We start from the raw sequence: 59,680 nt of genomic DNA, 5'->3' as shown, positions 1-59,680 counted from the left end.
GCGACGCCGAGGACGAGCGTGGGCATCCTCAGGGCCTTCGCGGGAAAGAGCGGCCGGGGTCCCGCACACGTGCCGGAGACCAGTAGCCCATCCTGGGCTGGTCCACGCGAGACCATCCTCATTTCCCAATCGGGGAGACAGAGGCTGATATCACCCAGGGACAGGGAGCAGAGTGAAGATCCAAATCTAGGTCGGCCCTACTTCACAGCTCCAACAAGGACACCTTTCTCCGCGACACTGTGAGGACAGGTGATGGGCTTCCTAAACGTGGCATAGGTTAGAATAAGCTCTCCAACCGAGAGGAGTCTAGAATCCCCTAAATGACGCCGCTGAGGATTTAAGGGCACCCAGAGAAACTAAGAATCTACAGCCTTCTCCTGGTTTCCACTGATCTCCCAAGGAAAGGGGAAACAGTTTAAAATCGAAGTCAGGTTCTAGAACCTTGTGAAGGCGGAAAAGGAAACAGCTGGGAAGGGCAGGCAGGAGCAGTCCCAGGTTCCCTGCACCCAAGAGCTGAGGGGGGACCAGATGCCTCCCACTTATGCTCCTAGAAAACATGATTTAGCTCTTAGGGAAGAAGGCAACCCAGGATGCCACTTGTGGTGCATACCAAGTCTGGCCAGGCCTGAATCTGTCTCCTCCTCCACATTTCAGTGAGCTCAAGAGCTCAAGGAAGGGGTTCAGAAGATTTCCCACTGGCAGCCGGAAAGGAAGGTTGGCATCCTCTCCTGGTCTTGGTATTTCTCTCAGTTCTCTAGGCTGGGGAGTCCAAAAGCAAGGCATGGCAAAGTCCTGCGCTGGGGAGGGCCACTTCCTGGCTCCATAGAGGCAGCTTCTTGTGGCATCCTCGCCTGGTGGAATAGGCAGAGGAGCTCTCTGGGGCCCCTTTTATAAGCAGACTGCACTAACCCCACTCATAAAGGTGGAGCCCCTGTGACCTGTTAGTCAGCTTTGCATTGCTGTGACCAAAATACCTGACAAGAACAACTCAGAGGAGGGTAAGTTTATTTTGGCTCTCATTTTCGGGGATTTGGTAGGCTGACTCCAATTGCTCTGGCCCAGGGGTGAGGCAGAACATCATGGCGAAAGGGTGGGAAACAGGAAAAGCTGCCCCACTCATGGTGACCAGAAAGCAGAGAGAGAAAGGGGAGGGGACCATAGGGAAATGAACCTTTCCAGGGCACACCCCCAGTGATCCATCTCCTCCAGCCATGACCCCCGTGCCCTGAGTTAACACCCAGTCCATTCAAACTAGGATGGACTGATCAGGTCATAGCTCTTGTGATCCGATCATTTCCCCTCTGAATAGTCCTGAATGAACATAGGGACTTTGCGGACCATAGCACTAATCATCTCCCAGAAGCCCAACCTCCTAATACCATCATGTTGAGGATTTGATTTTCAACATATGGAATGGTGGTAGGGGTGGAGACCACAAACATTCAGCCCATAGCCTGTCCTTGGGAACCAATCAGAACCTCACTGGTACAGGCTGGCCACCGGAGCCTTGGCTACCCAGGAAATCTGCTGAGCTTCTCCTTCCTGTCCCTGTTCGGGGAAGCAGAGCAGAGCTTGTGTTCCCTTGTCTTGCATTCCTGAAGAGAGTCCTGGTCAGAACACTGCTTCTCTCTGTCCAGACGGAGAGAAGGGGACAGTGATGGCCCCATCCAAGGCAGCCTGTGGAGATTGTGGTTTTCAGCCTCCTTCTCCCATGTGTATGCCATCCATGCCAAAAGCCCAGCATCCCCCTCCCTGGCAGTACTCTCCCTCTGTGAATGAAAGGTTCCATTCTGGTCAGTGTGGCTGTTTGTGTTTTACCCCATCTTGTATTTACATGGAAAGCTCCACTGGAAGGTCCAGCGCTGTCCCCTGGGAGCCAGACATTGGTGGAGATAATTCTCCTTTTCTCTTCTCCTGCCTTTTCTACAGTCATGAAGTTGGAGGAGACTCTTGGCTTCCTGCATCAGAGCGAACTGATGCAGGCCATGATCGAGTGATGTCCCAAGGTATGCAAATTTGGCCCCTCCCAGAATGCTGCTCCTACAGGAGACCTTAGCCCTCTTTCACTATTGGGGTACAGTAATATTACTTATATCAAATCTGTGATTATAGGATTTCAGGAATTTTATATTTTAAATTTCAAATGTTTCTAAGTTTCAACAGGGATTTGTTGTTCTTACTTACTAACTTCATGTGTTACCCTATGACTGCGTTCTGTTTAGTGCTTTGCTGTCTGGGCTGGCATAAGGTCTGATGTCTCTTTTGTCTCTGTCCTCGACCACCCTGGATCTGCAGAGACTGAGGCAGGCTCTCCACAGTTGAAATTTGGCCAGCTGTCTAAAAGTAGACGGTCTATGAATATAAGCTAATTGGATGGACCTATCAACTGTTCTGTTCCTTCTATTTCCTATGTAACTTTCAGAAGAATATTCTGGAATGCTGGAGGATTGTTTTTGGAGGTGGTGGGAGGGGGATCAGCACAAAGAAAATAGTTCCAAAGGTTTTTTGGCAGGACCCCTTGCTGTGTCCTGGGAGGAGCTCTCCGATTCACTCATATTCTCCGGGTAGCTCAGGAATGGGAAGCAACAGGGGAAGATTTGTAGAAATCTGGGCTTAAGCCTGGACCAGAGGTGGCATCGGGGGGGGGGGGAACCAGGGACTCCGGAGGGGTCCCGCAGGATGCTCTGGGTCCCTCTTGGCGGCCCTGCTAATGCTGTCCACCCTTTTGGGGTTCAGGGACTTCTTACTGGTTTGCCTCCCTATGGCTGAATCTTGTTTGCAGATCTTCTCCTCTTACCTCCTCTATCCCACTTGTATCTGTGGCTGTAAATGTCATCAGCCCCCAAACACCCACAAGGGGCCCCAGGAACAAAGCCCAGCATGTTAGGCTAACCCAGGGTAACAGACGACAGCGGGAGGGGGTGGGAGGGATCATTCAGCAGGAGAGCAGTGACTTCATCCCATTCATTCATTACACAAATATTTACTGAGTGCCCACTCGAGGCATGGCCTTGTGCCAGGCTCGGCCCTGTGCCAGGCGCTACATTATGCTCTCGAATTGTATCTGGAGCTCTAGCCAACGAGACCTTGCAGTCCCGCGGCAAACACTGAAGAGACTGTCTGCTTGTGCATGATGTCAGGACAGCCAGAAGAAACCTCCCGAGAAAACCCTCCCAGTTCAGAAGATAAAGCCTGGAGAAAGACAGATTTCACTGTGCCATAATTAAAGACCAAACATCAGTTAATATCTGTCAAAAGGAGGACAGCTTTGAAAATCCACAAACGTCATTGTGCATAGAAGTTCAAATGCCTCAGGAAGGGACAGATGGTGGAAGTAGGCGAGAACACAATCCTTGAAGTCAGACCTGGCTGGGCGAGCCTCGCTCCCTCCATGCTGCCAGCGTGGACCTGCAACTCTCAGCTTCCTCATCTAGGTAATGGAATAAAAAAATGCTTATCAGCGGGCACGGTGATGCACGCCTGTAATCCCAGTGGCTCAGGAGGCTGAGGCAGGAGGATCGAGTTCAAAGCCAGCCTCAGCAACTTAGTGACACCCTGTCTCTAAATAAAATATAAATATATTTTTCTTTCTGGGGATGTGGTTCAGTGGTTACATGCCCTGGTTCAATCCCCAGTACCAAAAAGAAAAAAAGAAAAAAAAAAGTCATTATGAGATTTCAAAATAATCAAGTGCCTAATAAGCCTCAGCACACAGTAGGCACACAGGTAAGGGGCCATTGCCAACACTGACTCTGATGGTCTTTCATGCAGGTATAACATAAGAAGGGAACACACATTCCCAAGCGCCCATTCCATGCCAATCCCTGTGCTAAGCACTTCACAAGTTTCCACGTGGTCTTCATGGCAACCTGGTGAATTGGGTCCCCTTATTCCCACTCTACAGATGGGCAAGCTGAGGCTTAGAGTACTTCAGGGAGTTTCCCAATATCAAGCTGAAGTTTGAACGAATGCTGAACAGAGGGGTCCTAGATAAAGGTGGAAGAACACAGGAGCTGGGGATGTGGCTCAAGCTGTAGCATGCTCGCCTGGCATGCGTGCCACCCAGGTTTGATCCTCAGCACCACATACAAACAAAGATGTTGTGTCTGCCAAAAACTAAAAAGGAAATAAATATTAAAAAATTCTCTCTCTCTGTTTTTTTTTAAAAAAGGTGGAAGAACACTGTCTAATGTGAAACTTTTTTGTAAGTCTAAAATCATCACTAAGTAATGTGTGTGTATAATTGGATATTTTCTTTCATCCTGTCATGATAAATTGTTTCATCTCAGTTATGACAAATTATTATTTTTTCAATATATTTTTATTTATTTTATAGACTTATTTTTTTAATGTGGTGCTGAGGATCGAACCCAGTACCTCACACATGCTAGGCAAGCACTCTACCATTGAGTCACAACCCCAGCCCCCAAATTGTTATTTTTAAGGAATTTTCTCATTTTATCTAATTTTTCAAGCTTATTGGCATAAAGTAGTAGTATTTTCTTATTATCTTTTTACTGTCTGTTGGGTCTGTAGTTATAGCCCCAATTTCATTCCTGATATTAATGATTTATGTGGTCTCTTAATGATTATAGCTAGTCTTTAATCAATGGTGTTTATCTTTTCAAAGAGTTAACTTTTGAGGTTGTTCACTTTCTCCATTGTCTGTTTTCAATTTCATTGGTTTCTGCCCCTTATCTTTGAATGGGACCTGGGATTTAACAGTTACAGTAACACATAGACATGAAAACAATTGTTATGGAGGAAGGAATGTTTATTCCCACGTGGGAGGAATGGCACATGATGCAGGGCCACAAGGGGAAGTGCTCAAGACAGAGGGGCAGACGGAGAGAACTGTGGGCCAGAAACTTTACAGTGACTTCTGCAGAAATGGGCCCAGCAAGGTAAGCAAGCTAAGCAGGCTGATGGGATGGTCGGAGTAGCGTGGTGGGGTTTGGGCTTCAGGGAATTCCCTAGTTGTCTACTTCCTATGGTGATTTGGGCAGGATAGTGTCCTCAATTAAAGGAGGCAGGAGTTCCATAAAAGGAGGTAGGTGGGAGAGTGGGTTCAGGATTGATTGTTTGCATATCAAAGGGGTGCTCCAACAAGCAAGTCCTCCACTGTATCTAGGAATTAGCGAACTGGGTTCCTTGAAATTCCATATAAATTTTAGAATTGGTTTCTCAGTTTCTACAAAAGTCAGCTGAGATTCTGTTGGGGTCTTCTTATATCTATAGGTCAATCTGGGGGCTATTACCCTATTAATAATGGTAGGTCATCTTACCATAAGCATTTTTTTTAGTTCATTTATATCTTTTCAATTTCTTTCAAAAATGTTTTGTAGTTTTCAATTTCTTTCAAAAATGTTTTGTAGTTTTCAATTTCTTTCAAAAATGTTTTGTACAGTTTTGCACTACTTTTGTCAGATTCATTCCTAAGTATTTTATTCCTTTAAAGGAACCTTTTTTTGTGTGCTGCTGGGGAAAGAACCCAGGGCTTCACACGACTTGACATGCTCTCTACCACTGAGCTATATTTCAGCTCTGTATTGTCTTCTTTTGATGCAACTGTAAGTGGATGTTTTTAACCTTTCATTTTTGAATTATTAACTGTAAATATATGAATATAATATTGATGTTTGTACATTGATCTGACATCCTGCACCTTCCCTGAATTCATTATTGTTCTAATAGTTTTTTAGTAGATTCCTTGTCGTTTTCTATATACAAGATAATGTAATCTGCAAATAGAGATACTTTCTCCATTCTAATTTCAATAACTTTTCTTCCTTTTTCTTATCTGGTTGTCCTGACAAGGAGCTCCAGTGCAGTGTTGAATAGATGTGAGAGTGGACATCCTCTTTTGTGCCAGAGCTGAGGGGGTGTCTGAGTCCACTCAGGCTGCTGTAACAAAATATCTTGGACTTGGTATATCAATAACAGACATTTACTGTTCACAGTTCCAGAGACTGGGAATCCCATGATCAAGGTGCCAGCAGATTCAGTCTCTGGTGAGGCTCAAACTCTGCCTCCAGGATGGTACCTGCTTGCTGTGTCCTCCCCGGTGGAAGAGGTGCCTCTTTTCAAGGGCATTAATCCCATTCATGAGGCTCCATCCTCAGGATCTAATTACCTGTAAAGGCCTCACTTCCTGATACTGCTACACTGGGGATGAGATTTCATCTTAGTATTGCAGACACAAACATTCAGACCTCAGCAGAGGGAGAGCGCCAGTCTTTTTTCTTTGAGTATCATGTTAACTATGTAGTTTTTTTTTTTTTTTTTTTTTTTGTAGATGCCTTTTATCATGCTAAGGAAATTCCCTTCTTGCTGGTTTGTTGAGTTTTTTATTTGGCGTTCAATTTTGGTAAATGTTTTTCCTGTATCTACCGATAACTGCATCAGGTGTATAAATCTTTTTATGTGTTGCTGTATATATGTCGCTGATATTTGTTTCCATGTAATTAATGCAAGACACTGGTCTGCAGTTTTTATTTCCCCCTCTTGTGTTGCCGTTGGTTAGTTTTGGCATCAGAGTGATACTGACCTCATAGAATAAGTTGGAAAGTGTTCCCTCTTCTGTTTTTCGGAAGAGTTTTTGAATAATTAATAATAATTTCCTTTACATGTCTGTAGAGTTCAGTGGTAAAGCCATCTGGGCCTGGACTTCGGTGAAGTCATAAAAACAATTCCTAATTGAATCTCATGGGTCTATTGAGACTGTTTATTCTTGAGTCAGTTCCAGTAATTTGTGTCTTCTAGAAATTTGTCTATTTCACCCAAGTTGTTCAATTCATTGACAATGTTCTGTTAGTTATATTCCAATATTCGTTTTTGAAGATTTTGTTTTCTGAAACCATTCTGGTCCTGAGCACATTATTATTCTTCAAGGCTGCTACTGAGCTCCAGACTCAAGACATATTAAAACACCACAGTGTTTGCTCTTCTTACTGAGGTTCAGCTATTTTTCTTGAGTAAATGCTCCTCAGATTGCTATTAGTTAATTTCTAAAGTTTTGAAAAAGTTGATTCTGAGAGTTATTTTTTTGGTACGGGGGATGATTGAATCCAGGAGTACTTAACCACCGAGCCACATCCCCAAGCCTTTTAAAAATATTTTGAGACAAGGTCTCACAGAGTCCCTTATGGCTTCGGCTGAGGTTGGCTTTGAACTCACAATCCTCCTGCCTCAGCCTCCCAAGCTGCTGGGATTATGGACATACGCCACCTCACCCAGCTGCCAGTTCTTATTTTTATTAAATTTTGAGACAGGGTCTCAGTGAGCATTTTTTTTTTTTCCCTAATGAAGGGGCAAACTTTCAGGTCTTTATTCTGCCATTTTCTCTGATGTCATCCTCACATTCTTGTTTAGTAGGCAATTTACTTGGTTGGAATCAAGGTCTAGTTTTGTTTCCTGTGGTGTGAACAGATCTCCAGGTTCCACTTGTCAGCCGGAGATGGATGCAGTCATCCCCATACACACACAGCTGAGGGAGAGCCCGTGACGCAGCCGAGGGAAGATTTTAGATCCAGAATTTGGTGCTTACCTGCTTTGGCTCTGGTTAGACCAGTGTATACTGCTATAACAAGGAGGGGGGTCTTCACAACAAGCGTGTGTTTCTTACAGCTCTGGAGGCCAGGAGGCTTGATCCAGGTGCTGTCTGGGAGGGCCTGCTTTCTCTTCTCAGGCAGCTCTTTTCTCCATGTGTCCTCACATGGCAGAAGGAACAGGGAGTTCAGGGGCATCGCTCATAAGGGCACTAATCTACTCCTGAGGGCCCCACCCTCATCAGCTGATCACCTTCCCCAGGCCTCCCATCCCAATGCCACCATCCCCTGGGGACATGGCTAGCATTCTTCTTCAGCAATTCCTCTTGTACTTCCCAGCCCCTGTGCTGCTCCTGAGCTCTTCCAGTTCTTCAAACCAGTGAACCCGGTTTTAAGTCTGGCTTTCATTTCCCTGTGAACTGGAGCCTGCAGTTTCCTTCACGGAAGCCTTGACTTCCCTCTGGTGCCCTGGGCCTCCTCAGTCCAGTTGTCTCCAGGTAGCCGTGACTCTAATTGTCTAGAGCAGTCTGTGGGAAGGGCAGGTCCCACAGAGGCACTCCTCCATTATCAGAAGGGGAAATCTGCAACTGCCTTTTATAAGGATATTGTTTCCAAGTGTACAGGCAGTGGAAAAGGCAACCTGTTCTTTCCTTCTTGCTATAAATATCTAAAATAATTTCTTGGATGCGATGCATCTATGCCCAGACTTTATTTTTTTTAAAAAAGAAAAATACCAAAATTCATGGAATTGGATATTTTATTTTCAGTAGGGACAATGTAAGACAGACACTGCCGCTAACCCTCTGGGCTCCACTCTACCCCAAGGAGGTCCCTACTGATGGACTCAAAGCAGAGCACCAGCATTAAGAGCTGAATTTGGAGGCTAGAATGACAATGAGGTCACAGGAAATGAGGCAGCAAGGGTGACCAGCACACAAAGCGCGCCTCAGTCCTGTGGGTGCAGTGCCACCTCTCTGGCTGCTTGTAAGTTTCTTTCTTAGGATGGTGGGGTTTGAAGCAGGCCCTTGCACAGGCCAGGCAAGAGCTCCACCACAGAGCTACACCCCCAGACCCTACGCACATGTTTAGTTTATAACATTTCAAAAGTTATGTTTTTTAATATTATTGTTTGTAAATGTCATTGTACGTACAACCTCACTGAGCCTATTTTTTGTATTTATTTTTTAGTTATAGGTGGACACAATATCTTTTATTTTATTTTTATGTGGTGCTGAGGATTGCACCCAATGCCTCATGCTAGGCAAGCTCTCTACCTCTGAACCACAACCCCAATCCCTAAAAGTTATGTTTTTAAGGTTTATTTTCTTTACTCCCCAAATCTGTTTAATGGCATTTTAGAAGAAAAAGTCTATTTGTATTTATTTTTTTAAAGGCAAGATTTAAGGACAAAGAGTCGAGATTAGGAATTCTAGGAGACATGACTTTGGCACCCTCTGCTGGATGGCTTTTGAATTTTTTCCTGTATATAAACTGCAGTTTCTTATTCTTCAAAAATAATTTTAAGGAAATGCTACCCAAGTTATTCTCATCTGAGTTATCACGCCAGCCTACGTCACACAGCCCAGGTGTTCGGCTGTAAGCCCAGGTCACTCATGGGGAACCTCTGGGCAACTTACTCTTAAGGTGATGTACCTGAACTTCAGAGGGTTTCCCGTGCACCTTCCACCTTGATGTCAGCTGGCTGAGGAGGGCAGTGCCCCAGGTTCCTCAGACACGTTATCAACCCTCCAATAAGCAAACATGGACGTGGTAAATGGAGCCTCCACTCCCCTCAGGACTTGAGGACAATCCTTCAAGGAGGACTCCTGCTAATACTAGGCCAGTCTGATCACTTTCCTGGGTGGGTTACCTAAGGCAGGCTACTTAGCCTCTCCTGTGGGGTCAATGGCTAAGCCTGGTGCCCTGTGAATGGCCCCAAGTCATCACATGCCCCTGCCCTCCTCCAGGCTCCCGTCCTGGCCCCCAACATCAGGCTGGGAGAAGGTCCCTGAAGAAATGTCCCCATGTTGCACCACATGTCCCAGCAAGGTGGGGCTCTCAGGGATCCAGCTGTGACCTGAAGCCACACAGCCTTTCCCATGCAGCCTAGGCAAAGCTCACACCTTAGCTTTAGAAAGTTAGGTAATGCGAAGGCAGGAGAAGCTCCTAGGCCTGCTGCCGTCCACTGCTCCACAAGGCAGGAGGCCAGGGGTCCCCCTCTCAGGAAGGAGGCAGCCGGGCTGCTGGCACTACCCTGCCTGCTGGCAGTCTGGTGTGACCACAGGACCAGGTTTTGCCAAGGGACTGCTCAGAAGCAATGCTCGCCACTTCCTGCTCCAGTCCCAGAACCTTCTGAGCGGTTCCTCCTCCTTCCACTGGCTGGGTGTCAATGGTGGCCTCGGATGGAAATAAACTGGGGGTCCTGAGGGACCACCTGGAAGGCCAGCCTCCCCACCTCTGTGCCCATCTGGGCTGGGACAAGAGTCGCCCTCTTTTCATCTCAGTCTTCTGAAGGGTTGGTGCTGAGGGCCATTGCCAAGTAGAAATGACGCATCGAAATTTCCTTGCCAGCGTACCCCATGTTGCTTAGAGGAAGGACTCGTGGAAATGGACTTGCCTTGGACATTCGCTGTGACATTGCATGTATGTTTGAGAAAGGTGACCCTGCTCAAGGACCAGGGTGGATCCAGGTTTAGGGTGTATCCTGCAGGTTTTAGGAAGTATCCCGCTCCTTGGGTTTAGGGCGTTCCCGGTTTAAGACAATCTGGGTTTAGGGCAGTTCCAGGTTTAAGGTTATTCCTGCTGGGAATAGGATAAAAAGCCTGGTGGAGTACGTGTATTGGGGCGGCAGAACTTGGATTTCCCCAGAACGTGTGTAGAGGCCGGTGTGAGTTCGGGAATAAAGAATTGCTGTTTCAATCTACAAAGCTGTGAGTGGCTCGTGATTCTGTGCCCAGCCAAGACTGTGGCAGGCTGGGATCACATGGGGACCACGTTGGGGTGGAACCCCAACAACACTGACCACAGTGCCACTTTGGTTCACTGCTATTCAATCCTTGATTTTGTTTTTATGTCAGTAACATGTATTCGTCTATTGTTATAAATTCTTTGTGATAACTTCATGACTGCACAGTGTCCCCAAAGTAGCCAGTTAAACCATAATGCAATAATTTTCCTATTGTTCACATTTAAACTTGCCTCTAGTTTCATCTTGAATACTACAATACACGCTTGTGTGGAAACTTTATTCTGTATTTTGAGCCGTCCTTTAAAATATCACCAAAATTGATACCATCCAAACTTCATGAACTTCTTCTCACAAAGACCATCATTAATGAGTCATTTCTCACCATCATTAATGAGTCTGCTCAGTTCACCAGACCTTGATAGCAAAGGGATTTTACAGATGTCTATAAAGAACGTAAATTTAGGTTAACCAGATTTTTAGAAATTTCCCCAACCTTTTGTTTTGCATTTCTGTATCACTACTGAGGTTGAACAGTTTCTTGTTTAATGGAATATCCCTCCTCTTTGAAGGATTTCAGTCCTGCCATCTACTGAAGTCTGTTTTTCCTATAGAGTCATGCAGTCTGTCATTCAAATATTATCAATCATCAATCATCTAAACTTTCAGAAAGCATTTTATTAAAAGAACCAATTTTAAGGCACAAAAATACATTAATATTTCAAACAAAAATCCTTCAAATAGTCATGTCCTATATTCAAAGAAATTTCTTTCAAGTTATAGAATAATTTAAGTTTTTTAAATAAAAAATACAATTTTTAAGCCCCCAAACTTTCTCCCCAAATATATGAATAAAACACTTTCCTAGTTCTAAAGAAGATTCTTAACCCAGCCATGAGTTCTTGTGGCATAACATACACTTCCTTAAAAATCGACTTCTGTCACTTACATACATACAGCTGATATGTTCAAAACGTGCCCGTGTCAAGCTTCTGTCGTGCAGGGTGGTGCTGGGCAGGGCTGTCTCCTGCTGCTGCCACGAAAGACAAGGACTAGGAGCAGAGACCTCCCTAGCGTGACGGCCAGGGAGGCTCCCCAGACCGCTTTCAAAAGGAAGATATAGAATCAAACTTATCTATACACTTTTATACTTTGAGTCGACGTTATAGTAGTGCAAATCTAATGTTCTGTAATACAGAGGGGAAGGGATATGAAAGATTAGAAAAAATATTTCCTTTACAAGAAAGTAAGGGAATATTACCTCTAGGCATAAAATAATCAGCTATTTTTCCTTAGTTTTTGCAATAAAGTGACTACATTTTAAAGGAGATATTTAATCTACTTCAAATCATGAAAATTTCCTCTTAGGCAAATTTCACACTTCATACCAAAGTGGGCCCTTCCCTTAGGCCTCGCCAAGGCTTCCTAAAGTAATCCCTAGAGCAGGCCCCAGGCCTGGAGGCCCCTGAGGAAGGAGTTGTGCGCCCTGGGGACATTCTGCCATCCTCCCTGGGCCTGGAAGCCAAGTGCCAGGGCGGCCCCTCCTGCTCCCCAGAAATACAGATGACACCACCACCAGGAAGGATAGACATTGCACATGCCCTTCAGCAGCAGCGGAAGGAGGGAACCTGCCTCCTGAGGGCGGAGAGCAGCTGCTCCCTTCAGTCCCTGTTGAGCTACATGGTGGGAGAAAGAACTGTCCCTATGAACAGCAGCAAGGCCTGTGGGGGCTGGTTCCCCTTAGTGTGACACCTGCCATCGGCCCCCACTCCCACCCACCATGCTCACGTGCCTCCTGGCTGCAGGCCCAGGACTCGGCCTCTGAGGTCAACCCCAGCTGTGTGCCGAGTCAGGGGTCAACCCACTGCAAACCGTGGGGTAGGAGGTCAGCAGACACCTCCAGTCCTGAACCAGCTGGGCAAAGGCAGAGCACCCAAACCAGGTGCTGGGAAACTCGGTGGGCGGCCATCACCCTGGCAGAAACTTGAGCGAAGGATGGAACCAGAACCCTTCAACTAGCCCCTCTCCTCCCAGGAAGGGTGTCCAGAGCGAGCACCACTTGGCAAACCTGCCTGTCTCCAGAGGGGCAAGCAGCGCTGTCCTGCCAGGGCTCCCCGCTGAGCACCGCTGTGAGGCGAGGCCTCCCAGGAGAAGCTGCTGCCTGAAGGCAGTCTTCTTACTAACCTCCTTTCTGACCACAGGAGGCAGGTCAGAAAGGCTTTTGAGAGGAAAGAAAACCATTCTGAGGCTTCACAGTGAAAAACAAAGATTTGTGATGGTCAAGATTTTCCTGTCTTCTCAAATGCTCTGAAGTCACTCTCAGTTCACAGGCTGGACTCCTGCAGAGGACAGGCGAGATGCGCCCCTCATCACTGCCTCACAGGTTGCCAGCCCTCTATCTTTGGTCATGGAAGGAGTGGCACAATCACAGTTTCATCACACTATGTCCAACTGCATATGTCCACACTATTTTAAAGAAAGACACTAAAAAAAAAAAAAAAAAAAAAAAAACCCTGCCAACCCATATGTCACCAAGAAATGTGACAAATAAGCAGCAAAACATGGCTGAAGATTAACAAAGCAATTACCAGATCAGCAGTGATGTACTCTGCAGTTCAATGTGCCTTTATTATAAGACGAAGATGCCAAGATTGTGCACAAGACACAGATCTAGTTTCCACCAGGCTCAGCAGTAATGGGCCTCCCAACCTGCCAGGCAGGAGGTGCTGTGGGGCACCACGTGGCCAGCTGTCCACCACCTGCCCAGCAGATTCAGCAGTAGCTCGAGTACCCGTGGCCCGAGGAGGGGCAGTGGCAGAGCAAATCTGTGGAAGGAACCCTTAAGACTTTTCTCTTTGTGCACATGTGTTCCCCTGAGCTCAGAGAAGACCTAACTCCATGATCTGGTGCTCATGGTGGTATTCACAAAAAATGGCATTGTGCAGACCAAAAAAAAAAGCAAAATGAGACATATCAACATGCCCACATTCCAATGTTAAGTCATCAGTATAAAAGTAAAACAAAAAATCATTACTGCTTCTAGTAATCATAAATCCCAAAGATGGGGACACGGACACGCTATACTTCAGAAGAATCACATTATCTATCTCAAAGTGAATAGAAAGAACAGCAGGAGACTTTATATAATTTAAAGAAACCTGGAATGATCCTTTTTTCCAGAGAAAAGAGAGAACCCCAATCCGATGCTGGCACGTCACCAGCAGGCGTCTGTGCACACGGCTTCCTCCTCGTGCTCTTCTCAGATGACTTCCAAGTCCAGCCACTCACTCCGGCAGACACGGAGAAGTCAGCTGTCGAGGATGCACAGCCTCCTCCGAGTCCTTCCTTTACCACGTGATGTCCAGGGCAGCAGGGCCAGAGCTTGCTGGCTGCCCCTAACAAGCTCCCACCCATCACAGTCCGAGGCCGTGACCTTGGTTTTATTTATACTCATTCCGATCACATAATCTTTTCTGAAGAGAACATTTTTTCAGCTATTTCAGATCTGGTCATAATTTCCTGGAGGGAGAAGAAAAACTGTCAAAATGCTGCTTCCAAGACTGTGATGGAATTTTTTAATCTTTCAAAAATCACGATTTACGCTTTCCATGTTGGGAAAGTATCAGATATAGACAGTGAAAGTACAGTCCACACACACTCAGAATGCCCAGGGACCTGGCTGCCCAGAAAACACAAGCTCAGAGCCCCGGGAGCGGAGGCAGGAGCCGGCGGATCGCAGCACAGCCCACCGGGATCTGTCTGGATCTGCCTGGCCTCACGGAATCCAGGTCTTTTTGAGATCATGAATCAGTTGCCATCAAGTAAATAATTCAAACATCTTCTTAAAGTAATTCTAGGCGCGTCTTTCAGCAGAGTCCTAAGGCCTGAAGTTACAGCCTTCTCAAACTTTCCCCTGCTGCCAACCCCAATGACACTGATGCAAAGTTATTTCCTGCATCTCAGTGAACACAGAGCAGCAGCTCATCCCCCACAGCCACCTGAACTTGGCCTGCCCCCTCCAGCCTTCATTCTGGCACTTCAAACTTGAGGCAACCTTGAACATCCTGTGACCCCAACCCTCCCCCTGAACTTCCTAGGCCATACCCCTGACGCAGAGTTCCTGTTTGGTAAGTGAAGAACAAGGAGACCAAACAGAAACACTATTTACTACCCCAACAAAATATGCACAGCGTCAGAGGTTAAGCTGCCCCTTCAAATCCTGTCAACCCTACCTAGACATGGGTTTAGTGAATCATTCACTGAACGCCTCATAAAGTGAGACCCCCCCCTTTCCTACCAACAAGCATTAATCTTGCTTCTGGCTAAAGGAGGACCTCACCCAGAAGTCCTTTATGCCTCATCACAAGTCAATTCGTAATGTCCTTCCGTCTCTTCAACCCATACTCATTTTAAAAAGCGACTTTCAGAATCTCTTTCTGAAGTACATTTCTATTTTGTGACAATACCGGCTCTAAGGAAATAAGCAAAAACATATCTTACCTCATCCGAATCCACCAACACTGGAAGTGCTCTAAAAAAAAAAAAAAGTGACAGTGTTATTAAAAGTAGGCCAATGAATCTAGGAAAACGATATAGAAATAGCCTGTGGTCCACAATTCCCACTGCAGATGCTCAGCTGAGTCACGGAGACACCCAGGTTCTAGCAGACGAGGAGGAGGGTTTTCAAAGCAGCACTGTGCTCAACAGCCCTAAGCTAGAAACAGCCCAGCTGGAGAAACTGGCATGGTCAAACAGTGGAATACCATACAACCAAGAAGATGGACGAGCTACTGAGGGAGAAAATTTTTAAAATGAACAGGTTCTACAGTTCCAGATGTCGGGACGACAGAACCTATGGGAAGATGGCCCCCTATGTGGAAAGGAACATGGGCTTCTAGGGCTTAGTCATGTTCCACTTTTTGATCTGGATGCTGATTACTCAAATGTACTCATTTAAAAAATTTAGTGGGTTATACAGTTACTTAGGATATGAACACTTTTCGGAATGTGTGTTCCTTTAAAAACTGTTTTGTTGCCAGGCATAGTAGCACATGCCTATATGTGATCCCAGTGGCTCGGGAGGCTGAGGCAGGAGGATTTCGAGTTCAAAGCCAGCCTCAGCAAAAGCAAGGCGCTAAGCAACTCAGTGAGACACTGTCTCTAAATAAAATACAAAAGAAGGCTGGGGATGTGGCTCAGTGATTGAGTGCCCCTGAGTTCCAACCCCAGGACCAAAACAAAACAAAACAAAACAAAAAACTGTTTTGTCAAAAGTTTAACTGAAAAATTTGAATAATCTTAACTTCAGAAAGGAAGTGGACCACAGGCTATTTCTATATCAGAAAGGAAACTGTACAAGGCCCTGGGTTCAATATAAGATAAGCAATCCTAGAGCTTAATGCGGTGAAGAAATATCAATGACTAAAAATACACAAATAAGTAATTCCAAACATGACTGACATCCAAGTTCAGATTTATTTGTCACTTCCTTGCTATGTTTTTCTCTGAACAGCTGGGAAACTACCCGAATGGTGATCTGCCATCTAGTCAGAACACTCCTCTCACGTGTGTTAGTGCTCTCTTAGGGCAAAGGGTCAACACGTTGGGAAAGGTGCTGGAGAGAGTCTCCCATGCTGCCTGGACATGCTCAGGAAAGCTACAGACAGGCAGCAGTCGATACTCTCACACGACGCAGCAGACAGACCAAGCTAATCAGAAGACACAGTCACACCACGCTGGCAAAGGAAACACTTAACAAGAAAACACTTCGATGGTACGCATTTATGCCTCAAGATGGGTGCACCTCATCACATAAAACAGACACCACTCAAATTAAGGCTCAGTGAGACCCCGCATATATGATCCTGGGTGACTGCAGCACACCTCTCACTATCACACAGAGTCATCCAGACAGAAACTCAGTAAAATATTAGAAGTAAAATGGACTCCACAGACATCTATGGAATAGTTCATCTAACAAATACACTTTCTTTTCAGGGGTTCATGGAAAAGTCTCCAAAACAGATAATATTTTAGGCCATAGGCAACTAAGGAAATTAAAAAATAAAAACAAACAAAAAAAAAACCCTGATATAATTCCTTACATTTTATCTGATGATAATGGAAAGAAAATAGAAATCAACACCAAAAAAAACCATATAGAAACTACATGAACACACAGAGACTGAACAAAACACTTTTGAATGATGAATCAGTGATAGAAGAAATCAGGGGAAAAATTTAAAAATTTAAAAATCCTAGACTCCAATGAGAATCCAGATTCAACACACCAGAACCTCTGGGACACTCCAAAGGCAGTTGTAAGAGGCAGGTTTACAGCTATGAGCGCCATGTGAGAAAATCAAGGTCCTTGAGAAAAAGAAAAATAAACCCATTCCAAAACCAGTAGAGGAAAGAAAATAATTAAGATCAGAGCTGAAATCGATGAAATTGAAAATTAAGAAAAATACAAGGATCAGTGAAACAAAGATAAAAAGATTGATAAAGCCTTAGCCAAATAACCAAAATCAAAACAAAAGACCGAAATTAATAAAATTAGAGATGAAAAGGAAGAAATCACTACAGACATCATAGAAATTCAGCAGATCATTAGAGATTCTTTTGAAAACTCCGATAAATTGGAAAACCTAGAAGAAATGAATACACTTCTAAACACATGCAACCTGCCAAAAGTGAATCAGGAGAACAGAGAAAACCCAAACAGACCCACAACTAGAAATAAGACAGAGAGTAATAAAAAGTCTTCCAACAAAGAAAAGCCAACAACCAGATGGATTCTCGGCTGAATTCTACCAGTACTTCAAGGAAGAACTAATGCCAATTCTCCTCACACTATTCCATAAACTAGAAAGGGATGGAACACAAAAATTCATTTCATGAAGCCAGGATCACGCGCATACCAAAACCAGATAAGGACACATCGAGGAAGGAAAACTCAGATCAACTTCCCTAATGAACTTAGATGCAAAAATCCTTTAAAAGTCTTAGCACATCATATTCAACAACATATTAAGAAGATTGCGTGTCATGCTCAAGTTTTTTCCCCCCAGGGATGCAAGAATGGTTTAAATACATGCAAATCAACAAATTAATTCACCACATAAATAGAAATAAGGACATAAAAAAAATCACAATCATCTCAAAAGATACAGAAAGAGCGACAAACTTATATTAGGGATAGAAGGAACTGACTTCAACATTACAGAGGCTATATACAAACCCCCTTAAAGCCAACCTCATAGTAAAAGGGGGAAAAAATCAAAGCATTTCCTTTAAAATATGACCAAGACAAGGATGTCCACTTTCATCACTCCTATTTAATATAGCACTAGAAATTCTAGTCAAAGCATTAGTCAAGGGAGGAGAATAAAAGGAATAAGAATTAGATAGGAAGAAGTAAAATTACCACTGTTTGCAGATGATAGGATTCTCTAGTAGAAGATCCAAAAGCCCCACCAAGAGACTTCTAGAGCTAACAAACAAATTCAGTAAAGTAGCAGGTATAAATTAACATACACAATCAACAGCTTTCCTAAACACCAATAATGAATCTGCTGAAAAAGAAATCAGGAAAAAAAAATACCTAGGAATAAATCTAAACATGGAGATGAAGGACTTCTACAATGAAAACTATCATTGAAGAAAGAAACTGAAGAAGTCCTTAGAAGATAGAAATACCTCCCATGTTCTTGGATAGGCAGAAATTAAGATTGTTAAAATGGACATATAACCAAAAATAATAAATCAATTCAATGCAATCCTCATTAAAATACCAGCTTTCTTCACAGAACTAGGAAAAAAGTGCTAAAATTAATTTGAAAGAATAAGAGACAGACTAGCCAAACAATTCTAAGCCACGCTAGAGGAATCAAAATAGCTGAATTCAACAGAGCTTCCGTGACAAAAACTGCATGGTCCTGGCATCCAAACAGCCACAGACCAATGGTACAGACTAGAAGTCAAATCCACACAGATAAAATCATCTGATTCCTGACAAACCATACACTGGAGAAAAGAACAAAGGGTGCTGAACACTGGTTATCCATATGTGGAAGAATGAGACTAGATCACCGGCACTCACCCTGCACTTAAGACAACACAAAGTGGATCAAGGACCTAGGACTGGACCAGAAACTATGCAACTCCTAGAAGAAAATGTAGGGTCAGCACTGATGTGTAGACACAGCCAATGACATTCTCAATAAGACCCCTAACCTCAGGAAATAGTGCCAAGTTAATAAAGGGATGGCATCAAATTAAAAAGTTTCTGCATGGCAAAGGAGAACCTACTGAATGGGAGAAAATCTTTGCTAGCTGCTCTTCTAATAGAAAATTAATATTCAGATGGTACAAAGAACTAAAATTTAACACCCCCAAAATAATCCAATTAATAAATGGGCAAAAGAACTAAAGAGACACTTCTCAAAAGAAACATAAATGGCCAACAAAAGTATGAAAAAATGTTCAACATCATTAGCAATTAGGGAAATACAATCAAACTACACTGCATTTCATCTCCCTCCACTTAGAATGGCAGCCATCAAGAATACAAACAATAAATGCTGGAAAGAATGTGGAGAAACAGGAGCTCATTATAGCTCACTATACCATTCCTCGTTTTTAATTCTTTAAAAAAATAACACACACACACACACACACACACACACACACAAATATTTCAGTTGAAATTGGATACAGTATCTTTATTTATTTTTATGTGGTGCTGAGGATCAAACCCAGGGCCTCACATATATGAGGCCGGCGCGCTACAGCCCCAGCCCCCTCGTTATTTATTCTGAAGAATTAAAGTGTTCATACTACAGTGATCTGTGCTTACCCATATTATAGTAGCACAACAGCTGAACTATGGAACCCGCCTAGGTGTTGCTCAATGGATGAACGGATAAAGAAAATGTAGTATAATGGAAGGAGACCCTCAGGGTTATACAAAATTACATACAAGAGGAAGTGAGGGGAAAGGGGAAAATAATACAAGGGGGAGAAATGAATTACAGTAGAGGGGGGTAGAGAGAGAAGAGGGGAGGGGAGGGGAGGGGGGATAGTAGAGGATAGGAAAGGCAGCAGAATACAACAGACACTAGTATGGCAATATGTAAAATAATGGAAGTGTAACTGATGTGATTCTGCAATCTGTATACGGGGTAAAAATGGGAGTTCATAACCCACTTGAATCAAAGTGTGAAATATGATATATCAAGAACTATGTAATGTTTTGAACAACCAACAATAAAAAAATGAATTAAAAAAAAGAAAATGTAGTATATATACATAATGGAGCTTTATTAAGCCATAAATAAAAATAAAATTATGTCATTTGCAGGAAAATGGAATGGAACTTGAGAAGATTATATTAAGCAACAAAAGACAAATCAGTCAAGGGTAGTGTGTTTTCTCTCATACAAGGAAACAAGAGAGGAAAAAAAAATTAAGGTGCAAGGGAGATCAGTAAAGAAAAGGGAGCAGGGGAAGAAAGAGAGGAAAGGGGACTTACTGAGAATAATACTGGCCAAATTATATTGTTATATTGTGTGCATGTATGAATATAGAACAGCGAATCCCACCATTACGTACAAGTATAATGTGCCGATAAAAAAATATGGAAAAATAGCTGGGTGTGGTGGCACACGTCTGTAATCCCAGCGGCTTGGGAGGCCGAGGCAGGAGGATTGCCGAGTTCAAAGCCTGCCTCAGTAAAAGCAAGGCACTAAGCAACTCAGTGAGACCCTGTCTCTACATAAAATACAAAATAAGACTGGGGATGTGGCTCAGTGTTCAGGTGCCCCTGAGTTCAATTTCTGGTACAAAAAAAAAAAAAAAAGGAAAAATAAAAGACCTATATCCTTTGCCTAGGAGAGACAGTATGTATAAAAAGAAAAGACACATGTATAAAAATGTTCAGCAAGCTCAACCAAGCCTTGATGTGTGGTAGAGCTTTAGGAACCTGAAGGAAGTCAATATGCTAAAGTTACAATGTGAAAGTCATGAAGGATATGAAGGTGCTCAAAAGTCAACAGAGATTTCTATATCCAGCAAAACCATCCTTTAACAAGGAAGGCAAAACAAATATTTTCATATAAATAAAACAGAATTCTTGCCAGCAAACCCATACTGTAAGGAATAATAGAGACCCATAGGAGAAGGCTCTTAGCTCATGTTTCATGTTAGGAAGAAGAAATACTAAAAATGTAAGTAAATATAAAAGAATATATATATATATATATATATATATATATATATATATATATATATATATACACATTTTCTTTTAAAAGAAAAAAATATAATAGTTGGTTGTAGTTCCTATTTTTCATAGACCTGATATGCATCAATTTCAATTACCAAAGTTTAAATAACATCAATCTCTCAAAGCAAAATGAAATGCTATTTCATAGCCACTGAAAGAGATAACATAAAAAATATGAACAATAACAAGTACTGGCAAGGACACAAACTGTTACCTTCATATATCCCTAATAGGAATGTAAAATAACACAGCAGCTTTCCATTTCTCAGAATGCTGAACACTACATTATCATGATCCATCAATTTCACTTCTAGGTATATAGCCAAGACAAATGAAATCTATGTGTACACATACACATACATACACAAACACACACACACACACACACACACACACACACAGTCACCATATTCTAAAAACACACTAAAGAGGAAGTCTAGGGCTGCCAAAAACAAAAACTAAAACCACCAAACAAAACCCATATAACATGAAGGAACAAGGAAAAAAACTAAAGTAGACTTTTTCTGAAACTCTGAAACCTAGAAGACATGCAAGTGACAACATTTGAAGTGATAAAAGAAAAACATTATTGACCAAGAATTCTATATCTAGAAAAATACTGTTTAAAAAAAAGAAATAAAGACTTATTCAGACAAACAAAAATTTGACAGATTCTCTTCCAGCACAGCTGCATTACAAGAAATAGGACACTCTTCAGGTAAAGGGAATATCAGACCAGACAGAACTGTTTGAGAGGGACAGATGGGAGCAGGGAGGACAGAACAGTATGAGGAAATGTCCCCATGCTTGGCTGTCCTGTCTTGACTGGGGAAACTGCTATGTGGAATTCTCGTGTTGAACAGGACAAAGATATAGAGGAATGTCAACAGCTCAAAATTCCCCAAAGGGATCCCTATGGATTACTTTTTCCACGGTCACATCATTCCTCCAAAAGCTTCCCCACAATACTCGGTGTTGTGAGTTATGTTCATAAAAAGTTTTTACATGAGTTTGAACTTTTCTATAACAAAAATTAAGTCAAAATAATGATACTGATAACTAGATCAGAAAAAGCGGGCCTTTGTCACAGGTCACTGGTATTAAACTTCCTGTTCAGTGAAAAAAGGAAAGAGAAACTAAGCCAGAACTTTGTTTTTGTTGATTTTTCTTAAGAAATAAACAGCCATGCCCAGGCGAGGAGCCCACAAAACCCATGGAGCGATGAGGTTTGAGAAGCACAAGACAGCAGAATGACCCATTAAACCACAGCCTACACTAAGACTGTAACAGAGGATACTTACACATCGGTGAATGAAGAGGGGATGTTTTCTTCCACCCACTTCAAATCTTCATCCTGTAGAAATAGATATTTATATTTAGCATTTGCTTAATATCACTTGAAAGAATATTTTAGAAGGATAAATGTGTAAATATTTAAGTTCAAATCCATGACATTCTTTTAGTTGCTATGTCCTAACAAGTTGGTACATATGCCACACAGAAGTTAAGACAGTGGTTTCTTAAACAGGCAAATAAAATGCTGATTTCAGGTTTTTTCACTTCTTGGTTTTAGTCAGATATATCCATGTTATTGTTTTGTCCTAAGAAACCACAATACAACAAAGTTGATATATATGATAGAAAACAGCAAAAGCATGATTTGCATTTTTTTTTCCTTCTCCACACTCTGATGCTTCCCTATTTGTTGTAGTTCTTATGAATTAGCTCTGTGCTATGCCACACAGCTACACTCCCAGCAACTTGGAGGCGGAGACAGAAAGATATCAAGTTTGAGGCCAGTCTCAGAAACTTAGTGAGACCCTGTCTCAAGTAATAAAAAGGGCTAGGGATGTAGCTCAGTGGTAAAGCACCTCTGGGTTAGAGCCCCAGTACTCCCCATCCCCCTGAAAGTTCTGATGAGCTAATAATTTTTCAACAGAAAAGGATGATGGGCCAAATAATCTACCTTAGCAACGACTAAGTGTCACTGTGCACATGCTCACATCCCTAGAGAGACCAGAAAAGCAGCAGGCCGGCTGGGGTAGCTACAATTTTTCCCAAATGGAAACTTGCTCATAATCATTTCAGAGAGAAGAGAAAATATAAGGAATACTGAATATTTTACTTTATAATGTAAAACAAATCAAAATTTTCTTCATTATCTACCTGGCTACATGAAATGCTTACCAACAGAGAGACAAAGCAATAGCCAGGATGAATAGGAACCCTGTTCTCTGAGTGGGTCTTAAGCAGAAATAGACCAGTGAGAGTAAGCCCACAATCTCTGATTGAGCCCCGATCGCACTTAACTTACAGAAATGAAAAACTATTTTCTTAACACATTTGCAAAAACTTTTCTTTCTTTCTTTGTGGTACTGGGGATTGAACCCAGGGGCACCCTACCACTGAACTAGCCCCATCCTTTTTCTTTAAAAAAAAAATTTATTTATTTTAGTTGTACACAATACCTTTGTTTTTATTTATTCATTTATATGTGGTGCTGAGGATCGAACCCAGGGCCTTGCATGCGCTAGGCGGGTGCTCTACCGCTGAGCCACAATCCCAGCCCTAGCCCCACCCTTTTTAATTTTTATTTTGAGACAGAATCTCACTAAGTTGCCCAAACTGGCCTCAAATGAGTCAGTGATCCTTTTGCCTCAGCCTCCCAACTTGCTGGGATTACAGGTGTGCACCATCAGGACTGGCTATGTTTGCAAATAATGAATTTAAAAATACACTGAGATACATAACTAAAATAGAAAAAACTAAGAAATCTGAAATTGTGATACAGGTTGAGTATCCTTATCCAAAATGGTTGAGACCAGAAGTGTTTCAGACTTCAGACTTTTCAGATTTTGTGATACTTGCATATGCATGATAAGACAGCTTAGAGATGGAACCAAGTCCCAACACCAAATTCATTTACAATTTGTATGCACTTTATACACACAGCCCTGAAGTAACTTCATACAATGTTTGTTAACAATTTTGAGCATGAAAAAAAGTGTGATGGTGTGGACTTTTCCATTTGTGTCACAGTTGCTTTGGAGTATTCTGGATTTTGAATGTTTGGCTTATTGATGTTCACTCTGTAGTTCTAACACCAGATAAAGAAAACTATAGTATATTTTGAATGTTTAGTTAAATTGCCATGAAACTACTCAAAGAACATATTTTAAAGGATTAAAAAATTAACCAAATATAAAAATCAGAGAATTTACCAAACCCAACAGGGAACATTTTCATACATCATCTGTCCTATTAGAATTTATATGCATATGCACTTTTTTACATAGTATTATCTGTAGCCAATATAATTCTAAGAGTGTAAACCTGCTTATCTTCAAAATCATTACTTTTATGCACAAAATATCCCTATTATATATCATATTATTTTATTCAAACTTCCATAGTTCATTTTAAAAAAAATCTATTGATTTTGCTAACTGCATATAACACACAATTCTTTTCCCAACAGATAACACATGCTATTAATATTAAGATGGATTCAAGAGGGTCTAGGATTGTGGCTCAGTGGTACAGCATGTACAAGGCCCTGAGTTCAATCCTCAGCACCACATAAAAAAATAAATAAACAAAATAAAGGTATTGTGTCCAACTACTTCTAAAAAATAAATGTTAAAAAAAAGATGGATTCAAGAATCACTTTAATACACTGAAAAGTCAACACAACCTATAATTATAAAAAGCTTCTCAATCTTTTTTTTTTTTTTTTTTTTTTTTTTAGTTTTCGGTGGACACAACATCTTTATTTTTATTTTTATGTGGTGCTGAGGATCGAACCCACCACTCCGCGCATGCCAGGCAAGCACACTGCTGACTGAGCCACATTTCCAGCCCCTACTTCTCAATTTTTAATGTAAAAAATCAGTCATGGAATCTTGTTAGAAAGCAGATTCAGCATTGCAGGTCTGGGGCAGGCCTGAGACTCTGAATTTCTAAAAGCTCCAGGTGATGCTCATTGCTGCTGGCCCCAGGAAAGCACTTTTGACAAGTATCAGAGTTATGGGCCTCAACTAGTATTGCCATATGGTAACAGTTACATCAAAAACCATGGCTGAAACTGTTCTGAGAATCAATGAATAGCACACTCACAGATTCTGAAGCATTAAAGACTGAGATTCTATTAAATACATACTATACTCACAAAATTATCAGAAGTAGCAGGTTTAGCTGCTCCATTGGAAACAGTTTTTGAGGCTCTTAATTTTATTCCTTCAGCTGTGAAGAGAAACATTATACATACATGTAAATTATAAAATAATATTTTCCTTTATTACTTCACATTTAATAACCCATTAAGAAAAAGGATTTTTTCCCCTAAAGGAAAGTTAACAGTGGAAACTCTGAGCAGAGTGCTAGCTTTACTATGCCATTTGAAGATATAGGAAAGAGGTATGGAAAAAGTTAATAGTTTTAAAAAATTGATATAAAGATAATGTATATTTATGGGTGGCTGGGACATTTCAATACACTTGTATAATTTGTGATCGGCTAGAGTGACAAGTACATCTGTGCTCTCAGACAGTCACTATTTCTTTGCTGGACACACTGGTATCCTCTCTTCTAGCCACTGTGAAACACGAAGTGACTGTGGCCAACTGCAGGCCCTCTGGAACTCCTTCCACCTGCCTGTAGTTTGCACCTGTTAACCAGCCGTCCACAGTCTCCCCTTCCCTCCAGCAACATCAGCCCACTCTCCACCCTTGCAGGACCAGCCTTTCTAGCTTTCTCCTATGAGTGAGGCCTCATGGTGTGACCTCTGCCCGGGCGGATTTCACTTCAAGGTGTCCTCCAGGCTGGGTTTTTGACAACTGTTCATCAGAACAACCAGTACAAGTTACTAGTCTGAAGCCTAGCTTTAGAGTGCAACGCGCACACGCTCGCATTATTTCCTGTAAATTCACTTCAGTTTCCGGACTTGGAAGTCTGTAGAATCTGCAGCATCATGTTCAAGAATAAAACACACATTTGGGTATTTTTACTTTGCTGATAAATAAGTTGTTGGAACATGCTTACGGTAGAAATAAGATGAGGAAGAAAAACATTTTGTTCATATATGACCTAGATTCTTCTTTATGTCAGCAGTTTCAGTGTGGCAAAGGTCAAGAGCTTGGATCTTGAACTAAACTGGCTCACTTATAATCTGGCTCTTCTTATGTAACCTTGGGTAAAGCGATGACTTGGTGTTTCCAACTCTAAAATGGAGATTACAATGTCTCTCTCTCATAGAATTCTGGGAGCATTACACAACTTAGCACATAAAAAGTACCTGACACACAAATACTTACTTATGCCCAGTAAGTATTCACATTTGTTATTACAGTAATTTACAAATATTGCTTCTCCATAATCTAGGACAATTGGTACATTATTGTGAGATCTATAGTGTAAGTTGGGGGAGTTGTAGCTCAGTGGTAGAGCACTTGCCTAGCATGTGTGAGGTACTAGGTTCGATTCTCAGTACCACATTAAAAAAAAAAAAAAGTCCATCGACAACTAAAAAATATATTAATAAAAAAACAGTGTAAGATGATATAATGAAATAAGATGAAGTTCTAGAATCTAAAAAATGTTTCCATGGGGCACTGTAAATTCTAGCATTTCTTTAAGAGGTACAATATGCTAATCCCTAAAAATTGAAGTACACTTATAATATAACAATACACAAATTTTAAGTGTACAGACTAAAGAGGTTTGACAAACACATACCTTTATGTAACTACCATCCCAATCAAGACATTGAATACATCACAAAAGGTTCTTTATGTTCCTTTCCAATCAATCCTAGCAATCCTGTTCTGAGACGATCACGTGGCTCCTTTTGCCTCTCCTATAATGTCATATACAGAACTATCATCTATGCTCTTTTGGATTTGGGTATTTTTGTGCAATGTAAAGTTCTTAGATTCACTCCTGTATAGAATGTTACTGGATAGTATTGAATTTCTTCTGTTACTGGATAGTATTGAATTGCTTTCTTTTTTTTTTAAAGAGAGAGAATTTTTTAATATTTATTTTTTAGTTTTCAGTGGACACAACATCTTTATTTTATTTTTATGTGGTGCTGAGGATCAAACCCAGCACCCCTCGCAGGCCAGGCGAGCGCATTACCGCTTGAGCCACATCCCCAGCCCAGTATCTTCATCCATTCACCTGTTGATAGAGGTCTGTTATTTCCAGCTTTGGATGATGAGGAATAATCAAGTGGCTGTAAACAGTCCTGTCCTTCTGTGGACACCTGGTTCATTTCCTCTTGGAGTGGAATGGCTGGACTGCCTGACAGCTCTAAGTTTGGGCTTTTAAGAAACCGTGGGGCTGCTTCTGGAGCACTCTTCGTGCCTTTCCTTCCTTTTAGTGGTGCAGGAGACACCCAGCTGCTGCTGGCCTTGTATTTTCAGCCCTCTAAGGGAGGTGTGGTGGCATCGTATTACAGCATGAGCTGTGTTTCCCTGGTGACAAGGACATGGAGTACCTGTACCTTAATGCTACTGCTGTCTTCTCTGGTGAAATGTCCATTCAAGTCTCCTGTCCCTGTTTACAACGTGGGTTTTCTTTGACTGATTTGCAGGAATTCTTACCTTATGACTTGGTGTCAGATACATCTATTGAGAATATTTTATCCCACACACTATAGGTAGTCTTTTCATTTTCTTAAGTTTCTACTGATGAACATAAAATTTTAATTTCAATGAAGCTTATTTTATTGATTTTTAAAAATTTTATGGTTACTGTCTTTTGTGTACTAAGAAATTACCACATCCAAGGTCATGAAGACAGCGTCTGTTTTTATCTGGAAGATTTATAATTTAATGATTTACTCTTAGGTCTGTGATCCACCTTGAACTAATTATGGTTAGATGCGTGCTAGCCATCCAGGTAACTTCTCCATATGTTCCAACAGTTGTTCCAGCACTTTCTGTGGAAAAGACTGCCTCTCCTTATAAAAGCCCCAATGCCTGGGCCAGTCAACTGACCCGTGGGTGGGCTCACTTCTGTCACTGGTCTCTTTCACTTAATGAGTTTTCAAGGTGTATCCACATCATGACTCAAGAAGGTTTAAGCTCCTTCAGGTCTTTTGCTTTTCCATATGCATTTTAAAATCAGCTTAACCCATTTTAATTTTTATAGTTGTAAATGGACAAATGCCTTTGTTTATTTTTACGTGGTGCTAGGATGGCACCCAGTGACTCACACATGCTAGGCAAGCGCTCTGCCACTGAGCCCCAGCCCCAGCCCTCAGCTTAACCTTTGTGTCTATTTTTTTGTCAGCTAGAATTATGACTCAGATTGCCCTGAATCTACTTATCAGTTTGGTGTACTGACAGTTTAATATCAAAAGTTCCAATTCATAGATGTGTTAGATCTCTGTATTTCTTTATCCTAAAATTTCTTTCTGCATTATTTTGTGGTCTTCAGTGCAGAGATTCTTTGCATTTTTTCAATAAACTTGTTCCTAAATATTTTATTTTTGAAGATTTAACTTTCCTGCTTTCAGTCAGTATACAGAAAAACAACTGGTGAGATTTTGTGTCGTCACTTACTGATTCTCCTCTACTTGAACAGACGCTGCAGGGTTTTCTAAGTGTACAAACAAGGAGTCTCAACACTCCCTCGCACCCCTGCTTTTCCCGCTCTCCAGCACCCTTGTGCTCGCCGGCCTGGGAGGAAAGCACTGGCTGTTTCACCACTGAGTATGGCTACTGTATAGTCTTTTCATGCCATTTCAAAATTAATTTGTTGAGTTGGGGTTTATAAGATCTGCATCTAGTGAGATACTTTTCTTTCTTTTTTGGTGCTGGGGATTGAATCCAGAGGCATTTTACCACTGAGCTACTCCTTGGCTCCTTTTATCACTTTTTTGAGACAGGGCCTCACTAAGTGGCCAAGGCTGGCCTTGAACTTGGCGATCCTCCTGCCTAGCCTCCTGAGGAGCTGGGATTACAGGTGAGCGACACTGTACTTGGCCTCTTCGTTCTTTTAATATGATGAATTACACTAAGTGATTTCCAAAATGTTAAAACAGGCTAACAACCCTGGGATAAGATCCCTTGATGATGATTGCCTTTCCATACTTTGCTAGATTTTATTCATTAATATTTTTAAAGAATTTTAATGTCTCTACTCAATGATATTGGTAATTTTTTTCTTGTAATGTCTTTGTTAGATTTTGGCATCTTTAGTTGCGCTGGCTTTATAAAACAAATTGGAAAGTTTCTCATCTTCTCTACATCCTAGAGTTTGTATAGGATTGAAATATTTCTTCCTCAATGAAATATGTGAAAGATTCACCAGGGATCTAGTACTCTATAGGAAGATTTTAAATTATAAACCACATTTCTTTGATAAAGGGCTACTCAGAATTGGTGGCATAAGTTTAGAACTAAGATTACGGTAGTTTTGTTGTGTGTTCTTTTTCAAGGACTTTGTCTATTCCATTCAAGGTGCCCACTGACTACCACAGAGCTGGTGGTGACATTACCTGTGTACCCCAAATACTGCTCCCAACACTGGAAGTCTCTCCCTACACTGGCATTTATTGTCCTCCTCTCTCATTGACAATAGATGGCAGTAAATGCCATTTCTACTAAGCCCCTTTGGAGGGCTCTGTTGATTTCCTCTGTTCTCCCTGCTTTCCATTTCATGATATAGGCGCTTAACCTTCAAATTCCCTTCCTTTTCATTAACTACTCTAGGTTGATCTGCCCTTCTTTTTTTACTTTTTTAGTTCTGAGACATACAAGTCACTAGTCTTACATGCTTCCTTTCTTAGTAAAAACTGCCAGCCACTGAAGCCATCCGTTTTCTGGGGACTTACTAGTCCCACAAAGTTTGATATGCTATTTTTATCATTTAATAGAAAACATTTTAGATTAGCACTTGTGATTCCTTCTACCCGTTAGTTACTCAGGAGCATGCTACCAACTTCCAAATGTTGGATTCTTTTTAGGTATCTACTATCAATAGTGCCTAGTTTAATTCCATCATGGTTACAGTTCCCTCAGGCCGTTACATATGATAGGCAAGTGCTCTACTGCTGAGTTAAACCACCAGCCCTTGTGGGAATATTGAAAAGACTTTTCAAAGCCATATATTATAGTCTATCTTGTTCAATGTGGACTTGAACAGGTCAATTAAGGCTTTGTTCAACTCATAACTATTATGTCCACTTGCATTATTAGTGACTGAAAAAGGAATGTTCAAATAGATAATTATGACCAAATTTGTCTATGTAACTTTAAAATATGTGAAATATGGCTTCTTGGTAAATTCAACATTTTACCATTAAGAAATTATGCTTTTAAACTTTTATTTGTTTAGGTACTGGGGGTTGAACCCAGGGGTGCTAAATTACATCCCCAGTATTTTTTTTATTTTGAGACAGGGCCTCACTAAGTTGCTGATGATGGCATCAAAATTGCAATCCTCCTGCTTTAGCCTCCTGAGTCACTGGGATTACAGGGGTGCACTACTGTGCCTGGCTGAAAAGATGCTTTTTAAAATCCTGGTGGTTCTGCCTTGAGGTTTACTTCATCAGAACCCACCCTGACTCTCCCATGCTTAGTGTTTTCGTTGTACACCTTTTTTTCACTTTATGCACTTTTCACAACCAGGTGTCACTTTTAAAGCATCTCCTACAGATATCCCATAACCTGATTTCACTTTTTTTTTTAAAGAACAGTTTAACAATCTCTGAACTTGAATATTCAGTCCACCTGCATTTAATGCAATTATTAAAACAGTTAGATTTACATCAACCACACTGTAATTTGTTTTATGTTGGTCCCTTCTGTCTTTTCCTTCCTATTTTCTTTTGGGTTGTTTTAATATTCTGTTCTATCCCTTCTGTTGGCTGCTTTTTAACTGGATGCTCCAAAGATTCCAAAATGTTTCATACTTATCGCAATCTACTCTGCACATAGAAACTGTAACATATTGTGGATTTCATTTACACCTAGCCTGTCCTTTGTGTGACATTCATATATTTTACTTCCACATATCTTACAAACCTCACAATGTACCCTCACTATTTTTGCTTCAAAAGATCAATTGACTTTTCCTTCTGTTTCTCTTATAGCTAGTTTTTAAATTGATACTACTTCCCTTCAATCTAAGGAATTTCCCTTAGCATTTTTCTTAGGCCAGCTCTGCTGATGACCAATTCTTAGAGCTTTATTTACTTGGAAATACCCTTTTTCACTCTCATTTTTGAAAAATATTTTTGTCAATACAGAATCCTGGGTTGGCAATTTTTTAAAACTACTTTAAAAATGTCATTCCACTGTCTTCAAGATTTTCAGTCTGATGTCACCGGTCTCTGGGTGTAAAGTACCTTCTTCCAATGGATTCTTTTGAAAGCTCTGTATTGGTTTTCAGTAGTCTGCCTCTAAGGTCTCTGAACACTTCCTCTGTGCCTCTCATTAGAGCTTTGCCGATCCAAGGTTAGTGTTATTAATCATTTCTGTGTTTTTTCAAATATTTTTATTCCCCATCCCCTCTTCCTCTGGAGCTCAGTTACGCACGTGCAGAACGTTCAATAAGGCCACGGGTCACTCAGGTCACATTCACTTTGTTTCTAGCCTTTCTCTCTAATTTTCAGTTTATGTCTTTTGATCTGTCTCCAAATGTTCACCCTTCCCTTCTGTGCGTCCAACCTGCACGTCTCCTGTTAATCCAACCCAGCGAGTGACGTCAGACATTAGATCTTCAGTTGTAGTGCTCTGGTTCTCGCTTCTCCTCTCGTGCCTATGCCTTTCTCCCAGGTTCCCTCTCTCCTGAACTTCCCATGGATCGCTGACCTGTATTGACCTCGCTAGATTTCAGTAGGGTGGTTTTCTCCAGCTCTGCTTTAGTTTTAGGTGAATACCGAAGATCCCAGAGCATGGTTTGTTCAGGGGTTTCGAGGAAAGCCCAAGGTGTTCATCTAAGCCCTTTCACTTGCTGAGATTCACTTTTCGAAAGCCGCAGTGGGCAACCCCCACATCTCTGCTCTACTCCTCAGGCAAATAGCCTCCCTCTCTGGCAGCCTGGAGTCCTGCTCAGCACAGGCCCAGTTCAGCATCAGTGGAGGCTTGAGAGACGTGTGCTCTCCCCTTCACAGAGTTCCCCCTGCGGTCTTCAGGCATTGCACAGCCCCACTCTCCACTCTCCACTCCCCCTTCGTGGGCAGGGCAGCGTCCCCAGAGGCCATGTGTCAGGACAGGTTCTGTCAATGGGGACTCTGAAGAGGGCCACTGCCCGGGTTCTGCTCTGGGTTTGGTTGCTCTCCAGTGCTTTCCAGTGCTCCGTGTTGTCAGTGTCCACTGAGTCGATACTGGTCAGACATCAACACAAAGGTGTGTCACTACAGTTCACCCCATCATTCCGGAAGCTGGAACTTCAGTGCATGGAATTCTAATACTAATAATTTAATTAATTCTAATAATAATAATTTAATGGTGAATAAGCTTTTTGGGTTTCTGAACTTTCTTAACAGGAGGGTCAAAAAAAACATGAAAGAGTGGGTTGCTGGTGAGAGGAAGATGAGAAGAGGTAAAGGAAGGGGCACTGGAAGCATGCTGGTCATGCCATGATGTTTGCTGACCAGGCATTTTCAAAGAATTTTAGACAATGAGGCAAGAATCAAAATAAATTATGAGAAAGAATGTTACTAATAAGAGAAATCAAAGCAGGAGGAAAGCAAGACAGAACAGGTAGAGTCACTCTCAGTATCTGAATTACACCTTGATGCTGCCTTATTGAGGGCTTCATTAGAGCACATGGCAGACAAACCAGACTGCAAAATGCAATGCGGAGACCAACAGAGAGAAAATACATGGTACTGGAACCATATTAGACATGCTGTGGACATCACTGGGAAACAATAGGTGTGCATGCTTTTAAAAGAGCAAGAAGAAACAAGGCACAGAAACCCAGCCACCACGTAAGACCAGCACCTCTCCAGATTAAGCACCACATGTTGGGACCACGATGTGAGAACCATGTGCCCACTGTAATGCTTTAAGTGCAAATAAGGAATAAAGGCTCCAGCTACATTTGGCAATCCCCAAATTTAATCGCTGACTTTTTTTTTTATGAGCGCCTATCATAAGAAAAGGTTCCTGTAGATGTTTACAAATATTTACAGGAGAATTTAAAATGATGCATGTGGCTGTGTATCACATCAGGGAAGGATCTGACTTGCTACAGCAAGTACAACCGTCACCTAAAGAGAAAACATAACACTCACTTAAATTTTCAGACGTTACCATGAATTCTTCAACTTCATCATCAGAATCATCTATTAAGGGCATAAATGCATATCTGTATAAAGAAGGAGGATAGTGTCACTAGTGTGCTTAAACCTGTTCAATTTTTAGTTTATATCTAAAGTAGTCATTATATATAAAAACCTACATCTTGGGACTGGGGTTGTGGCTTAGTGGTAGAGCATTCGCCTAGTATGTGGGAGGTCCTGGGTTCGATCCTCAGCACCACATAAAAATAAACAAACAAACAAACAAATAAATAAATAAAATAAAGGTTTAAAAAAGTAAATTAATTAAAAAAAAACCCCTACATCTTGAAAGGTTCTTTAATAAAAAATGTAAAATTTAATTATTTTATTCTCGAGTCAGCAAGAATCACCGTGAAGCTATGCTGGTGAAAGCAGAAGTGGATAAAATCTTTCTGGAAAGCAATTCCACAATCTATACAATCTATGTGCTCAGGCAGGTTATGCCCTGCAGTACTTCTGTCTCCCCGCGAGGTTCTCCTTCCTGCCTGCGGCTTTCCAGCTTGTCCCCTAATGAAGACAAAGTCTGACTGGTGAAAATAAAACCCCTGGTGGAGTCACACTTTTGTGGAGGCAAACATCCTGCTGATGGTGATTAATCAAAGCCTCCTTTCCTCAAGACCTTCTGGTACTAGCTATCACAGTTCCACCTGCCATTCATTCCACTAACAAGAGTTTACCCAGACAGATGTCCAACAGCATTCTTGTTCTTGATAACAGCAAGAGTCTAAAGACAAAATGTCTAATAACTGCTTATATAAACTGCTGTAGGCATATTGTGGAATGCCATAGAGCCTTTAAAAAATAATGTAGTAAGCTATGATGGCGCATGCCTGCAGTCCCAGTGGCTTGGGAGGCTGAGGCAGGAGGATCACAAGTTCAAGGCCAGCCTCAGCAACTCGGTGAGAGCCTAAGCAACTTAGTGAGACCCTGTAACAAAAAGTAAAAAGGGCTAGGGATGTGGCTCAGTAGTAAAGCACCTCTGGGTTCAATCCCCAGTAACAAAAAGCTTTCAAAAAGTACTGGACCTACAAATGACAACATGGAAAGACACGTCTTACACAAAAAGGTGTGAAACAGAGCCATGTGTGTATGACTGCCATTTTTAAAAGGGGGAGAGCAACACACATACTTTTTCCTTTTTTCCTTGAAGGACAGACAAGGAATATAATAGTTGTTTCCGAAGGCTGAGAGGTGAGGCAGGAAGCGGTCTTCCCATCACTGCAGCCCAAGGCATGAGTTTCTGAAGGTGACACTGAAGCCTGCACCACTCTGGTCCCACCCTTCCTTTCCAGCTTTACTCCCCTACAAGCACAGGTGGGGCACCCCAAATCCAAAGATCTAAAAATGTTCTGAACATCATGTCAGTGCTCCAGAAAGTTTCAGATTTTGGATTTCAGATAATCAGGTTAGGGAAGTTCAACTGGTAAAATCTATGCAAATGCTTAATATATAATTGAAAAAATCCAAAATCTGAAACATTCCTGTCCCAAGCGTGTTGGATAAGAGATACTCAACCTTCCATCTGGGCTGTAGCTCAGTGATAGAGCACTTGCCTAGCACAAAGAGGGCCCGAGTTCAAGCCCAGCACCATGAGAAAACAGAAAAAAGAAAGAGGAGACACTCAACCTCAATTCTGACCAAACTGCCTGATTCGCCTTCCCCCACCCAGAAGATGCACATTCTTCCCCAGCTCAATCCTCCACCGTCTGCTCCTTTCCTAAAGGAGCAGCATGCCTCCTCCTGGTATCGTCCTCGTCCCTCTCCCCTCTAGACTGGTTTACACACCTCTTATTTCACTGTCTCGAATTTTTTATGTTTGTCACCCCACTTGACTATATATTGCTTAAAAGCAAAGACTACTTCCCCAGTTTCTAAAAGTGTTTTTGACTCTAGGAGGGGTCAACAAATGCCTGCCAACTTCAACTACGTATGCTAGGTACCTCTGATTATTTGCCGATGGTCTCCACAAAAACATTATTACAATAAGGATGAGTGAGAACAGGAAGCTCCAAAAGGCCTCATCCACCCAGAGTTCCATCCAGTCCTACAAGAAGAGCACGTCAAACAGGAGAAGTTAATTTTCTGACAAACATACAGATTTCCCATCCAAACAGAGCACCATGACGAGGACTAATGGCATCTCTCCAACAAGTAAGTCTTTCAAATAAATAAGTGCCTATTTTTTAAGCAACCTATATTGTTTGAAGTGTTTATAAAGGGCTACTTTCTCTTACAAACATGCCTTTCCATGAAATTTTAGGGTGAACAGAAAGATTTAGAAAACAAAAGATCCTAAAAATACACTTAGAACTTTGAGTATAAAATATTAAGATGAGGGAAGAAAGAAAAAAGTTACCTCTTATTTCATTACATTGTCCTTAAGCCAGCAGCAGCTCAGGATTGAGGGGGCACTTTGTGCTTATTTATGCAGAACTAGAGACTAGCACCAAATCTCAAGAGACCCCTAAAAGAGGGTCTTTCACATTGCAAGTCTGAGAAAGGCATTTTCTTCCAACTAAAACACTCATTGGGAGCAGCTCCTGAAGGCTCACATTGAAAACACCATCACGGACACACGCCCGGCTTAAGGACTCCAGCCCACCATGACACAGACCTGGGCTGCTGTGTAACTCAGTGCAGAGTGTGGGCTTAGCATGCACAGGTCTCTGGATTCAATCCCAAGCACCAAAAAAAAAAAAAAAAAAAAAAAAAAGACAAAAGCCCATCCAACTTCATGGTATGCATGCAAGGAGAAAAAAATTTCCTGTCTTTTTATTTATTTATTACTTTTTGTGCTTGGATGAACCCAGGCAAACACTACCACTGAGTTACAGCTACAGTCCTTTCCTATTATTTTAAACTACAGGAAGGAAATTCTTTTTGAAAATATATAAGAAGTTTAGAAAAAAGCATGATAGAAAAAGGAGATTTAGGGGAAATTCCTTTTTCAGATTCATTTAAAAGAGGTAAAGTGTTGGTAATTCTATACAATATCATTCAAAGTAAAAGGAAATTTTCCATCAAAATTACCTCTATTTGTAAACAAACTAAATTCTTCAAAATTCCACAAAATAGTATAACTAAAATTAATGGCAATTTAACTAGGAAGATTTACTTACTGATTGGCATTTTGCAATTCTAAATGTCTTGGTTGTCCACACCATAAACACTATGGAAGCTGAAACACACATTAAAAAGTCACCTTTGGAGGACAGAACATGAAATATTGAAATGCTTTATCATAATGAGAAAAAGTCAATCACTTACCCAACACAGCAAATATGAGAGTATTTGTAAAGTGCCTATATAAGGAAAATTTCACTGTGTTTTTTCTTAGCCTCAGGGTCTTCATCGTTTGTGCCAAACTTATAAAAATGTGAGAATAGTTAAGGGAAAACATTTTAAATAGTAATGAATAGCTAAAAACCATAATAAGAATCTTATATATTCCAAAATTAATAGTGCTAAACGCAGTTCCTAAAATTTGAAGAAATTTTATCACAGAAAATGTGATTGTAACCAATAGTATATAATCCTGACATATTATACAGAATTTGCTTCAAAATTCACCACAACTGAGAAGAATAAACAGACTTCAAGAGACAGCCGCTGGCAAAGACACCTGGTTCATGCTCATTCCAAGCCAAATGTGTGCAGCCCAGGAGAAAGCTGTGCACGCTGAGACCCCAGGTCAGACACACCACAGATGCCCCTGGATGTGCTGTTTGGCTCAAGCTTGCCTGTTTGCTTCTCTCCTTTTTTTTTTTTTTTTTTTCTGGTCTATTCTCCTTTTATTTCCTGAAAGACCACAATTGGGAAGTTAGGTCATCTACCAGCTCCATTCTATAGATTAAAAAAACGTATGCAGTATAAACTAGATCTTCAGTAGGTGGAGACCTTCCTGGACACACTACCAAAGAGGGGAGGGTGACTGTACAGGAGGAAGAAGACTACAGGTCTCTAAGAGTCACAAAGGTCAGGCAGAGAAGGGTGAGGCCAGCAAGAAGGGAACAGGAGTGGGTGTGGGACTGGATTTGACTGGGGATTTCCTTGAGGTCAGCAGTTGAGAGAAGGCCTTCCAGAGGGCTATGCAGGCTAGGGCTATGGGTCAAAGTTCAGGGCCCTCAGGAAGGAGAGGGCTTAAAGTGTGGTCCAGACAGTATCTGGTGCAGACTGGCCAGTAGATAACAAGAAGTCAGCTAGGCATTCACGTCCTGTGTGGAGGGGGCTTCTCTGTAGCAGACTTTTCCCAGAACACAAATGCAGGGATTTCTGAACCTGGATTCAGGTAATGTCGCCTTTCAGAAGCAAGGATTGCAGCCAGATCTCTGCCTTGACCCTGGTTCCCTCTGGAGCAGACCAGCCAGCGTTGCTTGTGAACTGAACACTGCCCAGGCAGAGCTGGGCACTAGAAGGGAGCGTTTATGCCTATTTTAAATTCTAAATATTTCATAAATCAAAAACTTGGTTTTCATATGAAAACTAAAGTAGTTGGTAAAGCTACAAAACTGCTTTTCAGTGTTCCTGAATGGTGAATATTACAAAGAACATCAATTTCTAAAGTAACATAACCCAGTCCACCAGAACTACTGTTAGAACTTACAAAAATGCTTTTATTCCTTAAACAACAAGATGAAAAAACCTGGCCTTGTTTAATCATTTGGAAATGTTTTTTAAAAACCAGGGAATAAAAATATCAAAAGTAAAAGGGAAGCTGCCTAAGCCTTCACTTACCAACACACTGCTATTTGGGGTACAGTATAAACCACTCCTCCCGTGATAGGAAAGCAGCAGCAAGAGCAACAGGCTTGTCCCCAGTGAGGTCCCAGCTTGTGCTAGGAAAGGATATCCACCAGCACAAGCCCGAGTCGAGCAGGGAGAGAGGCAGGCTGGCCAGAAGGACAAGGTCAGAATCACTCGCCTGCAGCAAAACAGCAAAACACAATAGCAGAGAAAGTGGGAGCACACATGAGAAAAGCTGGGCTTAGGAGAGTTGCGGCTCTCCTGTCTTCCTTGAGGGTCAAATTCTTACATGAGTAGCCATGTAAGTTCCTCAGATTCAGAGGAAGCAAAGTCTTTGGTCGAAGCATTCAGTTCTGTATGTATCATGCCCTACTTCTCATTTGTCATCTGTGATCATTGGGGACATACGCTGGGGTCTGTTCTGTTTTTGGTTTTATACATACAGCAGACTTTCTGCTTTAATAGTGGAAATTAGCCAACAGCAATCTGAAGGCGAACCTCAAGAGTTCAGGATCCAGCAGAAATGGATACTAGATTTCCTTCCTCTCATCAAGGCAATTCTAATTTCTGGACTTCTGTTTTCTTTCTCCTGGTACTGGGGGTTGAACCCATGAGCACATTTTGGCAGGGCCTGAGACAGACTGAGACAGGGCCTCAAGTAAGTGCCCAGGGTAGCCTGGAACTTGCAGTGCTCCTGTCTCAGCCTCCCGAGTAGCAGGAGTGTGCCCCAAGCCCAGAGGGTGCTATTTCTTAACGAGGCACCTCAGAGGGCCTGTGAGTATAATTCAGGAGTCTGCAACAGCCCCTGTGGGCAGGGCTCCTGGAGTGGGGCATGTTCTGTGGGGAGCTCCTACGGCTTTCATGGTATTTCCAAAGCCATTTCTGATCCAGTACTCAAAGAAGGTCAAGAACCACTGCTTTGAAGAGAAAGGATAATGAATTAAGTCCAGAGTTGTTTTTTCAACTTGGAAGTTCACAAATACATAGTTTACAAAAACACTTAGAGTTCACAAATAGGGACTTTAAAGAATAGACAGGCCAGGCTTAGAAAACATCCCACATGGGGCTCAGAGAAGCCACGGGCAGGGCTCCCTCCGCCAGCAAACCTGGGAGAAGGAGGTCTTCCCTGTAGGGAAGAGACATAGGCAAGCTCAAGCCCTCTGGGCCTTCCTGTGAGAAACAGATGAGAAAATGAAAAGAATGCAAGGGAAACAGTAAAAAAAATTAAATGGCGAAAGATGAAAGTGTTACAGAGTGGAAACAAAAAGAACATGGTAAAACATGAAACCTATCGACCAGGACAGTGTCAACAAGGATGTAATGTGGGAGAGACAGACCACGTCCAGGGTACGCACAGCCTCAACTCTGCTCTGACCAGCCCACATTTTCTCTAGAATTCCTCCCATTTCCCCCAGTCTCACCACAGAGGATAAAAAGACAGGGATCTCCACCCTTAACCTATGACTCAGGTCCCTGCAGGACCCAGTTGCCACTGTCCCCACAGTGCCCCCGCTGCCACATGCCGCAGCCCCTCCACCAGAGCCTGCTCCATGCCTGCCCTTCCCAGCCCTGCACGTGGCACGGCAATCTCAACAGCACAGGTCTGTCTCCCCAGGGTGGTCCCCTGCCCTGCCACCTCCCTCAGCTCTGCTCCCCCTTTCAGCCTCGTCTTCCCCTGCAGCGAGGCACCAGCCCAGCTCCTTACTTCACTGGGCCGCCTATTCTCCTTGGGTGATGTCACAGCTGCCTCCTTCTCCCACCACACGACTTCTGATCAGACCCTTGGCTCCAGCTCGACCCCTCTGCAAATCGAAGCTGTGATGTTTTTATTTGTACTTCTGGCAGTGCCGGGGTGGGACCCAGGGCTTCCTGCACACCAGGCCCAGCACTCCACCTCAGAGCTGCGTCTAGCCCGGGCTGGCACTGCCAACTCTCTTCCCAGGAACACCCTGGGCTGCCCAAACCGCCTTCATTTTGGCTCATTCTCCAATTTCAACACCCCAAGAACTGCCACACTGCCGCCAGTAGCCCCAAGGATACACCTGAGACCTTTGAGAACCCATTTCTAGCAACGATACTGCTGGACTTACATCTTTCTGACCCTTAGTAGGTCTTGAGGGCCCTGCAAGTGACTCCTGACCAGACTTCCTGTCTCCTCTTCCAGGTCACCTCGTAGCACTCCCAAGTCATGCCACCCACTTGTCGTGATTCTCCTGCTCTCCACGGCAGCTGCTAGAGGGACTTGTACCCCGTGCTGTCCTTCCTCTGTCCCACCTGCTCGATTCACAACACACGTGCCCAGCAGGAAAGCTGCCCAGACAGTCTGCCACTGTTCTCTTCCTACGATCTGTTCCCCTCATTTCTTCCTGAAAGCCTTTCCCAGTCCTCCTGATAAGTGCCCCCTGTCCTGTCGGTTTCAAAGTCAGTGTTATTGTTCCTATGAAGGCTTCCTTGGTTTTACGCCAGAATTAATTTCTCCTCCCTCTGTTCATATTAACCACTCTAAAAAGGCAATTGCTACTGCAGTATTACTGCTAGTTATATATCTGTCCCCTCTTTAGGGATGCAGGGACAGTCTTCTTCCTATCAGTACAAGGTACACACAAAGCATCTAAATTCTGGTGGAATTAAACAGAAAATACAAAGACAGTCCTTATCTGGGGAGTTATTACTTCTTCACCTTCAACTAAACTTATATACTAAGATAACAATAATTCATAACCACATTTCATCCTATCATTATTACGAATTAAAAGTAATCTGATTTTAATGATACAACAAACTGTTTTAGAAGGACACAGTAAAGGATATGAACCACACAAAAATGGAGTCAATAACTGCTAAAATAATGTCACCCAAGACAACAGCTAAGTGGTTAGAACCCTGGAAGATAAAAACAAGGAAGCCTGAATGTAAGTTTCATCACAGTTTAGCAATTATTATCTGATAAAGGAAAACAATTCAGTTTATTTTATCACTGTGTGATGTCACATAAAAAATTTTCTCTCTTAAGAGAACTGTGTTTAGCATGTGAAAATGATCTGTTTGGCAGTAACAAATGTCAACTGGTCACCAGCTCACTTGATAATAGCAATGCAAAACTATTATGGGCTAGCAAATAAAAAGCACTGAGTCCCAAGCTGCCAATCTCCTCCCTCTCAGCAAATCTCCAGCCAGTACTGCTAATGAACCAGACTCCCCACTGTGTGAAGAGGCACAGGAAGTAAAACAAGGAGGGCTGCACCTGAGGCAAACACAAACCAAGACTTCACCCTGACTAGTCATATTTAAAACAGTCACTAAAATGTTAGGTAGAAGGTTAAGGAAATGCAATTTATGTGCGCCACTTAAATGTGGAATAGGTATCTTTTCTATTTTCTTTTTAGCAAAGAAAAATTTCATGTGAATTATATAAATGTAAATTCAGAGTTCATTATTATTATGAAAAAATAAATCTACTAAAAGAAAAAAAGAGCAGGTGTATTTAACAGGTATGGATGTACCACATGAGAGGAAGAGAAATGAGGCTTTGACATTCACTGGACAGATGTCCTGCTTTGGGGTCAGATTCAGTATGTGAGAGAGGCTTTTTGTGGTGACACACACACGCCCCCCTATGCACAATGATCTGATTCACACATCTAACCCAAAGGTCACTCTGGGTGGCATCACAAGGTAGGGTACAGTCACCTTAATCACCCAGCCCAGTCGAGTATTAAGAAAAGCCAAAGCGGGACATGGAAAGGTCCTCACAGATGAAGACATCACCCCTTCCTCACCAGCAGCACTGCTGCCCACGTCGCTCAAGTCTCTGTTCTCAACGTACCTCCTGGGCCTAACAATGGGGCCTGCTGAACCCCCAAAATAGCCACAAGAGACAGAGAAATCTCACAACCAGTAACACTTAGGGAAGCGATGAGATGTCATGCTGATATGCCTGGAGGGTGTCATTGACTTTGTCCACTTGACACATCTTAAAATCCAGAATGAAGGAAGATATGAATGTGTGCAGATTGAAAATGGCACAGACAATGTTCTTTATGAAGAACCACTGGACAGTCTGAGATAGAGCTGATTCTGAGGAGGACATCATGTCATAAAAGGTAAATATCCCAGGGAAAAAAGCTCTGCTGGGGTCTTAATAAAATTTCTGGGATCTTAAAAAAAAATCATCTCAGGAGCTAAAATATGTTTCACAGCAACAATAATAAAGGGTTGGTGGGAGGGCTGGGGTTGTGGCTCAGCAGTAGAGCACTTGCCTAGCACATTCGAGGCCCTGGGTTTGATCCTCAGCACCACATAAAAATAAACAAAATTAAAAACAAAAAACAAAAAACTATTGTGTCCAACTGAAAAAACAAAATAAGTATTAAAAAGAATAAAAGGGGTAGTGGGAATCATGCAGTTCTTACCCCAATGACTCTCATCACACCCTCCAGAGCAGCAAAGATGAAGTAGAGCAGTCCCAGTCCAATCACTCGGTGCATGACGGTTCCTAGACGTGGCCTACAGCCAAGGGAGACAGAGGAAGGGAAGGCCGTGAGAGCATGGCACACGGGAAGGGCACCTCTAAGCAGCTCAGTCTGCCCCAGCCTGGGAGGCACTGTCCCAGGATGCAGTGGTCTTCCTATCGGTCCCTTCCTGTAGGACCTGAAGCTGCACAGGCCAGGGAAGCACAGCTGGAGGACAGCAGAGTGCCAGAGGACTCTGCTCAACTTCAAGCAACACAATGACCACAATCGGATACTGTTTCTGCAAGTGGACCAGAAGGCTGTGGAAACTGAGAAGCTAAGTGACCACTTCCAATGGCCACTGGCAGGACCCCTACTACAAACTGTTGTGAGACAGGTCTGCCTGGAGGCCACTCACTGCTCTTCTGACTTGGAGGACAGATGGACTCCAGGGCTTTCCTCTGATCTCTGCCTGTGCCACTTGGAACAGGAGCACTAACAGAATCTAGCTTCATTCTTTAAACTGAGAAATTAAAAATAACATTTCTGACTTGTAAAACACCAATGAACTAGAGAAATGCAAAGGTAGTGTTTTTTATAATCAATAATATGAAAAAAAAACATTTCATGACATTTTTAAGTCAGAATTGACTGCAGCACATACATTTAGAATACAAAAAACCCTTTTCTGAATCTTTTCTGAATCTACCAGAATAAAACCTGATTTTGAAAAAAATAAGGCAGTCATTTTGAAATAAAATCTAAATAAAGATTAAAGTCCATAATTAATCTTTAAAATTATTTACCTAGTTTAGTGAATCTTCTAGTTACAACCAGAAAACCAGAGTGGAGAGTCCAACAGGAGAAGCCAGCAGTGGAGGGCTATTCAGCAAGGGCCTGTGCCCCGCCCCACCCAAGCTCCAACACACTGCTGGTGCTGAAGCTCACAACCAGACCTGCACTGCAGGGCCGGACCCTGGCCACGGGGTCTATGCTGTCTACCGTACAGGCCACACAGAGCATTTGAGAAGGAATCTCAGTGACCCCAGTGAAAAAAAAGGCCTCCTGCCTACAGCCTTTTCAACTCCCTGAAACCCAAGCTCACACGCACAAGCAGGCATTCGGTGCAGGTTACTGAGCACGTGCTAAGGACTGCACTGGGGCTCAGAGTCAAGGACCCAAGACCAGCAAGGCTCCTGCCCCGGGGACTCACACTTGAGTGTAGGGGGGCAGGCAATAAATACTAATGGCCACAATAGGTGGCTTTATAAAAAAGATGAAGGGCCGGGGGCCACCCAGCATGCACTATGGAGTCCTGGGAGATGGTGGAGGAGCACAGGTCTGGATGGGGAGGAAGCACTGGAGCCCGGTGCAGAGGGAAAGCTGGACCTGTCAAGGCTGGGATTTTGTCAAGAGGCCGACCAAGGCAAAATCGAGCGGAGGCGGAGTTGGAGTCGGAAGGCCAATGTGGGCACTCCAAGGCTGGGGCTCAGCAAGGGAGCCGAGGAAGGAACAGCCAGCGACTGAGGACAGAACTCCCGAGGCACTCTGCAAACTGAGCAAAGCCAGGGCTCAAACAGAAGCTAACAGCGGGACCCCTGACCAGCCTAAGCAGGGCCACGTGGACAGGCAAGGGGACATCATGGTGACCTGACAAGAGGGGTCTCAGTGGATCAGTGGGGGCAGAACCTCCCCTGGGGATGTCAAGATTACACGGGAAGTTGGGGTGACAAGTGCAGGATGCTCACAGGAGAAGTTGCACAGCACATGGTGACGAGAAGTGAGGTAGGAGCAGGGAGGGCCATGGGGGGATTTGGGGACCTTGCTTTTAAAAATGGTAGAAACAGAGGGGACCAACCGGGGAGGAAAATCAATACAGGGAAACTGGAACTGCTGCAGGGGCACAGGGCAGAGATGTGTGCAGGGCCAAGAGAGGTGCGTGTAGTGGGTGTCCCAGCAAGCCAGGACCTGAGAACCACAGTGCAGAAGACTCTCAGCTAGGAGAGAGCCAGGGGCAGCTGTGAGGGGGTGGGCGAAGGTGGAGACTTGAGAAGAGGGGTGAAGCTGCTCTGCAACGGGGTCTAGGAGAGACCCCAGCAGTAGCTCAAGTGCACAGGGCAGTGAAGTCCAGTGCCGTCCCAGGCAGATGTCCCTGTGCAGGGGTGAGCCTGACACAGTCACAAAACTGGACTTACCCAGCTGGACTGGGCTGCTGTCGAGAAGGCCGACCAAGAGAAAGGGCAGCAGCAGGGGCAAGAACCCTGCGGGACCAAGGAAGCTAAGCCAGAGAAGCCAAGTGAGGACACACAGGGAAAGGGACACTGAAGGTGCTAGGGCCCAAAGGTCAGAGGGCACACTGGGGACAGAAAGAACAGAAGCCAATTTATGAGAGACAGGAAAGAGGAGACGGCAGTTGAAAAGATATGTTCAAAATTAAAACTATGAAGAGGGTGCGCTTAACCATGACAGTGAAGTTTAGAACAAGACCACGGAGACCAGCTGTGGGAGGAGCTGAAGCCAAGGGCAGGAGAGGTGGGCGTGAGCCCATCTGCCCAGGACCAGGAAGCACAGGAAACTCCAGCAGGGGAGGTGCTGGGGAGGAAGATGAAGGGCAGGAGTCTGGCAGCCCACAGAGTACCTTGAGAAGATGCAGCAGGGGACCCAGGGGACCATCTGAAGGCGTGAGCTTCTGGGAGTAAGAGAATTTAGGAAGGCAGGGAGAACAATGGTCTGAAAAGAGCAGTGAGGATAAAGAGGACGAGTTCTCCCGACTCATGCCCAGGAAGCTACAGACTTGAGAGGAAAGGCCTGCTGGTGGCTCCAGGCTAGCGAGGTCCTCAGGGAATGGTCAGGTTCATTAGAAATCCTGCTGACACGGTGTCTAATCAACTCTATAACACTCAAATGTGATTTTAAAAGCTTTCCTGTACTGGCTAGAAAACAAAATGGCTTGAACTTCAAGAATCATTTTAGACTTTCCATCATCCTTCAAGTTAACACTTTGTTAACCTACTATAAAGTTATTAGAATTCAAATTCAGAATACTTATTTGAAAATAACATAAAATAACTAGCACATGGGAATCTTTTTACTTTTTTTGGCCGAGGATGGGACCTAGGATCCTATGTATGCTAGGCAAATGTTCTACCACTAAGCTACAGCCCCAGTCCGGGAAGTCTCTTAAAACCATTTTCTTGCGGATTTTACCCTTGGGGATTTGCATAATGATACAGAGACGGTTCCAGTTCCACCAAGATCATAATGTGTACTAGGTAAGAGACAGGGTATGTTTCCCATGCCCCACTACTTACTTCACAATACCATAGCCCAAGCTCACAATGATCACCAGGAGGCGGGCCAACGTCCTCTTAACTGCAGATATCAACTCGGCGAATATCAATAAGCCTTGGGCTGAGGGGGAAAAAAGAAAGTACTTCACTGTGTGTACCTTGAAGGCCTTCCACCCAAGATGTTAGACGTGTGCTCTGAACAACTACAGTCTGAACTCAGAACAATTAGCCAGATTTTCTTTAAAAGTTCTTCTCCAAGCCAAATGACGTTTGAAACCTCAGGGATGGAGAAGCCATAGTCTCCTGAAGAATTCGCTCCAAAAGTGCTCAGCTCTGCTGGCAGTGCTCTTCTGTCACCCAATGCCTGTCTCCTGAGCATCCTCAGTTCTTTCCCCTGGAGGTTACCCACAACTCTCCCTCTTCCTGTCCTATGACTACCTGAAAGTCATAACACCCACCAGAATTCTTTCTCAGGATGCCTTCATCACTTATTTATGTAAAACGCATCTGTTAGGAGTCCAGCACTTGGCCAGCGTGTTGAGGCCCTGGGTTCGAACTCCAGCATCACATACACACGCGTGCATGCACATACGCATGTTATGCTCCCACTGGGTGGCTATAACAGAACAGAAACCTTGATCCCCACCTGCATGGGACCTGTACTCTGCCCAAGTAAACAGAATTCACCCTATTTCCTGCATGGTGGACGTGACACAGTAACCCTGGGACTGGAGGAAGCATGGAGGGTCAGCTTGCATCTCAAAAGCATGCATCAAAGCCAATTTTCCAAATGTATCTTGAAATTTCTGATGTAATTTCAAGAAATGCAAGTGAACAAAAAATTTTTTCACATTGGTTTAAGTATGAACTACGCTTATTCATTCCACTTCTAATAAACTTTATATTTTAGATGTACTAGAAGTTGCAAAGCTACTACAGAGTTCCCACAGTCGTTTAATATTTTAATTTAATATTAAAAATGTTAATACCTTACATTTACTGTGGGACTTTTCTCATAATTAATGAACCATCATCAAGTCATTGCTATTACAGGTTGAGCATCCCTAATGCAAAAATTTTAAATCCAGAATACTCCAGAATCTGAAACTTTATTAGCCCTAATCAGATGACACAAGTAGAAAATTACCTATTATGAAAACTTTGTGGAAGTATTATTATTAAAATGTTTAGGGCTGGGGTTGTGGCTCAGTGGTAGAGTGCTTGCCTAACATGTACGTGGCTCTGGGTTCAATCCTCAGCACCACATAAAAATAAGTAAAAGGTATGGCATCCAACCACAACTAAAAAAATACTTTAAAAAATGTTTAAAATGTTGCATAAAGCTACACTCAGTCTCTGTGCATAAAGTATATACTAAACATAAATGAATTTCAAGATTAGACTTGGGACACATCCCAAAGAAAGCTCATTATGGAAATACAAATATTCCAAAATCTGGAAAAATCCAAAATTCAAAACACTTCTAGATGCAAGCACTTCAGTTAAGGGAGACTCACTCTGTATCAAGTAAGCACATGCTTTATTAAGATTTGCTTCATTTTTACCTATGTCCTTTTCGGTCCCAGGATCCCATCCAGGAGATCATATCATATTTGGTCACCATGTCCTTAAGATCCTCTTGGCTGTGACAATTTGTCACAGTTTTTCCCTTGTTTTATGTGACCTCTTTAGTTCTGAGGAGTGTGGGGCATGTATTTTGTAGAAAGCCTCACAATTTAGATTTGTCTTGTGTGTTTCGTATGATCAAACTGGGGCTCTGGGTTTGGGGGAGGAAAACCACAGAGGTCAAGTGCCTTTTTTATCACATTACATCACAGGTGCATACTACCAACAGGACCATCACTGTTGGTGTTGACCTTGATCACCTGTCTAGGCAGTGTTTACTGTGCCGCCTTCCCCACCCCACCTTGTCCCATACTGTACTCTTTGGGGGAAATTCACTAAACATAGGCTATTAAAAATAGGGAGTTAGTTATATTCCACCTCCTTGAGAGGTGAGTACCTACATAATTTTTTTTAAAAATTCTGAACAGGAGATTTGTCTATTCTATATTTGGTTATTTATTCAGTCATTTATTTATGTAAGTTAGGTTACTATCACTATTTTGTACTTTAGGTTATGGTCCAGTATTCAATTATTCATTTTGTTTTTCAAATTGTTCTGACTTTACCTTGGGGATTCTTTCTTCAGGCCAGTTATTTCGATATAACTCCATAATTTTGCATTTCATTTTTTGGCATTATAAGATGTCCCAGGCTCATTTCCAGGTATATTCCCTGCCTCAACCTTAGATTCAGCCATTTCTCCAAGGAGCCCTGGTTCCTGGTTGCTTTGATTAGAGAATGGCTTTAGAAACCAAGGTAAGGGTGCTGGTGTGCAAGCTGCTGCTGGAGTACCCTTAATTCTAGGCCATCTGGACCAACAGACCTTGGAAAGAGAGGAGTATGTATCTACCTTCAAGTACACATATCTGGAATTATTTTAAATTTTTTTTGTTCTAAACAAAAGTACACACTGATGCTTCCTACTAATGCCCCTGAAGTCACACCTGGGTCCTTCCAGGCTTTCTCCTTGCATCTGTGTAACGCCATTCCGACAGTGAGAAACCTGGCTCCCACGGTCTACCATCTTGAATTAATTCTTTTACCCAAAGGTACACCTACAGACGTATCAGAGTTGCTAACTGTGTAAGGAACAACTTTATCAACTAGAGTACAGTATTTATGGACAATTTCTTTACCTTTAGTCTTACAAATGCCCATAATTTCCAAAGCTACTCAGGTCAGCACCTTCCCCCACCTCCTTCAGTGAGGTTATATCATACATTTTTTAAAATATTTTTTAGTTGCCGATGGACCATTATTTTATTTATTCACTTATATATGGTGCTGAGAATCGAACCCAGTGCTTCACACATGCTAGGCAAGTGCTCTACCACTGAGCTACAACCCTAGCCCTATATCATACATTTTTAACACGGCCACAACTTTTGTCACAGGCTGAATTCTATCCTGAAATTCCCAGAATTCCTAATTGATTTTTTAAAAATCTTATAAGTACATTAAGTTTCACTCTGTGTGTTGTGAGGTTCCATGAATTTTGATAACCACATAAGTCACCACAAAAATATAGTACAAAATAGTTTCATATCCCTAAAAGACAATCCCATGTTTTCCCCTACCCAATTTTCCTCTCCATGCCCTTGTTGAAGACTAACCTGTTTCCCATCTCCATAGCTTTCCCTTTATCAAAATGTGATATGAATGTGATCATGTAATGCAGCTCTTTCATGCTGCTTTTTTTTTCCTTTAGCAATATGCATCCATATTCTTGCTTGGATTGATGATACATTCCTTTTAGGTTGCTGAATAGCATTTTATTGCAGAGATGTACCACAGATCATTTATCCCTCCGTGTATTAAAGGATATCTTACTTGCTCCCATATTTTAGAAATCATGAATACAGCTGCTATAAATATTTGAATGCAAATTCTATGTGGACATAAGTTCTCAAATCAGTAGAGTAAATACCTCAGTATGCAATTGCTGCATTGCATGGTGATAGTATTGTTAAGCCTTGTAGAAACTTTGAGACTCTTCCAAAATTATTTTGCACTCCCACCAGCAACGTTTGAGAGTTATTATTGCTTCACATCTTTGCCACCAATTGCTATTTTCAGGTTTTGGGATGTTAGCCATTCTAATAGGTATGCACTTGTATTCCACTGTTATTTATTTCAGTTCTAAAATCCATATTAAATCATGGCCAATTTGGAGCATGGAACAATTTTTTATTGGCCCTGGATTTTACATTATTTTTTAAAGAAATAATCTGGGCACAGCCAAAAGGCTTAATAGAAAGCAGCTCACAGAATCCCTCTGTGTACCAGATCCTGCAGAATTTCTTAGTATGAAAACAGAAGCATCAGCTTGCTTAGGAACTTTAAGGGGTATCTGAATATAGAAAAAATACAATGACCAGAGAATGGAGCAGAATACATAATCAGCTTTTGTCAAAACAAGAAAAAAAAACTGTCTTTAAATGCTTCATTAAGAAGTTAAGAAAAGTGCAGGGAAACTGAGTACAGTGGTGTGTGACTGTGGTCCCAGAATTCAGTGGGCTAAGGAGGATAGCTTCAGCCTAAGAGTTCAGGGCCAGCCAGGGCAGCATTATGATGTCTTGTCAGGAAGGAAGGAGGGGAGGAAGGAAGGAAGGGAGGAAGGAAGGAAGGAAGGAAGGAAGGGAGGGAGGGAGGGAGGGAGGGAGGGAGGAAGGAAGGAATGAGATAAAGAAGAAGAGAAAAGAGAAAGTACAGATACAAGAGGCAAAATATCCGTGACTGATGGGAACATGTACTTGGTGCTCTTTGCCAAGTACAGCACCATTTGTTTATAAACAAAGTTTCAAAAGGTAAAAAGTTCATCCTTTATCCCTTCTGAAATAACCCACAATTACAGCATTCCTTGCAGTTTGCTGCAAGTTGGAAATAATTTGATGCTGGGAGCAGATGGGGACGGGGAGTTATAGCCCATGCCAATTCCAGGTGCCCTTGGTGGTGATTGATCAGCCCCTCACTTGTTGGGCACCTAGCTTGCCATTTATTTGTCTTGAGTTGTATAGATGCCACTTATTTCCAAGGCTACTTACTTGGGTCAGCTAAATACACGTATTCAGCAGGCTGGGCAGGACAGGCACAGAGACACTGCAGGCAGTGACGGCTGCATGCCAGGTCATGCTTCTGTTTGCACTGCATCCAATTTTCAGCAATGCCTGAGGAGTTCTCAGGAAGGCCTCTCTGAAGGCATTGCTCCTCAATTTCAGGCAAGTTCTTCCTGTTTTCCAGCAGGCTCTGGATCACTTGGCTCCCCTTCCTCCTTCCTTACATTCCAAGCTCAGATCTGTTTACACAACTGTACTTCATCTGGAAAGAACACTATCTACCAGAAAATTCAGAACCACCAATTCCCGGACCTAGCTAGCCAGCAGCCCAGGCCCTGCCCCTCTGCTTCCCACCCTCTCACCTCTTGACCATCCCTGCCTTCCTCCTTTCCTGTTATTGTTAATACTGTCTGTCGGTAGATAGCAACAGAATCACACTCTGCAGCTTGAATCAAGATCACAGATCTCAGATGACCTAGAATCCTCCACATTCTCAAGTACTTCATGTATTTATTTTTAAAAGTCAACAATGATTTTTGTTCCAAAATTGTTAATTTCAGTTTTTAAAATTTACTTAAAATGGCATGGATGAATCTCAAATATCATGTGACAGTAGTCCTCCAAATCCACGGGGCAAACATTCCCAAACCTCTGGTGGATGATGCCTGAGACTGGGGTAGAAGATGTGGTCTTTCTATATATCTCTATGATAAAGTTAATTTTTCAATTTGGCACAGGAAGAAATTAACAGCAATTATGAATACTACAATAGAACAATTATGACAATATACTTTAATAAAATTGCCAGCATCACTATTGTCATGCTTCAGGGCCATTGCTATGTAAAATAAGGTTGCTGGAATCTAGGCACTGTGGTACCACAACGTCGATCTGACATCCAAGATGACTACCAAGTGCCTACAGGCAGGTAGTGCATGCAGCATGGATACACTGGATGAAGGGGTGATTCACGCCCCTGCTGGGGTGGAACAGGCCAACTTGAGATTTTATCACACCACTCAGAGCAAGGTAGAATTTATGAATTGCTTATTTTTAATTTTTCTTTTAATATTTTTGGACTGTAGTCAGTCAATGGTAACTGAAACCATGAAAACTGAACCAACAGATAAGGGGATACTATTGTATAAGTAAGAAGTCAGACATAAAACAGTACATTTATATAATTCTGTTTTATATGAAGTTCCAGAACAGGCAAAGCTAACAGTGGTGATACAAATGAGCATAGTAAAGCTTTGTAGTGGGGGGACGGGACGTTATTGATTGAAAAAATTGGTTACAGGAGTGTGTGTGCGTTGTGTGTGTGTAAAGTCACCAAACTATATACTTTATATTTTGTGTTTCATATACATTGTATCTCAATAAAGCATAGAAAAAAGTTTCCCTAGAGTGAATAGACTAAACTGTGAATACTCGCATGCAAAATATTCTTAGAAATCCCTTAGAGCCCTTCATTTAAAGGAAGCACAGAGAGATGGAGGTTTGCCTACAGAAACACAGACAGTTAGGGCTAGACTCTGATCCAGAGATAACAGAACATTCTTCTACTAATAAATTTCCCTAAATAGAAAGTTTCCTTTATTTTTGAAGGGAAGTTTTACGACATTTTCTTATTGGAAGAGATTGATCACACTTCATCTGAATCCCACCTTCTCCATGATCTCTAAGTAAGAATATGCTGAACCCCCAATTCTCCAATTTGTAGGGGTCCACACCCTCACCAAGATTTTTGCAAGAGGCATTGGGGTGATGGGGCAGTGTCAGGTTTGCTTCTTCAGGTCACGTGCTACCAGGTCCCAAATTTCTGTTCTTCATTGACCTCACCAAAAAATGTACTTCTTCCTTGATTTCCATACATAGTCCCAGGGTAGACATTTGTCATGCACTGTGGTCGCACCTTCCCAGACTTGAGACTTTGCACATCTTGTGAGTTTGAGAGCTGATGACTGTGGTGTGGGTACTGGGTGTGCTCCAAGGGTGACCTAAGTGTGACCCCTTCACTTTAGATACTCCTCCACTTGTCTTGAAGTTACATCCCAATAAACTCATTAGTTGAAAATTAAAGTAAAAAACGCATCAAATACACCCACACCACCCAGCAGGCTGATTCAGCTTCACAGCACTCTGTAGAGTGTGGGGTATTTCCCTTGGTGATCTTGGGGATCCTCCCATCATCTTGGGAGGATCCTCCCAAGATCCTCCCAAGATGACTGACTAGGAGCTGTGCTTGCTGCCACCCAGACTTGCAAGAGGATCTAACTGCATAGCGCTACTCCAGGAAAAAAAAAAAAAAAAGATCCAAGTTCAAAATCTGAAGGGTGGTTTCTGCTAAATGTGCATGACTTTCCCACCATCATGAAGTTAAAAATCATGAGTGGAATTACCGTGGGTCAGGAACCATGTATGCATGGTCTACAACCCTTCTCTGGCTCCCAGACATTCTCTGAGTTCACTACTATCCTTTGCTAGATTTAATCACCTCTTAACTGATTTGTATTGTTTTGTAACTCGGAACTTGACAGGATGTTGGTAAATTTATGTGTAATATACCCTGCTGAATATTTGGAGGAGACAAATCATATCATATATCACATTGATGCAGACAAGCAGATCTCAGCTGACCACATGACCTCCATGTTCTAAGTCTCCTGCAAAAGTCCCACTGGGCACTTAGCACTGGTCAGACATAAACCTTCTTCCTTCTCTCAAGATCCCATGCTCATCAGATCTGTCTGGCTTCTTTCACCATTTCTTCCCTTCCAGAAGCAAAGCTAAATCTCTCCCTGGTTTTGAGCAGAGCACTTGAGCCATCTTGGTTGCTGCCTGGTCTCCTACCAGTACCCATGCCCTTGACATCTCACTTTCCCTTAGCGGTGGGTTAACCAGGAGAGCTCCTTCTCCAGGGAAATGCCTGGAACCTGCTGGTACAATACCTGCATGGCAGGAAATAGGTACCAAAGATGTGAGCAGAGGATGCATTGGTCACACGTAGTCCTCAATGCCTTTTCTTCTTGTATAGCCACTTGGGCTCCATATGAAGATGGCAGCCTAGGAAGATGGAAAGGACCTAGGTCTAAGTCACTTCTTCAAGGAAAGCCATGTTCTCTCATTTGACTGAGGCAGAGCTGAGAAAAAAAAATCTTTTCATTATGTTAAGGCTGAGAGATACTCAGAAGTTGTTTGTGGTCATATTTAGCCTCCCTGTATAGTATACTGACCTTAGTGCTAGTGACTTCCATCCATCCATGGTGGATAGACCTTGGACTCTGAAGCACCACCACATATTTTTTCCTATAAAAACAGTCTCCGTGACCAGCTTTGAGAGTGCCCCAGTGGTGTGGGAATTCAGAGTTGGATCTTTCTTGCACTCCAACTAGTGCCTGGTAACCTAGGTGACTTCTGCGTTTCCCACGGCCTCTGCCTCTTGGAAAGGCTCTACGTTAATTATTTACTACTTGGTGTAGTTCCTAAAAATGTGTGGTGACTTCTTTGGTTTTGCATTTTCAGCTTTATTTCTCAAGGAATTAAAATACTTGCTTTGGGGACTTGGGCCCTCAGGAAGGAATTGGGGAGGTAATCTGAGGACTGCAATGTCCTACCTGCCTCAGAGAACACCCAGATGACCTACGTGGGGTCATGTACGTGTGGTGAATTTGGACTTGACTACAAATCCATTGCAAGATGAAAAGCAGTGAGTCTGATTTCTAAAGTAAATGACTTTTGTGGAACTTGAGAGTTAATTTCACACAGCTTCTTTTCTTTTCCAACATGAGATTTCCTTTCACAATGTGGTAGACGGTGGATGACCTCAGGCCTGATTCAATTATCAGCTAATAATGAGAAACTTTCTCACCCGAAGTGACCCAGCCCACTCCTGGCTGATGATCAAGTGGGGGTTTCTCCTGGTTTTACTTCCAAGCCCAACTCCCTTTAATTCCTGGTTCTACTATTTTAAAAGATTAGATACTGATTTGTAGTCCACATCACAACATCCCTTTGTGTCTGAATCTCACTTCTATTCTACAGAAGCTCCTCATTCATCTGTGGGGGATACTTGTTCATTTTTTCATTTGTTCTAATTAATTATATATGGCAATAGAATGCATTTTGACACACTGTATACAAATGGAGCAAAACTTCACCCTCCTCTGGCTGAACACTGTGCAGAGTCACACTGGTAGCATAATCATACATATATATATATATATATATATATATATGTATATATGGCAATAGTGTCCACCTCATTCTACCATCCTTCCCATCCCCACACCCCTTCCCTTCCCTTTACTCCCCTCTGCAACAATCCAAAGTTTCTTCATTCTTCCCTACCCACCCCCACCTTATGGATTAGCATCCACTTATCAGAGAAAACATTCAGCCTTTGGTTTTTCAGGATTGGCTTACTTCACTTAGCATGATATTCTCCAATTCCATCCATTTATTGGCAAATGCCATAATTTCATTCTTCTTTAAAGCTGAGTATTATCCCATTGAATGAATATATATATATCTCACATTTTCTTTATCCATTCATCTATGAAAAATACCTAGGTTGGTTCCATAGTTGAGTTATTGTGAATTGAGCTGCTATAAACATTGATGTGGCTACATTACTGTAGTGTACTGAATTTAAGTCCATTGGGTATAAACCAAGGAATAGGAATAGGATAGCTGGGTCAAATGGTGGTTCCATTCCAAGTTTTCTGAGGAATCTCCAAACTGCTTTCCATAGTGGTTCTAAAATGTTTCACAAATGCCTCAAACCATAGAACCAAACCTTATTTATACAATTGAAATTCCATATTTCTAGGTTCTTCATCCATAGATTCAACCAACCACAGATAGAAAATATTTTTTTAAATATTAGATATTTATATTTAATATTAATATTAAATATTTTAAATATTAAAATTGCATCCACATTAAACATGACAAGACTTTTTTTTTTGGACATGATTCCCTACACAGCTTAGTTTAATAATGATGTTGTATGTCATCTAGGCATGATGTAAGTATATAGGATGATATCTGTAGGTTATATTGTAGATATTATGCCATTTCAAATAAGGGACTTGGGCATTTGGGGAGTTCGCTATATGAGGGTAGTTCCTGGGACCCTATGGATACTGAGGGTCCAATATACTATATTTTTTTCCTACACATAAAATTTAATTTAAATATTAATCAATTAAAAACAATGAATAAAAATAAAATAGAATGATGGTGACAATATATTGTAATAATATTTAAAATCTACCAACATTTATTTCTGGAATTTTCTAAGTACTGTATTTGGACAGCAGTTGACTACAGGTAAATGAAATGATAGAATGTGAAAACATGGATAAAGGGGACTACCATATATTGTTTTCCCAGCCTTTATTTTTCTCTTTACCCTAATTTATTACCTAGGATTTGAGATCTCATTTCGTCTTATGTCATATGAATCTTTGTGAATTGTCTTAAATCCTGTCATTGGAATAAAACAGATGAAAGAAAAAGAAAGAAAATGCCCCCGGAGACATACAGAGTAGGTCAAATGCTTTTCTTCACGTCAGCACTGTCAGATATGTGAAGGCGGCTGTCACATGTCCCATGGCCTTCCTTGCACACTTTGCATGATGTGAGTGTCTTCAACCACAGATGGCAGGGACTCCAGATTCCCCTCCATCAGAGGTTGACCTTCTCATCTCTGGTTGGTAATGAGACCCACTGGAATTCCTGGTGCCATCAGCTCTGACCAGCCCAGGTGTGAGGGGACATGGGACAGTCCTAGACCCTCTGTGCATGAGCTGGTGTGTCTGATGTCAGCCTTCAAGAAAGGACAAGGTACCACGGGGACTGTGGCCATGTGCTCGGGTCCACAGATCATTTCCTCCCCAGACAGAAATATTTTATTATTTTAGATCAGTTTCTCAAAAATTTAAAACCTGTCTTCCTCTTTGTGTACACCTAAAACTCTCCTGCCTTTCTTTAATGTTAAAGGAAGTCTTTTCTTCCATTTTTCCAATGTAAAATCATAATATTCCATATCAGTGTGTACCAGCACTTAGCCATACCCCACAGGGTGTGGGCTTCTCCAAGAATCACAAGACTCACAGCTTCATCACTATTATCTGGATCTCAAATGCCGCCCCCCACCCCCCCACACACAAAGGGCCCATAGGGCCAACGTTTGGCCTCAGCCCAGGGCATTGCTAAGGAGAGGAGGAGCCTTCAGGAGGTGGGGCCTACTTAGGTCACTGGGAGCCCACCCTTGACAGGGCTGTCAGGACCCTGGGTGCCTCTGTGTCTGCGATTCCTGGCTGCTATGACTTAAGCAGCCTTCCTGGGCCATGCATTCCTACACTGGTTTTCTGCCTCACCTCAGGCCCAAGGACACTGGGACCAAGTAACCATGGACTGAAACTTCTAGCACTGTGGACCAAACTACACCTCATTATCAGGTGTTTGTCTCAGGTTGTCATGGAAATCAGCCTGACACATCCCTTGAGTTTAATATTGTATTTTGGGCTAGATCACCCACCTTCTTCTCCAGTACTTTTTTTTATGGTGCCCCCCCCAAAAAATTACTAAAGAATAAATGTTTATTGTTGGGTGCAATGGTACATGCCTGCAATCCCAGCAGCTCTGGAGGCTGAGGCATGAGGATCGTGACTTCAAAGCCAACCTCGGCAACCCTGAGACACTAAAGCAACTCAGTGAGACCCTGTCTCTAAATGAAATACAAAATAGGGCTGGGGATGTGGCTCAGTGGTCGAGTGCCCCTGAGTTAAGTATCCAGTGCACAGAAATAAACAAACAAACAAACAAACAATAAATAAATAAATAAATATGAATACTGGAAACTATCCCTTCTCCCAAAAAATATGAGGCAAAGCCTAATTTCCCAAAGGAATTAATGGAAATAAACACTTGGCTTCTCTAAGCTCAAGGGTAACAGTACTCATTGGTTTTGTTGGTGTAAACTAATCAATAAAATCAATAAGAATATAAGTTGTAGGTTATAGATTAGTAAAAAATATAGATTATAGATATAAGATTTTGATAAGTGAGATAAGAGAATTATAAAGCAAGAACTGTCATAGACAGCCCTAAGACTCCATTTTGCTGCCTTCTATACAAAAAAAAAAAAAAAAAAAAAGTGCATGACCCGTTTCTGAGAAACAGAAACAAAAGCTGTCTTCTTTTACAAAAGATTGTTTTTCTGTACTTTGTACCCCACAGAATGTACCCAACTTAGGATATGGTGGTGGTTGTGGTGAGCTACATCCTGGGTTTGAGTTCATTTACGGGTCTACAGGACTTTGAAATAGGTTATCGCCCCTGCTCAGCTGAAACTCAGGATTGGGTTGTTTGACACTTGCTTGGACCCGAGATGCGATTAACTAAGTTGTAAGCTAACTGCTTTTTTTAGCTTCTGTAACTTGCTTGCTTGCATGACCCTGAGAAAAGCCCCTGAGTTGTGGTTTTCATCCTTAAATTCCCAAGTCACAGGACAGGAAATGGCTGTTCTTCCACAGAGCCTCGGTCTCTACGGGTGGGTGACAGTCCCTGGCCAGGTAAATGAAGCTCTCTTGTTTGAATTTGGGCTTAGAGTGTTTTCTGAGGCGGCTCCCCATGCTTTAAACATCACTGCCTGTGACGCGTGCTTCCTCGCGGCCTAATGCTTTCTTTTTGTGTTACTGTTTTGTCACACTTTTAAGCTCCTCAAGGGCAGAGGCCTCCTCTGCTTATGCTTCTAGTAGAAAAGAGGGGATCGATAAAAACCAATTCAACTGTATTTTATAGAGCTCTCTCTCTCTCTCTCTCTCTCTCTCTCTCTCTCTCTCTCTCCCCCTATGCACACAATATTAAGAGACCAAAATAAAAACATTGTTCAACCCAGGAGGGAACTAGAATTGGGTTATGAATATTGTCCTCATCACTATGTCATCTACTGCTACCCAAAAATACATGGTCCCCAGTACCAAAAAGGAAATACAGGGTTAACATCTAAACTATTTTCCAGCACAGCTGGGGGGATTCACCAGGATGCACTCAAATCTCCCCAGTGGCCTGGCTGTAGTTATTTAGCAAAATAAATAAATAGGTTCAGAGTCTGTCTCAGCTTGACTGAGATCTTGTATCTGGCTCTTCATCTATGACCTTATCTGACTTCTTCATATACAACAAATAATTTACAGTATTTACTGAAATAAAATTTCTAGATGATATCCTACCTACTAGGTAGCTTTTAAAAAATCAACATAATTAGCTAACAATGGTGAAAAAGAGAAATAAAATAAATTTATAGTAAAAATAGCTATTTTCATGACATTTGTGTATGAATAACTAAAAGTTGTAATGAGGCATGCAGATTACCTAAACAGAGATTCTTCCAAAGATGGCAGTTCTCAGGATACAGTGATTCTGGTGTGGTGTTTTGATTTTTATTTCCTGGTGACTCAAAAACATCCCATAGGATCACCAGCAATGATAGATATCCTTTCCCTAAATCCTGATCATGCTGGGTAATTTTTTTTTTTTTTACAGTCTGGAATACAGTTTATGTTAAAACCATGCAGAACATACCTTATGTTTCTGTGCAAATCAAAGTGACTTTCTTGACTTGGACACTGCTAAAGCCAGTGGGTGTTGGAAAGCAGGTACTTTCTCATGGTTTGCAACAGTCTTCTGCTTTGCCATCCAAAACAGGACTAATATCCACAATAAATAAAGAACTCTTAGAGAATTAGAAGAGAATAAACATCCCATGAAAATATTTTCCCCAAATTGGGCAATTCATAGAAAAAAGCATAAATGTCCTTTAAACATACAAAAAATGACCAATGTTACTTACAATAGGACATATGCAATTTGATCCATCTTGAGTTACCATTTTTTATCTGGCAGTTTGGCAAGCATTTGAAAGAGCACCAGACTCTATTAGGGAGGAAGTGGAAAAACAACTCTGGTATATTCTGGAAAGAGAGGAAGGGGTATATTCACTGTGAGGAGGAACTTGGCAACATCTAGTAAACACAGTTACCTATGATTCACCCTTTGACCCAGCAACCCCACTTCCAGGAAATGCATGTCTATCAATGCAAAACAACATACTTACATAGTTTTTCATTATAAGATCAAAATATTGAAGATGACCTAAATGGCCATCCTTCAAGGTCTGATGGAATTAACTAGAATTAATTATCCACAAGAAGCTGTACGAAATTAGTGCCAAAGAACTCTATGAATTAATGTGAAATGACTCTGTGTGTGTGTGTGTGTGTGTGTGTGTGTGTGTTTGAAGTGACTTTTAAAATACAAATAAAAAGAGTTGAGGATTTAGTTCATCAGCAGAGCTCTTGCCTATTATGAGCAAGGTCCTGGGTATGGTTTTGACCCAGAAAAATAAA

General features: G+C 42.1%; 1 protein-coding gene across 1 annotated transcript; it reads right to left on the bottom strand.

Annotated features, from left to right (window-relative positions):
* Window positions 1-13,695: 13,695 nt before the first annotated feature.
* LOC144249692 (transmembrane protein 87B-like) lies at window positions 13,696-45,684 on the bottom strand. Its single transcript, XM_077791834.1, has 11 exons — window positions 45,601-45,684; window positions 42,251-42,344; window positions 37,945-38,016; window positions 36,363-36,471; window positions 36,215-36,273; window positions 35,036-35,139; window positions 33,048-33,121; window positions 24,966-25,039; window positions 22,099-22,151; window positions 15,013-15,043; window positions 13,696-14,031 (listed from the first exon to the last, which is right to left on the bottom strand). Exons 2-11 carry the CDS (start codon window positions 42,323-42,325, stop codon window positions 13,972-13,974), a joined length of 711 nt encoding a protein of 236 aa, XP_077647960.1. The 5' UTR covers window positions 42,326-42,344; window positions 45,601-45,684; the 3' UTR covers window positions 13,696-13,971.
* Between the last annotated feature and the right edge of the window lie 13,996 nt (window positions 45,685-59,680).

The sequence above is a fragment of the Urocitellus parryii genome, chromosome 12, assembly GCF_045843805.1.
Source record: "Urocitellus parryii isolate mUroPar1 chromosome 12, mUroPar1.hap1, whole genome shotgun sequence".
NCBI lineage: Eukaryota > Metazoa > Chordata > Mammalia > Rodentia > Sciuridae > Urocitellus > Urocitellus parryii.
The sequence above is the reverse complement of the archived record's forward strand: the minus strand, read 5'-3'. Positions and strand labels throughout refer to the sequence as shown.

Excerpts from the sequence above, each read along its gene's own strand:
- LOC144249692 (XM_077791834.1), bottom strand. The coding sequence starts at position 42,325 with ATGCACCGAGTGATTGGACTGGGACTGCTCTACTTCATCTTTGCTGCT. Across the intron at positions 36,472-37,944 it reads ACTCGGGCTTGTGCTGGTGG|ATTTTTATAAGTTTGGCACA; the intron begins ATATCCTTTCCT and ends AACTATTCTCAC. Across the intron at positions 22,152-24,965 it reads CTGCTACTTCTGATAATTTT|GATGAAGATTTGAAGTGGGT; the intron begins GTGAGTATAGTA and ends CTATTTCTACAG.